Source organism: Podarcis liolepis (genome assembly GCF_965112155.1).
Source record: "Podarcis liolepis genome assembly, chromosome: 5".
Taxonomy (NCBI): Eukaryota; Metazoa; Chordata; class Lepidosauria; order Squamata; family Lacertidae; genus Podarcis; species Podarcis liolepis.
In genome coordinates, this window is record NC_139556.1 from 81411944 (window position 1) to 81466909 (window position 54966).

The window sequence follows — 54966 nt, forward strand, 5'->3', positions numbered from 1 at the left end:
GCAGGCCAGCCAGCAGGGTCCTGCGCCTACTCTCAGAATACATAACAAAGGTGAAAACAGAGCTATTGTGAGGTGGAAGAATTCTGATGCGGTGGCAGAGCTGAGTGTGCCATTTCATTTTGCAGGCGGGGATGGCCCTTTAAAATGTTTCCTTAAAAAAAAACACCACACACTTGCAAAAGTCTAGCACATCAGAGGAGATCTAGCTCAGAGTGTTCCCAGCTGTACTCATTTGGGACTTGAAGGGGAGGAATTATTATTCTTTGACGCAAGGCAGCAATCCTGAAAGGCACCCACCACCACCTGCAGTCTGAAGTGGTACTGTCCATTATGCCACCTCAGATCTCTTGTTACTTCTGCCTCTGCAGACCCAAAGCCTAATCTGCTGCTCTTGGGGAACAACGTGGGAGTGGGGCAGTTTACCCCTGTCTTGGTGCCAGCAAAAATGTTTTCCTTTTTCTTTTTCAAGTGGATAGCATCCAAGGTACTGTATTTCATTCCACTCCCTGGAGCAGAGGTTTCAGAGCAGAGGTACAACACACATAGACCCCCCCCCCATGGTAAAAGGTAAAGGGACCCCTGACTGTTAGGTCCAGTTGCGGACGACTCTGGGGTTGCAGCGCTCATCTCACCTTATTGGCCGAGGGAACCGGCATACAGCTTCCAGGTCATATGGCCAGCATTATTAAGCCGCTTCTGGCAAACCAGAGCAGCGCACGGAAACACCGTTTACCTTCCCACCGGAGCGGTACCTATTTATCTACTTGCACTTTGTGCTTTCGAACTGCTAGGTTGGCATCGCTTCTCGGCCTTTTGGCTAAGATCAAGTGACGAACTGCTAGGTTGGCAGGAGCAGGGACCGAGCAATGGGAGCTCACCTCGTTGCGGGGATTCGAACCGCCAACCTTCCAATCAGCAAGCCCTAGGCTCAGTGGTTTAGACCACAGCGCCAAATTTAGGGGATAGTATGGCAGTTTTCATTTCATAGTGGTCAGAGTGTCCGATTATTAGCTGGGAGACCAGGATTCAAATCCGCACTCGGCCGTGAAGCTCACCTTGGCCAGTCACTGACTCTCAGCCTAACCTACCTCACACGTTTGTTGTGGGGATTAAATCAGGGGTACAGCATGTATGCCACCTTGAGAAAAAGGTGGCATATATGATGGAGAACTACTTGAAAATGATTTACAGAAGGTATTTAACTCCGAGTAGACTTGCTAAGATGTACAGTATAAGACTGAATCAGATAAGTGCTGGAGATGCAATGGGGTTGAGGGTACATTCTTTCATATGTGGTGGACCTGTAAAAGGGTAAAAGAGTATTGGGAAATAATTTATAATGAATTGAAAAAAATGTTTCAAAGCACTTCCCAAAAAAACAATCAAACAACCAGAGTCTTTTTTTTTTTGGGGGGGGATAATTCAGACGGAAATTCCCAGGTGTCAAAAAAGGTTATTTATGTATGCCACTACTGCAGCCTGTGTTTTGTTAGCCCAAAAATGGGAAATGATCGAGGTCCCAACTAAAGAAGAATGGCAACTTAAACTGATGGAAAATGTGCAGCTTACAGACCTAACATATAGAATAAGGGAACAAGAAGAACATATGTTTAAAGAAGATTGGAAAATGTTTATTGAATATATGGGAGGAAATTGTGTACACTTGAAATCGTTGGCAGCATTAAGATAAATTCAACAGTGTAAATAAGTTTTGATGGATGTAATAATGGAATACTGAATAGTTTAGTAATTTATGTAAAATATGCAGGGATTTGTTATGCAAAATGAACCATGGAAAGAGAAGGGAAGTAAGTTACTGATACATTAAGGTTGTTTAAATGTATACTCTAAATTGTAAAACAGGAAATTTAATAAAAATTATATATAAAAAAGAGGAAAAGGTGGCATATAAATGCAATAACTAAATTAGGAAGTTTTGATCAAGAACCCTGCTTCCCTTTTGCTTCAGATTTCTTGAGGACTACGTACTTGCCTCAGACACATCCTGGGATGAAGCCTGTGACAATGTACGTTCAAGTTCATAAACAGGTTCCTAGTGAGGTAATCACAACACAGGGGGACAAATGTTAGGTTTTTAAGCTAAAGTAGATCTAAAAATTTATTTTTTGATATTTATACCCTGACTCCTGCCCCATTTGCGGCACCTTCAAAACAAAATTTAGTTGATTTATGTAGGCTTTCCCAAACTTAGGTCTCTAGCTGTTTTTGGACTACAAGTCCCATTGTCCCTAGCCAGCAGGTCCAGTGGTCAGGGATAATGGGAGCTGTAGTCCAAAAAACAGCTGGAGACCCAAGTTTTGGAAAACCCTGATAGGATGGTGGAAGGAGGCAGGAAATCTGACCATTTGGTTAGTTGCCTTAAGCAGCACATCAAAGGCTGAAGACCCTCTGGGACTACAATTTCCATCATCTGTGACCACCGGGTCTGATGGGAGTCCAGCAACAACTCGGATGATCTCAGCTTCCTCACCCCTGCTATGCAGGGGGCATCTTATTTATTTACTGCATAAAATTTATACACCGCTTGACTGCTAAAAAGTGCCTGGTGCAACCCAGCCAGATGGGCGGGTTACAAATACTGTCATCATCATCAAAACCCAACCCATCAAAGCGGGTTACAAAAAGATCGAGACACCCCAAAGAGAATTTTTTGGTGGCATGGCTTTCACGGACTCTCAAATGCCGTGATATATTTTTTTAACCCTTTACGTCCCTCGAGACTTTTGGTAGGAATCCCCCCCTTCCCGTTTTTCCTCCGGCCGGGCGCAACTGCAACTGGCCGCATTTACCCTCGGGTAAAAAAAGCGTGCCGAGGATCGCAGCCCTCTACGCGGGGCAAACAACAACAACAAAACATCTCCAAAACCTGCATTTCCCTCCTTTCATGCCAGCCTTTATTTCTCGAGCCGCGCGGACACCCCACGGGCGAGTCTCCCTCTTTCTATAAATGGATAGCATTGCGTTCCCTTCCCCCGGCGGCCTCCCCGCGCCTTCTCCGTCCGCCAGTGGGCGGGCTCGGCGCGCCGCTCTCGCTCCTGCCCTTCTTCTCCCGCCCGGCGCCGAAGAAGGCGGTCCGCGGGGCGCCGGGCTCCTCCTCGCGGGCGGCGCGTCCTGGCGGGGCGGGCGGGCAGGATTAGCTCATCTCGGCCGCGGAGAGGCAGCACAGCGGCGGCGGCAGCAGCAGCAGCCAGAGCGGCGGCCCCTCGGTAGCCTCGTCCTCCTTCCCGCCCGCCTCGTTGCGCGCTGCTTCCCGGCGCCCTCTCCTCGGGCGGCGGCTGTGCGCACACGGACCCGGGCGCGCAGCAGCTCGTCCCCCTCCAAGCCTCCGGCGTTTCCAACCCCGGCCGGCTCTATGGCTGTGTGCAATGGAGACGCCAAGGTCAGTGCCGCGGCGCCGGCGGCGGGAGGGACGGGGAGGCGAAGGGGGAAGAGCGAGCGAGGCAGGCGGGGAAGGGAGAGCGGCGCCGCCGCGGCCCCGCCGCCTTCCGCCGGCCCTGCCGGGCGAGCTTCCTCCGGGGGGCTTTGTGTGTGGTGGTGGCGGCGGCGGCGCGTCGTGCCGGAGGCGGGAGCCATCTGGGGCGAAGGGCGAGCCCGGCTCCCCGCGCGGCTTCCACCTCCTTCTAGGGTGGCCCCCCACCCAAGCAAAACACCCCCACGGAGCTTCGCCTCTTCAGGAAACGACACCCTTCTCCCTCTCCATTTGCGCGGCGTCCCCCTTTTGCTTCACGCCGGGCACATGGGGAGAAAAGGCGCGGGGGGGAGGGGAGGAAGAGGAAGGGAGGGTGGCTGGCACCCGCCTCCCCCAGCGCGGGCACCCGGGAAGGAAGGAGCTCGCCGAGCGCCCGGCCCCCGAAGTCCGTGGTAGTCCCTCCCCTTCCCCTCCAGGCACGTTCCCGCTGCCACTTGCCCCACATGGGCTGTTTTTGCTGCTGCGGCTGCTGCCTCCTTGCCTGGCAGAACGAGCCCCCCCCACTTTCTCTTTCTTTTCTTGCCCCCCACCCACACACCCCTATTACTGGTCAAAGGAAGGCAATCAGCTCCTATGCCACTGGCAGAGCGGGCTCGATTATTATTTTTTTTGGGGGGGGGAGGAGAGATAAAGAACTTTTGCCCAAGTCTGATTCTTTTCGAAAGACCTCTTCCCCCATAAGCTTAAGCAATGTCAGCTGCTTGTTATGGGGCAGTTACCCCTAGATGGGGATTTGTGTGTGGGGATTTGTTACCTGACCGAAACAGTGTTTAAGAAGTGTGGTGGGCTCAGCCAGGGTAAAATAATAATACTTTTTTTACTGCATCCGCGTACTTTTACAGTTGCCTGTAAGTTCTCGTAACGCCCTTAAAACTCTGCTTATGGGGATGGTCAAAGGCTTTGCACAACACACATACTCTCTCTCACACACTTACTTTTGAGTGCATGCTTGTCTGTAAAGTGTGTCTAACCCATCTGAGAAACTTTGAGAACAGGGACGTTTTGAAAGCATACTCATTTTGAAGTTTTAATACGGGTACAGTAAAAGTCTTGGAGGAATTGCTTGTTCCCTTCCCCGTTGAGCATGGGTTAGGGGTGGGGTGGAGACAACTTTCTGGGTTCACCTTTGGAAAACTTCCCTCGTATGACCAAATTGCTTCTGTGTTGTCTGATGGTTGTTCCCCAGGGCACCCCAGACTTAACTTGAAAGCAACACTTCCCCCCTTTTTGATACAGCAAATATGTTACAAGTCTGTGTCTCTCACACAACTCTGATTCCCAAATAAGAGTTTCCAGAACTTTGAAGCTCTGTATAGATGGGCAAAGCTAGATTTGATTCAAAAGCAATAAAGTTTATATTCTACCAAGCAGACCGAGGAATGATGCGCTGCAATATTAGGCTATTTCAGAGGATGCTAATGTGTACATTTAATAAATAATAAGCAGGAATTGTAGTTTATAAACATAAGTGGATTGGAATGGCTTATGTCTGTTGAGTCAGACCTCGTGGCCTTTTTTCCTGTTAGAGAAAACTTCATACATTTGATTTAGTAGCAGAGACGTTACTAGATTGGTAATATGCTACTGGATGGTGGGGGGAAATAGCCAAAATCCTGTTTGTCTAGACTGAATCAAATGGGCACAATCTCTTTCCTTTGGAATTCCCTTTTCTGGCTCTTCAAATAATCTGGAAAGGGGAGTGTAGCAAGTTTCCTTACACTGAATTAAACCATTGGTCCTGCTAGTTCAGTATTGCACACACCAGGTCTGCAGGATTTCAGACATGGGTCTCTCCCAGGCCTACCTGGGACTTTCTGCTTTCAAAGCAGATGCTCTACCACTGATCAAATGTTTCAGATTAAAGGCATTAATGGTATGGAAGAGACATCGTTTATTTCATAATTTATAAAGTGCCCAGAGAACGCCCAAGCAGTGTGCAGAAATAGAAATATAAAACCCATTGCTAAATGACCTGGTTCCAGCTCTACGGTCCTATGATTTTATGAAGACCAAGAAACATTAAAAGTAACAGAAATAAAATAAACTGGTTTGAGAAAGCACAGGAGAAAAGAAAACAGATTAAAAAACCAGCACAGTGTTGGAAGTTGCTTCACTTTTGAGGCAGTGTTGGAAGCTCAAGATGAATAAGACGTAGCTCAGTTGGTTAGTGCGTGGTGCTGACAACCTCCAAGGTTGCCGGTTTAATCCCATAAGGGAGAGCAGCATATTCCTGTATTGCAGGGGGTTGGAATAGATGATCCTTAGGTTCCCTTCCAACTCCATGATTCTATGATATACCTTGTTCTATGAGATAAGCTAGGTGCCAAATGGCTCCTTAAAGCGGGGTTACAGTTGGCAAAACGTCTAGTTGCTATTTGGGGGCAAGACAGTTCTAAAGTCTTAGATGGACAGACCGTGATTGATTCTCAGTTAAACATCTGGCTAGTTCAGATGGTAACCTTGAGCTAGGTTAAGAGCTTTGAGAACTTAAAGAGAAAAAGCAACTTGATCCAGGGACAGGCCACATAAATACTGGCCTATTCCGACCTCTCTTTCTTTTCCTGCTGCTCAGGCTGCACAGAAAAAGCATTTTGGTTCCAGAAATTCATTTTCTGACTGTGCAGATAAAATATAACAGATAGAATTCTACAGGATGGGGTGTTAATGTGTGAAAACAGCCCAGATCCAAGGATCCCCAGGCATGCATCTTCAGATGGTGGAGATATCAGGCACCATCCTGGTGCCCAGGCATTTTCACTTGGTCGCAAGTGGTCGAAAGCCAGGTGCAAAATGCAGCTGGCTAATTTCGAACACTGTTTTGAGACAAGAGAATACCAGAGAACTGGTGCAAAAACTTAAAGGACTTACCTGACTCCCAGCAAGCTTCACCACACTCTTAACAAAGGTGTTGCATGTTCTTGATAGATTACCCCAGTGAGCATTTGTTCCAGAGGCTGGCATTTCCTTCTTGTAAATGCCTTGCTTGCCTTTATAGACTTGCAGTATTCTGATCTGGTGGGTCATTTTGTATGGTAGAGAACAGTGGCTGCCTAGCTGATGTAACCCACCTAATTTTGCAAGGTGGGGGTGAATGAGTGAAATAAGCATGTATGAATAAGAGTGAGAGTGATGAGAATACGCAGCGCACAACCAGCTAACACCAACTGTGTCAACCGTAGCATTTTTATTGGACATGTTCTTAGTAATTCTGCTGTTTTCTCATTTCTCCGCAGAAGATTTGGCTACTTTTTCTTTGCACTTCCAGTTCTTAAGTGTATACAGGTCGCAACACAAAAAACTTTTGCGGCCTGAGCTGTGAAAGTGTTCAGTTTTCAGAAAGTTTTCCCAGACTATGAACCTGTTATATTAGTAGATTTCTCTCCAGTCTCTTCATAAGGAAGCTTTGAACTCCTTGTTGCACAAATCTTCTGACGATTTTTGCCTTTGTTTCAGCCTGATTCTGTGCAGGGTTTTGTGAGCCCATTGAAGTCAATGGGGTTTGTGTAACTCACTTTGTACAGGAATGCAGCCTGCCCTCCCTTTTAAAAACATGCATGTGTATAACATTTTAGAAAGCTTGTTTGCTGTTAGCTGCATATGCCTGGTAATACTGGAGTTTTCTAAATGCTTTCTGGCAGGAGGAACGATGAGCAAGGTGTTCTCTATGGCATCTTTTATAAGGCTGCTGTGTTCACTGACACTGACTAGGGTTATCCAGTTAGAATGCTAGGGGACTGTCCCCCTTCTTTCAAAACTTTTCTAGGGGGTATGTCTTTCTAGATGGTTTCAGGTAGCAGTTTAGCTTTCTCCATGATGCCTCCACAGTTTCTTCTTTGTGGCTATGGAAAGTGGGTACCCATGTGGTATATAATATAGCCGTTCCCTAGCCTGGTACCTAACAGATGCTGTCAGACTACAACTTCCAACATCTGGGACCATTAGTGATGCTGGCTGTGACTGGAGCTGGAATCACAACAGTACCTGTGAGGGTCACAGTTCCTCATCCCTGTCATAACACCCAAATCACAAACTCAGTGGCAGTTCTGGTGCCAGTTTGACATGGCTACAAGCCCTAGCATCCTTGAGCACTGACCATGCTGCCTAAGGCTGACAGGAGCTGCAGTCCAAGAGATCTGGAGGGTACCAGATTGGGGAAGCCTTGTATAATGTGTGCAGATGAAGACAGACTGTCTTCTCCCCCTCCCTTGTGTTAGGGAAACTGAATTATCCTTGATCAGCTGTAGTTTCCTGGGAGTCTGTGCTCATAGGTGGGTGAGTGGGTACTGCTGCTCTTTTTGGGGAACTTGAACGTTATGATTTTGTCAGACTGAGCCCCCACCCCCTTTCCACATTCATCTTTGAATCAATTTCCCAATTACTTCCTCTTGCCAGTTCCACGCTGGGGACGTTTGTTATGACCAAGCCTTGTCAGGTACGAGGTTTGACAACTAACAGTCATCGTGATAAGTTAAACACATAGCTGTCACTAGGGAAAGTATAAGAAATATTCTCCACACGATGTAACCAGTGGATTTGCCTTGTAAAAAGTGAATGTGGCAGATGGGCTGTGGGAAGATGCATTAGATACAGAGAACTGCTCCTGTATGGATGACCTTCCATGTCCACTGCTAAGTTTCTCAACTTAGAAACAAAAGGGCAGGGGGAGAATTTTGTATGAACATTGGCATCTGTGAACTCAGAAGAGCTCTCTGAATTGAGATGAGTGAGCATATGTGTCAAGCATGTCGAACGGACTTCATTTAATGCTGGGAATCTGTTTGCCTTAAATTGTTAATTATCCCTAAGTATGCTGATTCTGAGAATGTTGTGGTCGGAAGGTCCAAATCAATCTTTAGCTGATCTTCAGAGCCCTGTGGTTGATATTATGTAGAAATTGCACTTTTTACTTGGGATTTCGTGTCTGCCTCTGCCGCAGCAAAAGCTTTTTTAACATCACCTGGTCAAATGGCATTTAAATTTACTTGTGATACTCATTTTTCAGTGCAAAATAATCTTGGATGGTGGTGAATATGATAATTCCCATCCATCCTTCTCTGTAAGTACCTAGGGTGGATTACAGAGATGTAAAAATGCAACATTGAAACCAGTTAAAACAATATAGAATCAGAAGACGAAGCTGGGTCCTAATATATATATATCTTAGGTGTCAAAAAGCCAGAGTAAAGGAAGCCTATGATGAAAACTGTACAATGAAGGCACCAGATGTGCCTTTCTGGGGAGGAAATTCCACAGTATAGGGGCAAGGTAAGGCGTATAGATTTGATTTATATTTATTTGATGCCTTTATTTCCCTTCTTTCCCAGCTACTTACATAGCTAGTTAGCATGCACATGCCACACATTCCACCCACCCACCAGTAATGTCAATGACTTTTGCTACACCAGTCCTGGTGTTTTGAGTGTTTTGACATTAGAGCAAAGAAGGGGTTCCTTTTGCAGGGTAGGCTAGTATAGGATTGGGCTCTCATCTTTGTTTCAATTTCATGATCTCTAGAACTTGCACAGGAAACAGCCAGTAAAGCAAATCATGAGATGACTTAAAAAAAATATTTCATCATGTAATTGGTTTGTTTGGTTGATCAGTCACAGATAACTGCAGACTTCTCATGAATGAGATGATTTATTTCAGCGCGGACGCTTGTGATTTGAATTAATCTACACAATCTGATATCTTGAAAAGGGAAGAAAAGGGCCTATTGTAATTTTATTCTGACCTCCCTTGTCTCCCGTCACAGCCTTCTTTCCTGAATGAAGTTTTTCAATTCAAATGTTCTTAGCTTGTTAATGATTTCCCTTTTATCTAATTTCAGTTGTATTCGAAACTATGTGCCATGTAGAATCCTACTATTGCAGCTACTGACCACAGTACTCTGCATTCACTTAGAGGGAATCCACATGATGGTATTATGACAGGGGTCAGCAAACTTTTTCCGCAGGGGGCCGGTCCACTGTCCCTCAGACCTTGTGGAGGGCCGGACTATCTTATCTATCTACCTACCTATCTATTGCTATGCACACTGCAAGGGGGACAAGTAGTCCTCCTCCTCACCCACCCCAGCCCCAGCCACCTTCTTGGTTTGCTGCCTGCCTCATTCGCCAAAGGGCTGGCGGTGTTGGCGTGAAATGGGCATCTTCCCCGCCTAGAGAAAGAAGGCGCTGTGCTTACTTTCCCAGGGGCTGCCGCCACCATCCCCACCACTGCTGCTGCTTCTCTGGGTAGGCAGAGTGAGCTTGTCCACTTCAATCTCTGGCCCACAGGAGCATCAGGGTGGCGGTGGAAGAGGCTGAGCGGCGGTGGCTCTGCCAATCAAACCAGGTATGGCATTTGATTGGCAGAGATGCCCCTGCACTGCGGTAAACTAGGCGCGGCGTTTGATTGGAAGAGCCGCCGCTGCTTGGCCTCTTCCTCCCATTGCCATCGCTGAGAATCTCGGCTTTGTGGCCTGGGCCAAATTTAGGACCCAGGTGGGTCTGATCCTGCCCAGGGTCGTAGTTTGCCGACCCCTGTATTATGACATGACTTAACCATTCGCCGTTCAACCAGCCTGAGCAATAGGCAACTTTCCTTACTCCAGTGCATGGCAATTACAACCCATGGTATTGACATCCTGAAAGCAGTTTGCCTTTATGAGACTTAAAAGTTTTGTTCCTTTGTTCTCCCTCCATGGACAATGGGCCTTTTCTGTGGTGGCTCCCTGTTTGTGGAATGCTCTCCCCATGAAAGCTCGCCTGGTGCCTTCATTACATATCCTTGGGCAAACACATTCCTCTTCAGCCAGACCTTCTATGGCCTTTTCAACTGTGTGTGGCCGGGGGGTGCGTATTATTTTGATTGTTGTTACATTATTAATTTTTGTGTTTTTATACTGTAAACCACCTTGCGATTCCTAGATGAAATTTAATAAATAAATAAATAATAACCCTTAATTGCAGGGGAGAACCTCTGGCTCACATACCTAATTAGGCCTGCCAGGCCTCAGAGATTGGCCCACCAGGCAGTTTTTGGTAAACTGTAGCCACCATCCTGGGCCTGACATCATACAGTACAGTCTATGACATCAAGCACAGGAATGTTCAAGCTGAGACTTTAACCTTCAAGCCAGGGGTACAGAGGAAGGTGGAGAATTGGGAGAGCACTCAAGTGTGCTTCCACATTTAAAAAAAATATATAATAATTCCATAATTCTCATCTCCTTAATGGCTAGGTGAAAAGTGGCACTTAATGGCAGGACAGCAGGGATTTCCTTTCTCTAATAATTCAGTGGCAAAAAAATCTAGTTAAAGTTTGGTCATGTGCCCCCAGTTGATATAACACTGGTGTTCTGTCGTGGCTCACTTTACATTTTGTCAGTCTCATAATTGTGGCAAAGAGATAAGGTATACTCCTTGGTCTCTCCTCCTCCTCCTCCTCCTCCTCTTGTGTGTGTGTTTACAGCAATTCTGTACAACCCATTAAAAAGTTCTCTGGGCAGTTCACAAATAAAAGTTGAAACAACAAAGTATAAAAATAGAGCCCTTGCTAAAATTGAACCCTAGCCATAGTTTGTTTTATCCCGAATCTGAATTCAGTGGCTTCAGACTTCAAAGTTTAGAACTACCTATGTTAGAGTTCAGTTTGGTTAAGTTGTGGTGTTAACCATAGTTAGCATGCAAGAGGACGGTAAAAGGTAAAGGACCCCTGGATGGTTAAGTGCAGTCAAAGGTGACTATGGGGTGTGGCGCTCATCTCACTTTCAGGCCGAGGAAGCTGGCGTTTGTCCACAGACAGCTTTCCAGGTCATGTGGCCAGCATGACTAAACTGCTTCTGGCACAACGGAACATCATGACGGAAGCCAGAGCTCACGGAAATGCCATTTACCTTCCTGCCACAGTGGTACCTATTTATCTACTTGCACTGGCATGTTTTTGAACTGCTAGGTGGGCAGGAGCTGGGACAGAGCAATGAGAGTGTGGATTTGAACCGCCGACCTTCTGATCGGCAAGCGGTTTAGACCATAGTGCCACCCATGTCCCGTGCAAGAGAGAGACCACAAGTGGGGAAGGAGGAAAATAGAAGGGAGAACGGAGAGGAAATAAAAGTTTCTGGAATATTGTCAGCCACCTAGTGCTACTTTACTAGGGGAAAGGAATGTAAACGGAAGTAGAAAAACAAGCTTTGCCCAATGCATCCCCCTGAAATGTTCCATTTGTGCTTGTATGGCAGAAGAACCTTTTGTATTTTGTTTTGAAAACAGATGTAGTACATAAACACTGCAAACCTCTAAACCCCGAGGATATTGCTATATTTAATCCTCTGTTACTTTTGCATTTGGCAGTTATAGTCACACACACACACGTTACAAGATTGCCTTAACACCCAGTCGAAATCTGTAATCTTGTATCCAGTTGCACTCTTATAAAATCAAATTGATTAGAGTGAGATGCATGCGGCACATGACTGGCTGCAGTATTTTAACGTGGTACCCATTCCGTACCTCTTCCTTAAGAGCATGCATGGAATGATGCATAGCAGCCTTGATTTCTTAAATCAAGAATGATTGCTTATTCACAAATGACATACAAGGCTCCCTGATTCCATGGACATTAGGACTTGAACCAGGGTTGCTGGAACCAGGCTGGGACCTAAGTCTGGTGAGTTTAGGTCTTTAGGTAACATGAAACCTCTGGGTTGTAGAGGCCTAGTATAAAAATACTTGTGTCTGTGCCTGGCCAACAGAACAGTACCTTCTCCAGCTCCAGCTCCTAATTTGGGGGGTTTTTTCTTGCCCAAGTTCATGCACACCTGAGCCATAAACAGTGTTCAAAATTAGCCAGGTGCCAGACTCGTTTTGCGACTGTTGCAGGTCCAGTTGCGACCACGCGGAGATTTCCGCATGATTGGCTGGCGACTGGGGAAAGCAAAATGTCATTTAGAGAAGGATCTGAAATATTTTCCTTGAAATAGTTTTATTCTGGATTGTTTTATCTGATGTTTTGATGTGCTGTAAAATGCTTTGAGATTTGGTCTTTAAAATATAAAGCTATATAGAAATGGAATGAATCTTCTTCTTCATCAACATCATCCCCCCATTGGGGGTGGGAACGGTGCCTAGGCATTCCATTGTGGCAGCCTATGCGCCAAGGAGAAAATGCTTAATTTTGCACAGTATAAAGGAAATGTTCTGTCTTTGAGTTTTCTTCTGATTGTGGTCAGACTCTTAACTTAAAAAAATTACTAAAGTGTGTGTCAGGGCTGCGCGAAATCTGGTTTTCAACATTGTAATATATCACCAGCTAAATATTGTGTTACACTGATATATCACAATGTCTGAAATATGGATGGAGCTATGTAGAGGCATTGGCTGGCTTCACAGTTTTCCCCGCATCCTGATTTTTGCCAGTGACTGCTTTTGCGATTTGCTGCCCACTGCATGGAGCAGAGGACAGCTCAGCCAGAAGAGTTAACAGGGGCTTCAGGAATTGAGAGAAGCATTGACTGGCTTCACGGTTTCCCCCTCATTGTGGTTTTTGCATAGCACACACACATGTCATGATTCGTGATATATTGCCAGGTCAGAAATGATGAAACTGATATCACAGTATGGACTTCAAACCAGTTTTGAAGCCCTAATGCATAGGTCATTCCAGTTCATACTGTGAAGGAGAGTAATATGGTATGGGCAGACCTATTTGTATGCAAGTAGCCCCATTTATTCCCTTCGTGAGTGCAATTCATTTATTTATATCCATCTATCAGTCGCTTCCCTTGAAATACCTCAAAGCAGTTTCACAATAAAAACAATCGCACAATTTCACATACACACATGCCGTATTTTTTGCTCTATAAGACTCACTTTTTCCCTCCTAAAAAGTAAGGGGGAATGTGTGTGCGTCTTATGGAGCGAATGCAGGCTGCGCAGCTATCCCAGAAGCCAGAACAGCAAGAGGGATTGCTGCTTTCACTGCACAGCGATCCCTCTTCCTGTTCTGGCTTCTGAGATTCAGAATATTTTTTTCTTGTTTTCCTCCTCCAAAAACTATAGGTGTGTCTTGTGGTCTGGTGCGTCTTATAGAGCGAAAAATACGGTATATATACAATTATAAACAATTTCACATCCTATACCACCTGAATCTCTAAGCTACGCTTCCAGATACATCCGCAAAGTTTGCTAGAATCCGCATTTTATTAGCCCATCTGTCTCTGCAGCTAGTAATTTATTGTGACACATCCTTAGCCTGATTAGGGATGCAGTCTCATCTCATTTCTAAAATCTTCCCATCCTGTTCACCTGAAAGTAGTACATTTTTGCTCAAGCTGAGTGGCTGTTACAAGCCTCCTCTTGGGTGACCCTCTCGCATAAAAGTGTTGCCAATTACTAGATGCTGCTTCTAGCAGAAGCAATGGCAAAAAGGAAGGATGGGTTAGAGCCCTAGGAAGGGGTGCAAAATGACCAACATTGCATCTATATTCATTAATAAATAGTATCTGTTAAACTTGACTAACGCAACGTGTTTCCCCTAAATTTTCTATTTATTGCATATAATACTACAGTCTGGGGTTGTTGTTGTTTTTTTAAAAAAACAAAACACCATGCATTCTTAATTATTCCAAGAGACTTCCCAAAGCAAGAGCTTGCAAGTATCTTAAATAATTAACTTAGCTACTTACTTCTCATTTAAAAAGTAGTTTAGTTTTCTGTTCTTGCTCTGTGCTGATAATCCGAGTGATAAAAGTGTTTATGTAAATAATGTTCACAGTTGGAGAATGCTGGAGAAGATCTCAAGGATGGTCTCTGCCGCTACGATGGAGCTGTAGTGATACTTGATGCTGGGGCGCAGTATGGGAAAGTCATAGATCGCCGAGTCAGAGAACTATTTGTCCAGTCAGAGATATTCCCTTTGGAAACACCTGCCTTTGCCATCAAAGAACAGGGATTCCGGTAAGATTCGTTCTGTTTTGTGTTTTACCTTTTAAGTTCTAAACTTCATCTGGAAAGCCAGAAGGAGGACTTGCATGGTGCTTTTATTTAAAACGAGTAACTTGACTGTCAAATCAATTTTCTGATATCAGCTTTGGAACATCACTTTGGAACACCTAGTGAGGGATGTACCGAGGAAAATGTACATGGTTTCTTCTCCTGGGATTATTGTACCATTAGAGCAGTGATGGCCAAACTTGGCCCTCCAGCTGTTTTGGGACTACAGTTCCCGTCATCCCTGACCACTGTTCCTGTGGGATGATGGGAACTAGCTAGGGATGATGGGAGTTGTAGTCCCAAAACAGCTGAAGGGCCAAATTTGGCCATCACTGCATTAAAGGGTGGAGATGGAGGATTGAATGTTTGAATGCTCCCCTTGCCAGGCAGAAGACCAGTACAGGATAGAAGTCTACTCTAGAACCTTCACTATAACCTATGTTTCTCCTATGTTTAGGAAGTGTTCCATAGAGGGGGCATTTAGTCATTTAGTTGCCAGGAATATTGTGGGATGATACAGACCCTACAACATACTGCCCTGCTTTTTTTAATTTTTATTTTTAAAAAGCAAATGCAGATTGGATCTGACACTCGACATATCAGATGTTAAAACACATGCAAAATCCTTCTGAAAGTGTTCTAGACTTGAGAGGGAGGGGATTTGGATAGCCAACCCATCAAGGACCATCCTGGAATGTCAGCATCCTGAAGTGCCAGCATGGTGTAGTGGTTAGGAGCGATGGACTCGTAATCTGGTGAACCAGGTTCGCTTTCCCGCTCCTCCACATGCAGCTGCTTTGTGACCTTGGGCTAGTCACACTTCTCTGAAGTCTCTCAGCCCCACTCACCTCACAGAGTGTTTGTTGTGGGGCAGGAAGGGAAAGGAGATTGTTAGCCGCTTTGAGACTCCTTAAGGGGAGTGAAAGGCGGGATATCAAGTCCAAACACCACTTCTTCTTCTTCTTCTTCTTCTTCTTCTTCTTCTTCTTCTTCTTCTTCTTCTTCTTCTTCTTCACATATGGCAAACACTAGGTCAGATTCAAGTTCAGTGGTGGGATTCCTGGCTTGACCCATTTCAGATCAGAAAACCTGTGAGCTTTCCCTCTACTGAGACACTGTGATTGTGGGAAGTAAGGGCTGAATGGAACAGAAAGATCAAGTTGGGTATTATCAGCGTGCTGGGGACAAGCTCACTCGAAACCTTTCTGCTGTTTCTTCCCCAGTAGTATTAAGGTGGAATCCATCAGGATTCCTTAATAGAGAGATGAGGGGAAAAGACAACAAGCAATTTCCTTATTGCACCCTCTGGACCTTTCAGTTGAGGAGCAAGTAATTGCTTTTCAAGCATCTATTTGAACAGTCACACACTTAGACCAGGGGCAGCTCACCTGTGGCCCTACAGACGCTCCCATCAGCCCCAGCCAGTGGCCAAGGATGGTGGAAGCAACCTTGACGTAGAACTTCCAGTGCCACAATTGTGGCCTAACAAGATTCATAGGAGAAATGGCACCCAATCAATGTCAAAGCAAGCATTACTGGTAAAAAAACAGATGAGTGGTACAGCAGCCGTAGGAAAATATTATTTTCGTGCCTAAGTTAAAACTATTGGTGGCTAACATTTGGTCCCCCGGGTGTTGCTGGTCTACAACTCCCATAATCTCTGACTATTGAATATGCTGGCTAGAGCTGATGAGATTTGGGAGTCCAACAACAAATAAAGGCCTGCAATTTAGCCAACTCTAGGATTTGCCAATGAGAATGAATTCAAACATGCTTGTAGGACTGAAAGCAGAAGGTAACAGCTTAAACCTCCTAGATTTCAAGTCCATTTACCTCCCCATAAAAAGCTTTTCTTATCAGAATGTTAAAATCGCAGTAGCAGCAGAGACAACAGGTATACACTTATTTTCCTAAACCTACCAGTTTTGTGGCACAGTCTTTAAATGCTATTATTGCAGCTGGTTGCTTGTTTTTTTGTTTAAAACCAGAGCTCTGTCTTCTGTTAAATGGAAGGAGGGAGCCTCTGTCAACAGAGTGAGTGGCAGGAGTTGAACGGGTAGATGATGTGCGGCCATTTCATAGTTCAACAAGGCTGTCAATGGGAAAGTAATCCTCATACATGTTTCTCAGAGAGGTCTGGAAATCCAGCCAGTTCCACGAGTTCCTGAAGTGATCATGAAGTGGGTTAGGATGTTATAAACCAGGGGTAGTGGGATGAGGCAGGATAACAACCACATACTCCTTCCTCCCACTTCCTTTCCATGCTTGTTTGAAACACCCAGCCCCTCTCTAGATAGTCTGTCTTCACAACAGGAGTAAAGGTTCGCAAGGAATCTTTCCCTGCGTAAGATAACAGGCTTCCCATGACAACACTGTCTTCTCTAAATTTCCTGTTCAGATTATTCTTTGCCTGATGCATAGATTGCTTGTGTCTTGCTCCAAAACATGCCTGTTTTCCTTTGGAAAGATTGTGACAACAGAAACATTCACAACTTAATCTCAATACACAGAAGAAAATGCCCCCTCTGTATGCCGATTCTCCTCAGGGAATATTACTTTTCCATTTTTGTTACAAAGTCAAATAAACAGCTTGTGATTTCCTTGAGCTGAAGCTGTAAAAAACACACACTCCGTTTCCGCATTCCAGCGAAAAAATTTGAAGATTATTCTCCCCCCCCCCCGCTTCAACTTCTGCTTATTTTTGTAGATGACAGTAGACATAATAATGGTCTGTCTGAACATTCATAGTTTGTATGAACGGCACAGGGAATTTGGTTCAGAAATCCAGCAAATGGCGCTCGCAGATTTATTACAAATTCCCACATTAAAAACAAACTGATTAGTTGCCTGTCTGCTCAGCTTATTTGTAGCCCATGCTTATCCCAAGAAACCTATTTTAAGTGTAAAACTTTGAGCTGAGCAGGAAACGTAGTGATGAGTCTCACGTGAATTACCCCTCTCCCCATCTTCTGTCCCAGAGGAAATGTACCACAATTCTCCCGCCCCTTAAAACCTATATGTTTCTTTAATAGAGACTCTCAGGAGGTAGGAATAGGCTTAGAGCCTTCAGGAAGTGCCTTAAGTAATTAGGGCACCTCCTTAAGGCCCTAAGGGCCAATTTGTGCAATCAAAGGATCAAGTGGCTTAAGTACATCAGGTTGCATGCTTTGAAGTTGGCCTGTGAGGATGCTAAGTTAACTCTTTCCCCTGACAGGATTTTTTAAAATAAAAAATCTGCATCTCAGAGGGAGATTTCCTTCCTCTGCTGCAACACAAGGGGGAGAATATTTGAATATGTAACACCCCCCACCCTTCTGTGTTCACACATCCTGTAGTGGTGCTGTCCACAAAAAACTCTGCTGCTTGTTTATATTGTCAACTCCTAAGAAAAAGAAAAGAGCATTAAAAAAGAGCCTCAAGCCAAAAAGCTGAAAGGTTTGCCCAAGCCTACAAATAAAGTGCCTATTGCAACACTGAAGTTCGATATCAGAATGATAGTTCCTCTCCTCACTTGTTTCCAGATGTTTAAAGTCTGGTTAACAAAGTGTTAAGTAATTTCCAGAAATCTAAAAAAAATCAAATCATTAATACAGTGGAAAGCGTTCCATAAATTGGCTTCATATGTACAGTGGTGCCTCGCAAGACGAAAAGAATCCGTCCTGTGATTCTCTTCGTTTAGCGGTTTTTTCGTCTTGCGAAGCAAGCCCATTGACAGATTAGCGCTATTAGCGCTTTTAGCGGCTTATCAGCTTATCGGATCAGCTGATAAGCGGCTTAGCGGCTTAGAAAAAAAGGGGGGGGGAAACCCCGCAGGAACTCGCAAGACATTGTCGTCTTGCGAAGCAAGCCCATAGGAGATTCGTTTTGCGAAGCACCTCCAAAACGGAAAACTCTTTCGTCTAGCGAGTTTTCCGTCTTGCGAGGCATTCGTCTTGCGGGGCACCACTGTAAATCTTTTACAAAGAGCTGTTTTCCAAGTTTTTACTACATTAGTGAACTCTTTTTGGTAGCTTTTAGATATATAGTATCCTTCCCTGTCTTTTAAGTATTTCTAGATAATATTTAGGATTCAGTTCTGGAGATTTTCTAGAGACAGGACGATTTGTTGTTCTAAAATAGCTACTGAGAATGCCCCTTTGTGCCATCAGGGTCCAAAATTAATGCTGAGCTAGAGTCATGTAACAGTGTTACACATGGGAGACCAGAGTTCGAATCCCCAGTCAGCCATGTATCTGAATAGGTGACATTGGGCCTAACCTACCTCACAGGGACACACACACACACACACACACACACGTTTATGGCATGTTCTCCCCAGGGTCAACCCTGTCACCATTTTGTTGTTTGGCAAATACATTTTTGTTTCCCTGGGCTTTTAGGCAACACCTGTGTTCTTGTACAGCTACCGTATTTTTCCGGGTATAAGACTAGGTTTCTCCCCTAAAAAATAATGTCCAAAATTTGGGGGTGTCTTCTACATGGATAGATTCCCCCCCATTTTCTTAAATTGGAGTCCCCCAAAATAGGGGGCGTCTTATAGATGGAAAAATACAGTAAATCTGTTTCTAACTATGTTTGTGATTTTTATTGTATATTTTTTAAACTTTGGTTTTAAATTACTTTGAGATATATATATTTAAAACCAAAGTTTAAAAAATATACAATAAAAATCACAAACATAGTTAGAAACAGATTTACTGTATTTTTCCATCTATAAGACACCCCATATATATATATACCGTATATACCGTATTTTTCAATGTATAACACACCCCGGGTATAAGACGCCCCCTCTTTTTTGGGACTAAAAATTGAGAAAATGGGGGGGGGGGGAGATTGCCCAGAGTTGTTGAGCTTTTTTACAGAGGGGATTGCCAAGACTTGGGTTTTTTTTTGGGGGGGGGGTGCCATAAATCGCTCACCCGCAGGGCCGCAACAGCCAAACGTACACATATTGACGAAGCCACCAATCATCTGCACGAATAAAGGACTATACTGCTGTATAATACTGTGAAAAAATGATAATAAACTATAGGGTGTTTCTTAAAAAAAGTTTTCACAACACCTATAAGAATTATTCTTTGTAAGAATTAACAAAGAAACCTCAGATTCTTGGATCAAAAATACCCCTCAATCTTTAAACTAGGAGATGTGAGTCATTGGCATATAGCATAATTTTTGTTTTTGCTGGATTCTGAAATGTAGAAAGGCAGAATCATATCTAACTACATGGTGGTTCTTATTTGCTTCTAATTTTTTAAAAGCTGCACTAATGAACATCTTTTTTAAAAAAAGTCTTTTTAATGTCAGTCTTGAGAATTCACTGTTCCAGCAAAGCACGGCTTGCTCATTTTATAGATCAGGATGCCACAACTTTATTTATAAAGGTTTTTTTGTTTTTGTTTTTGAAAGTAGGTATTAAAATGGAAATTTTATTAAAGTGGTTTAGTTCCAAAAATCAATCTTTACTTTTTTATTTTTTTTAAAAAAATACCTGTTTCTTTTGCAGGGCTATTATCATATCCGGAGGACCAAATTCAGTTTATGCAGAAGATGCTCCCTGGTTCGACCCAGCAATATTTACGATAGGCAAACCAGTTCTTGGAATCTGCTATGGCATGCAGGTGCAAATATCATTTTATGGCTGTATGTTTTTGTAGCTCCGTTAAGAGCAAATTGCTGGCTTTTGTGTGTGTTGTATAAGCTGCACAATGCATGAAAATTATGTTTGAAGTTGATTTAAGCAGATGCAGAAAAGGACCCTTTTGAGAAATTGGTTGAGAAATTGAGAAATGGTTGTGTATTAATTCCTTGCATATCACGCTCAGTGTAGTCCCAGGTGCAATCTATGCATGGATACAAGGATTTTGCAAGCACATCTGTTGTTCAAAGTGTACAGAAGCCTGCTGTGTGGTGATTCATGAGCCTTTTGAGGCCATCACTATTGAGGGGAAAACATGCATAATTTTAAAAACAAGGATGGCTGTGGCCTGTCAGTTATATTAAATGGGCTTGCATTGGTATTTAAGTTTGCTTTGATATTTAGCATTTACGCAAATTAATCTGGGGGGATCTCATTAAGGCACTGTGAGAACTTTACATGCACAGACCTTACGTTTACTTATAAAAAATAAGTGCTTTAGATATATGAATATTAGGAGCCTTCTCTGTAGGCTCACAATCCAGATAATAATATGAGAGGTGGTTTGGAGGGAAATGTTGCAAAAACAAAACAACAGCAAAAAGTTAAGAGGGCAGAAAATAAGCCCCGATGATAGGAAGACAAATGCATCAAAGCGGGACGTTATCAAGAATGAAATGCCAAAGAGAGAGAGAAAAAGTGTGTTTTAATAATTTATTAAATGAGAACAAAGAGCAAGGCTGCCAAATATTTCACGAGAGAGATTTCCGTGCCCGAAGGGGTCGTGAGAGAGAATACACAAGACAAGGAGTAGCACAAGGGAGAGTGGAAGCTTAGTAAGAAGCTTAGTATCTGATGAATGGTGAGACCAAGGAAGGAGAATAGAGAGAAAACAACTAAGATGATAACAGGCCAAGACCGTGAAGAGGCTTGGAAGTCAGCAGCAGTCTCGGTTCAATAGAGGAAACCAGTGGAGAGAACCCTTAAGAGAGGTGCAACGCGATTAAAGCATGAAGAGAAGAAAATGAAGCACTTGGGGAAGTGTTGAGAATAGAGATAATAGGTTTAAGCGGAGGGGTAGGAAGAAACAGTAAACAAATGATTGCAATAATCAACGTAAAATAGAACAGGGAGTTTGTTAGAATCGGTAGCTAGAAAAGGATGGCGTTTGGAAAGGCTAGACCTGACATACCTTAGCTGGAGCGAAAATTGGAGTGGCGTGAAGGAGTGACAAGGCCTAAGTTGTGACCAGCAGAATGAGTTGCCACGGAGGAAGAAGGTTTGAATACAAGAATCAAGAAGAGAGAGAGAGATCTTCTGGAATATAGGTCCTGAAATGGCCAGGAACGAGAGCACAGAAGAAGAGCAGCTGAGGAAAGAGGTAAATCCAAACTTAGAAAGGCCAGAGGGATGACCAAGAGCCAGAATTGCATACATTAAAATGAGCATGAACTTCTAAAGCAAATGTATCAGGTGATGTTGTGGTTGCTCGAGAGCAAACAGGCAAGACTCCAACCTGTCTTTTCCAGGCTTTATTACAGTGGTGCCCTGCAAGACGAATGCCTCGAAAGACGGAAAACTCGCTAGACGAAAGAGTTTTCCATTTTGGAGGTGCTTCGCAAAACAAATTTCCTATGGGCTTGCTTTGCAAGACGACAATGTCTTGCGAGTTCCTGCTGGTTTTTTTCCCCTCCCCCCCTTTTTCTAAGCCGCTAAGCCGCTTATCAGCTGATCCGATCAGCAGATAAGCCGCTAATAGTGCTAATCCGTCAATGGGCTTGCTTTGCAAGACGAAAAAACCGCTAGACGAAGAGAATCACAGAACAGATTCTTTTCGTCTTGCGAGGCACCACTGTATTAATACAAACTATTTACAGTGCAGAGCGTCGCAAGTCCATGTCTGCTCAATCGCTAGCAGAATCTGGGCGTGGCCAGTCCTTGTACCTCTCCCAGCATAAGTCATGTGACCCCCATCCTTCTCCTCCCCTCTCTGCGCTCAAACCTCCTGCGCAGAGTGGGCGCTGGCAAAGGGGGACTTGCCTCCCCTTCGCTTTGCTCAGGCTCGGTGTTGAGGCTCTTCCTAGCATCTCCTGGTCCCTGAGCCCCCTCCCCACTGGAGGCGGGGCTTTCCTCCTCGCCAGAGGAGGAACTGCTTCACAAGATCTTCAGAGGCTCCCTGTAACACAACTGCCCTTCCACCTCTCGCCTCTGAGCTGATGGCAGTTCCCTGACAAAATGGGAGGAGGGGAAAGAGCAATTGGAACTGGCAAGACCATGAGAACCGTGGTGGTTTACCCAACCACGTGCCCTGCAGGATGGGTCTAGTGGGAAAAGTTTAATGAATCGTGAAATAGAGAGCAGGGACTGAGCCTAGGGGTGTCAGCGAGGGAAGTCCAGCTTTCTGTGAGAGCAGCACAAATGAGGCTGAGAGGTCCAATGTGGCTGTGTTTCTCTTTTTGAAAAGAAAGTATTTTATACAGTTCATTTTTCTACATCGGAAGTAAGTAATATGGAACCTGTTTGGGTTAGGGCTATACAGTGGTACCTCGGTTTACGAACCTAATCCGTTCCTGAAGTCCGTTCCTAAACCAAATCCGTTCTTAAACTGAGACGCACTTTCCCTAAAGAGGCCTTCTGCCGCCGGTTCCCTTCTACCGTTCAGCTTCCGTTCGTAAACCGAGGTGAAGTTCGCAAACCGAGGCACTACTTCCGGTTTTGCGGAGTTCGTAAATCGAGTGGTTCGTAAACAGGACTGTTTGTAAACCGAGGTACCACTGTATTGCACTCCATAGCCATCTGCTTTGCCACTGTGAGAACAGAGTATTGCTGGATTTGAAAAGCCTTTGGTGTGAACGAGATGGGCAGGTCCTGCGTTCTATTTAAGGGTGAAGTCTAAAGCCCAGAAATCATTGGAAAGCCCTGACTCAATTTGGGGAAGCAAAAACTGGTTTCTGTCTACAAATTCCAAAGTGTGTGTTGTGCCGGGAAGTGGGACTATCTCGGTGTTGTACTGCAGCGCATTAGTGTGCAAACCCAGGAACAACAACACCAGCCCCATGACTGAGCCTGAGTGAGCTTGCAAAAGACTGTGTACGGGGTCTGCTCGTCTCTGTGAAATCAAATACCGCTGCTTAAAAGTTTGCTGCAACAATGTGGAAACAGTCAAGCGTGATGAATGCCGTGTCAAAACAGAACTCCCTCAAATAGCAAGGCTTTGTGCGAGATCAAATACAGTATAGTGAGAAATAATAATAAAGCAAGTTTTCAGATTGCTCGCTGCAATAGTCATGCTTATACGCACAAGGAGTAGTCTGTCGTTGGCGAAGGCTGTAATCCAAGATAGAAACATTGGCCCCACTGGTTGAGTGGAACGGATAATCTTCTGCTATGATGCGATGCTGAAGGAATAATGAATGGCTTTCCCCCATCTGTATGAACACTGTAATAAAAAAGCAGATACTCTAGTGCTTTATTAATACATATCACTAAAGGAGCTGGAAACCAGGAATAGCAGTGCCTTGCATGTTTCCATATGTCCAATGCAGACATAGAATCATAGAATTGTAGAGTTGGAAGCGATCCTGAGGAACATATAGCTCAAACCCCTACAGTGCAGGAATATGCAGCTGTCCCATCAGGGGATCAAACTGGCAAGCTTGACATCCTCAGCACCATGATCTAACCAACTGAGCTATCCTGAAGGGCAATGCACCTAGATCACTTTTATGATGGTTTGGACACACACCCCTGCCTGAACGCACCCTTTAATGGCGCCTAGTTATCTCAAACAGTAGATTAGGTGGTGAAGGTCCTGTGTGAGTGTCTGGAGGCGGTTGGAGGATGGATGGTGGCTAACAGATTGAGGTTGAATCCTGACAAGACTGAAGTACTGTTTTGGGGGGACAGGAGGCGGGCAGGTGTGGAGGACTCCCTGGTCCTGAATGGGGTAACTGTGCCCCTGAAGGACCAGGTGCGCAGCCTGGGAGTCATTCTGGACTCACAGCTGTCCATGGAGGCGCAGGTCAATTCTGTGTCCAGGGCAGCTGTTTATCAGCTCCATCTGGTACACAGGCTGAGACCCTACCTGCCCGCGGACTGTCTCGCCAGAGTGGTACATGCCCTACCTATCTCTCGCTTGGACTACTGCAATGCGCTCTATGTGGGGCTACCTTTGAAGGTGACTCAGAAACTACAACTAATCCAGAATGTGGCAGCTAGATTGGTGACTGGGAGCGGCCGCCGAGACCATATAACACCAGCGAGACCATATAACTCCCAGTACGTTTCCGAGCACAATTCAAAGTGTTGATGCTGACCTTTAAAGCCCTAAACGGCCTCGGTCCAATATACCTGAAGGAGCGTCCCCACCTCCATCGTTCTGCCCGGACACTGAGGTCCAGTGCCGAGGGCCTTCTGGTGGTTCCCTCGCTGCGAGAAGCCAAGTTACAGGGAACCAGGCAGAGGGCCTTCTCGGTAGTGGCACCCGCCCTGTGGAACACCCTCCCACCAGATGTCAAAGAGAAAAATAACTACCAAACTTTTAGAAGACATCTGAAGGCAGCCCTGTTTAGGGAAGCTTTTAATGTTTAATAGGTTATTGTATTTTAGTGTTTTGTTGGAAGCTGCCCAGAGTGGCTGGGGAAACCCAACCAGATGGGCGGGGTATAAATAATAAATTATTATTATAATATTATTATTATTAGGTGACAAATCTGTTTTAAGGTTATAGCGCTCTGACTCCAGATAGGGACTTACATGATTGCCTTTCCATCCAGGAAAATCCAGACCAGGCTTCCTCAACCTCAGCCCTCCAGAAGTTTTGAGACTACAGTTCCCATCATCCCTGACCACTGGTCCTGCTAGCTAGGTATCATGGGAGTTGTAGGCCAAAAACATCTGGAGGGCCGAGGCTGAGGAAGCCTGATCCAGACCCTTAGCACAGAACAGTAGATATTCTTCCATGTATAGGGAATCGGAAGAATAGAGGAGCAATGCGTTCTGAGCTTTAGCCTTGAGCAGTATAATCCAAGGACAGGTGAGCCAATTCAGCTGTCAGTGAGATTAAGTCCTAAGAATTTACAAGCAATTGAAACTGGGTTCAGTGGCTATCCAGTGACACAAGATGAGGCTATCCAGTAGATGTTTTCTTGTGATTGTAGCATGAAGCAATTTTCACACCTCCAACCTTCAAACTGCTTATTAGACTCTGCAGAAGATTCTTTTAGGTGTGTGAATAATCATATTTTTTTATTAGAAATGGTTTTGCAAACAATAAAACAACTAGCAAATATTGAATATGTTCTCACTCCTGCCAACCTAGCAGTTCAAAAGCACACCAAAAAGTGCAAGTAGATAGATAGGTACCGCTCCAGCGGGAAGGTAAACGGCGTTTCTGCTGCTCTGGTTCGCCAGAAGCGGCTTAGTCATGCTGGCCACATGACCTGGAAGCTGTACGCTGGCTCCCTCGGCCAATAAGGCGAGATGAGTGCCGCAACCCCAGATTCGTCCGCGACTGGACCTAACGGTCAGGGGTACCTTTACCTTTACAATCAATTACCACAAACCCTTTTCAGAATGTTTCAGAGCCAGTACCTCTGTTAATACATTGTATTATTGGATTCCGCCCCCCGCCCCCAATGTATGCTGAGAAACAGGCAAATGCACCTCTCCTTTGTGGAGGGTAACATAAATAAAGAAAAAAGGGGGGAGGGGTAGACACACTTCCCAAAATTTACCTTGCTGATTTTTACCTGAAGCGAAGCTACACTTTGGTGTTATTTCTTCAAAAGCAGTTTAGGTGGTTGTTAGGCGTTCCTCGAGGGGAAATGCCTAGGAAACCTCTGAAACATTCTTCGGCGGTAGAATAGGGCCCTGTGTTCAAATCTGGCCTCTGCTGGGAACACATTTATTTCAACCTTTGTCCTGAAATTAGGAATGGAACAGATTAGGAAACAACCCGAATCTGCGCAGCAGGGTTGTGTTTTCAAGGAGCGTATAAGCTTTGTGCTTCAGACCGGTTCAGAATGTGCATTGCTGTGTGGAATTGACCCAACCGTGATATTAGTGTTATGCAATATTCAAATGCATCCCCTCAGTGTTTTGGCTGCTGTGGGCTTTAGGGGTGGGGCCAAGGACAAAAGAACTAAATAGGGCATAGGAGAAAATTAGGCAGGCATTTATTTGTATTGCCAAGTGAGCAAAGATGATTCTAAACAGTTCTCCATAGCCTGCTGAAGAATAATGTAAATTATCTCCCTTTGCCTTGGGAGGCTAATTAAAGAGGAGACATATAACTCTATCTTATCCTTTAGCGGAAATACTCTCAAGATTATAAAGATGCTGTGAAGAGGCCTTCTGGGATGTTTTGCAGCCCTATTGATTGAGTGCCTGACAGAAAATTGCACTGGGCTGTGTGAGGTTTTCTCCCAAATAAGTGTTCTTATTTTCTTCTTTAGTCACTGCAGTTGGAGGTGAAATATGATAGGCTACATAACTGGTTCAATTAGCTAATCTCTCCTAGTCAAGGAAATTTGTCTGAACTTTATTTGCGTTTGCTGGTCTCCTGGTAACCCATTCTTCTAGGAATGTACAATTTTGCCATGATACAAAACATAATACAGTAAAATAATAAATGTGATAAAATGCAACAATGGTACAGGGGAGAAATGCAAATATATAGAAAGGGGTATGGTGATCCCAATGGAAGAGGGAAATAATATGATTGAATGCTCTCAGGGCAGACTAAAGCCGAATAATTTTTAAAATAAAATTTAATGTTAAAAGTGGTAAACAATGTTAAAGTGCATGGATGGGGGGGGGGAGTCTCCACGTGGTGCTGAAAATATGTCACTAGTAGTTGCGGGGCAACTACTAAAAAAGCCCTGTCTCACTCACACTCTCTTGTTGCCTCTCTGTATTTAGGGTACAGAGAGCACTTTGAGAAGGGCTGAGGTTCTTCGGGGCTCTTTAAGACAGGGTTTCCCACACTTCTGAGTTCCTTGACCCCTTGTTGAGCCTATAAAGCTTTCATTGACCCCAACCCCAAAGTCTTTGGAATGTAAATAAAGGCAAGTGATAACAGTGTATAAGCAACTTTTACTAATCATCAATCACCATGCCAGGGAGAGGCACTCTATACATGCCTATACCTTTCATTTCTGTGGCTCGTACTTCTTACTTCCAGTTTCAAAATTAGTGCCCTATGCCTTGCAAAAACCCCTTTTCCGCCCAGGCCCCTTTCCACCTCTAGGTCTTCATTCATCCCCTACACACAGCCCATTGACCCCAGGGGATCACTATTGACCATTTTGGGAAACCCTGCAAAGCAACGATATCTTATTAAACCTGGCTTATTTTTCTCCCAGAATTGAGCATGTATGTTGTTGGTAACTCTTTAAATTTGTGCTTTCCATGCAAGCTAGATACCCGAAGAAAGGCAGAAGCAGCTAATAAACCTTCTCTTTCCCCTCCGTAGCATTCCCCATCATTCAGTAGGTAGTAGGAATCCTTTGGAATTAAAAAGAAAACAAAATGAGAACCAGTCTATTGCTGTATAGTGGTGTAGAGGGGAGCAGCGCAGACAAACATAAGAGAGGCTGGATTACGAATCCTATGGAAATTACATGCAGTGTTGAATTTTAATATCCAAATTAGCTGCGGCTTTGTCGCTGGCTATGGGTTTCCATCATGCTGAATGAGTTGCCTGATCCCTGGCTAATTTTGTGTGTGGTGGTACTGGTGCAAAGGTGGAGGGGAGCCCGTGTTGTTGATGGTTCAGTGTTGCTGATGGTAGGACTGGATTGTGGGAGCTCATTGACTTTTTCTGATTTTGTCAGATGATGAACAAGGTGTTTGGAGGCACAGTACACAAAAAAGATGTCAGAGAAGATGGAGTCTTCAGCATTACACTGGATAACACATGTTCACTGTTCAGGTATGCAGGTACTGGAAGGGGAAGCTAATTTGTGGGACAGCCTTATATGGCAGTTTTTAATGGAAACGTGTAGGTTGAATTCAGCGTTTCACCAACGGGACAAAGATTTACCCCTCCTCTCCTCCTCCTCCAGCCCCCTGTGCTCCTCCCCAATTATCGTACTTTTCCGTGTATAAGACTAGGTTTTTTCTTTAAAAATTACGCTAAAAAGTGGGGATCGTCTTATACAGGGATAGTGCATAGGGTGGACATTTGATTGGTTGCTGCTGCAGCTGTCAGCGGCTGTTGGGCGTGTTATTGGTTGCTGCGTCAAGGGCTGGGGTTGATTGGCTGACGCTGCGGCAATTGGGCAAACAATTGGCAGCTTCTGCCGGCGAGGGGACAGACAAGGGGTGGAATTTTCGCCGTGTGTGGGTGAGCCATCTTCCCCCATATTCTTCAGTTTGAGTCCCCCAAAACAGGGGGCGTCTTATACTTGGGGGGCGTCTTATACACAGAAAAGTATGGTACTCTGCTCTGGACATAATCTGTTCCTTCTGAACCATTTTGAAGAAATAAGGAAAAATGTTAATTGGTGGAATAAATAAATAGAACTATTGTATACTTAAGTTTGCATTAAGGGCTTTAAATAATAATAATAATAGTAATAAGCATTGTTTTGGTGATCGTGGTTTTTCCTGTTTTTATTTAGGGGACTTCAGAAGGACGAGATTGTGCTCCTCACTCATGGAGATAGTGTAGATAAAGTAGCAGATGGATTCAAGGTTGTTGCACAGTCTGGAAATGTTATAGCAGGTTTGTATTTTCCTCACTGTTAACCATTGATTGGCTCATAAAGAACCTGTCAAGCAAAACGTGGAACAAAAAACAATGCAAAGCTAATGGGTGATATCCAACATTAGCCATACTGAGAATGAACCCATTGAAATCAACAGACTTAAGTCCATTGAGTTTAGTGAGTCTAGTGCAACTTAGGAATCTCCCATATCTGTACATTTAAATGGCAAGCATTTGCATCTTGGATTCCTAACAAAAAAGTGTGGCCGTTATCTTAGTTTTCAGTGATAAATTGCAAAGAGTTACTTTTTAAAATAGTATTTTAAATTAGAGAAGTTTGGATACTACAGTGTTGTGATCATCTTGCAAAGGAATTCATGTGAGAAACAGCTTTGACCCAGATCACATCATGGGCAATCACAGTTGATGGTTTGGCACATTTAGGATAATTTGGGTGGTTCTGAGCCTCCCTGCTACCATGCGTGGGGAGCAAGCCACAATTCCTGGCTCAGTGTTACATCCAGACCAGGGTTTATTTTGCTTGAATTGTGATCAGTAAGCCAAGAGCAATCCTTAGTACAAAAAGAAAGTCTTATTCTGGTATTTTGTTCAGCATACACTGTTTGTTTCCTTGCCTCAGATTAACCTCATTTAAGCCTTGCATAGCTGAATTTTCTATGTGTTTTAGATTTTTCTCTTGTTTTTATACTGGTTTTAATGTATGCATTCTTTATTGCTGTAAGTTGCTTTGTGTTAACTTTGTCAAAAAAGTGACCAATAGGTTAATAATAATAATAATAATAATAATAATAATAATAATAATAGTAATAATGTTCATCTACACACAGCGTAACAATAGTATATGCTTAGATTTCCCCAGGAAGGATGGTGGTAGATACAAAATTTAACCATACTTTAACAAATACTTCCCTATGGTTAGTTTTATTGTTTATTTGCAATTCACCACCCAAATATAAATGGTCTCTTGTCCATATTGATGTGATTCTTAAGTCTTCTGACTTTTCTTTTCACACCCCAAGCTATAGCAAATGAATCTAAAAAACTGTACGGAGCCCAGTTCCATCCTGAAGTTAGCCTAACAGTGAACGGAAAAGCAATGCTGAAAAACTTCCTTTATGATATTGCTGGCTGCAGCGGCACCTTCACCGTTCAAAACAGAGAACTGGAGTGCATTCGAGACATAAAAGAAAAAGTAGGCTCGTCAAAAGTCCTGGTAAGACTTTGAAAGTTTGATTTCAAGGCTCATTCCTCTTCATAAGAATAGCAGTTGCTTATGATGCAACTTACTGCTTCCTGTTTACACGGTTCAGCCCAGCCATCTCCAACCTGGTGCCTTTTAGATGTTTTGGACTACAACTCCCATCAGCCCCCTGTGCTGGCTGGAGCTGATGGGAGTTGTAGTCAAAAACACCTGGAGGGCATCAGGTCAGCAAAGGCTGCTTTAGTCTATGTCATTTTTTACAAAAAGAGTGGGATGCTATCCTACCATGTTTGGTATACCGTGGCTTTGATACTTCAGTAAACTATGGAAAGGTAGTAAAGCAAATGAAATTCAGTGTGTAGATGAAGGCATTTTTCTGTTTATTGAAATTCATTTTAATGACTCTCGCCCTGCCCCCATCAACCCTTGCAGGTTTTACTCAGTGGAGGCGTGGACTCAACAGTGTGTACAGCTTTACTGAACCGGGCTTTAAACCAAGACCAGGTGATAGCAGTGCACATAGATAATGGATTCATGCGCAAGAGGGAAAGCCAGTCTGTGGAAGAAGCACTCAAAAAGTTGGGAATTCAAGTCAAAGGTACAACAGCACTCCCTTCTTCACAAATACAAAAAATGGGAAAAAAAATCCCAAAGTTCCGGTTTCTTTCCATAATGCTAGTTTCTGCATTTGTCACTTAGTTAGTTAGTTAGTTTTAACATTAATTTGTTTCAGACCATTAACTTCTTTTCAGTGTCTGTAGCCCACAAAATGCAGATTCTTCTACAGCTATAGCTAGCCACCATGGTGCCTTCCAATGTTGTTGGATTCCATCCCATTCTGCATGGCCAATGACTCTGGAAGTGCACACCAATTTAGGATTTTATTTTTCTTGGAAAACATCTGCTGGAACTTCAAACAAACAGGACAGTCTGCCGATTAGAAATAAAAGTTCTCTTGGCACAATGTTAGAAGCTACCCCCTCTGTCGAATACCCATCTCCTGTTTTCAGGCTCACCAACGCTCCCTTTCTGCCCCATAAACTTCCCCCAGTATGCCTGTCTGGCTCCAACTTTCCCTTACTCCCTTACTCCCCTCCCACCCCTTTTCACAGCCGCTGAGACCATGAAACACCAGTCCTGCAAGGCCTACATTGGCTCCCAGTACGTTTCCGAGCACAAGTCAAAGTGTTGGTGCTGACCTTTAAGGCCCTAAATGGCCTCAGCCCAGGATACCTGAAGGAGAGTCTCCACCCCCATCGTTCTGCCCAGACATTGAGGTCCAGCTCTGAGGGCCTTCTGGCAGTTCCATCACTGTGCAAAGTGAGGTTGCAGGGAACCAGGCAGAGGGCCTTCTCGGCAGTGGTGCCCGCCGTGTGGAACGCACTCCCATCAGATGTCAAGGAAATAAACAACTATCTGACATTTAGAAGACATCTGAAGTTTTTAATGTTTTATGTTTTATTGTGTTTTTAATATTCTGTTGAGAACGGCCCATAGTGGCTGGGGAAACCCAACCAGATAGGTGGGGTATAAATAATAAGTTATTATTATTATTTGCCATATTTTCCCGTGAAATGTTTGGTTTAATGCATTCTCCAGTGGCTCCGAGTTAGGATAGTCATTTGTTCTGGGAAAATGCGTCCTCTTGGTTAATGGCCGAGCCCGGAAGCAAGAATGACACAGACTTTGTGAGGTAGTCCCTCTGCTCCCAGACCAGATGTTGTCAGTATTCCTTGCCTGTAATCTTCGCTTCTCCTATGTCTCTATTGTAAGGTTTGCAGAGCAGGGATCTGTCTCCTGGTTCTGTTGCTTTTTAAAGTGTCGTGCCAATAGTAGCGATAATATAACAAGCCTCCTCTTGTTGTCATCTTTTGGGATTACTTACACACTGTCATGGAAGAAAGGTTACTCTCATTTCTCTGTCTTGTGGGTAATGACTGGCTGCAGTTTACAAATTTGCCTTTTATTATGCCAATAAACAAGAGTCTGTAAAAGCCAGCATTCAGTATGTTTTTAGATTCTACAGTTTAGTTGCCAAATTGTTTTTTTCTTTAGTACCCTGTGTTTAAACTGGTCTGTTTCCCCACCCCCCACCACCAATTGATAAAGCTATAGTACAGGTATAGGCAAACTCAGCCCTCCAGATGCAACTCCCATCATCCCTATCTAACAGGACCAGTGGCAAGGGATGATGAGAATTGTAGTCGCAAAACATCTGGAGGGCCAAGTTTTCCTAGGCCTGTTATAGTATAACTTGGGGGGGGGGAGGAAGCAAAGAAAATGTTTTGTTAGGGGGGAAAAAAGATGTTTTAGTTGGACATGGGTAAGGGAATATCTGAGAATTCGAGTTCTCATATAATTTCAGAGTTTTTCTTAACAGCAAACCTTGTCTGTTTCTTCAGTGGTAAATGCAGCTCATTCGTTCTACAATGGCACAACAACTCTGCCCATCTCTGAGGAAGACAGAACTCCACGAAAAAGGATTAGCAAAACACTGAATATGACAACAAGTCCCGAGGAAAAACGCAAAATTATTGGTGACACCTTTGTGAAGGTATCTGTTCTAGAATTTAGGGAGAAACTTCAAATGTACCCTTCCCCCCTGCCCTGGTTTTCAAGAGAAGGACGTTGAATTTTCACAGTTTTAAAGTTTTACATTTGCTAGCTGTGTGTGTGTGTGTGTGTGTGTGGTGTGTGTGTGTGTGTGTGTGTGTGTGTGTGTGCGTGCTCATTAGCTGATTTGGGCATTTTGCTTCCAAATTACAATCTCTAGACATGGAGCTGAAAAAGCCTCTTTTCTGTTAATTCAGCAGTTCCCAACATTTTTGGGAACGCATTCTTGTTCAGAGATGTGCTAGTAGCATGACCGAGGTATCGTCACAATGATATTACACCCCAAAGGGTCAACCCCCATCTCATTATGAAGACCTTAGGTTACCTCCTTTAGGATAGATTTCAAGTGTAATGGCTAGTTAGAATATACTGTTCTTATTTTAATACGTCCTTATTTCACTTTTTCCTTGGACTTAGAGGCCTCTGGTTAAATGAATTGGTGGTATCTCCAGATGTTTCGCCCAGATGTTTCTAGTCAGTTTGGGTCTGTGGTATAGATTTGTAAGGAGATCCGAATAGGAATAAAAAGATTGAGCCATACTGGCTTGAGAAGTGTTGTTTTCCTTTTTTTCAAGGAAGCTCCACAGCTATGGAATAGCCAGGAAGATCACTGAAATGGTGGAAGTAGTTGAATATTCGAGGGCTGCAGCTCCCTCCTCAACAGAGTACCTATAACTGGAGTCCAGCTTTTAATATAGATGAAATGTAATAGGTTTTAAAGTAGAACCCATCCTTTTGTCCAGTAGAGGTTACCCACTGTCCTTTGCATTTTGTGTATGCTCAGAATGCCCATGTTGTAATTCTGCACTGGCAGAGCAGGCCCTTAAAGCACTTGTTCTCTACCTCTGACACTTAATTCACAAATAGCTATAAAGGAAATGCTTGCATCATTAGAAAGAGGTTGCTGCAGCAGCTGGAACAGACTCTTAAGAGTTTATTTATTGCTAGCTTGGCTAAAAAATAACGAATGCATTTTTGCTAACAGCTTGCATGGTAAAAAAAAACAACTGTGGTAGAAACACAGTGTGTAAAATGCCAAACATTAATCTCATACACAAACACACACACACTTATTGTTGTGCCAACAGAAACGATACATTTAGTACGTTGTAATAGTGCAATATCTACAGTTGAAAAAATGTGAAGAAGGCTACATTGTCATACAGTTCATTGTTTCTTCCCAGTGTTACAGAGTTCATAGCTTTGGTAAAATCGGTTGTTACATTAACAATAAAAGGGGATGGATAAACGTCGGTAAATTAAATTTATGCTTCCTACTAAGTGGAAGGCACGGAGCATGAATACAGTGGTGCCTCACAAGACGAAAATAATTCGTTCCGCGAGTCTTTTCGTCTTGCGATGTTTTTCGTCTTGCGAAGCACGGTCCGTCGCAACTGCGCCTCTTCAAGCGGCTTTAAGAAAAAAGCGCAAGACGTTTTCGTCTTGCAAAGCAAGCCCATAGGGAAATTCGTCTAGCGAAGCAACGCAAAACCGAAAAACCCTTTTGTCTAGCGAGTTTTTCGTCTTGCGAGGCATTCGTCTTGCGGGGCACCACTGTATCTCCTTATCACGCAGAGAGGGCTGCAGTTCTCGAGGAAAAATGAAGCTTACAGTTTGTAATAAAATTTGAGGACTTGATTACAGGATTCTCCTCTTCTCCAACCCCCAAACCCCGTAGATTGCTAATGAAGTTATTGGAGAAATGAACCTGAAACCGGAAGAAGTCTTCCTCGCTCAGGGAACTTTGAGGCCCGACCTTATTGAAAGTGCTTCTGTGGTTGCCAGTGGCAAAGCAGAAGTCATCAAGACTCATCACAACGACACAGAGCTCATCAGAAAGCTGAGGGAAGAGGTAAATAGAAAGTTACGTCTAATTGTTCAGATGGGCGGGTTGACTGTGGTAAGAAACACAAGACTTTTTGCATTTCCTTCATGGCTTTGTATGTAGCGTTGAGCATTTTAGGCAGTATTTTCAAGTAACGCTTTTAGAAATTGGTGGTGGTCCTTTCATGTATAAAGGCCTTCTCCCACCCCCAATACTAACCCAACATCTCATGGGTATTTGTATACAGGACAACTTACAAAGAGATTTTTATACTGGATAAGCAGAACAACCATTTCAGATCCCGTCTATGATATACATCAGAATTTGTTCTGGTTTAGTCACCCCAAAAACAGCTAGACTGCATTAATTTTATGGAATATGTTTGTGCCTTGTCGCAGCAGTTTCTAAGCCCTCCCTACTAAGTGCTTTGAATCACTTCCCTGTTGCTTTGGCTCCTGCGACATTTTCATTGGGGTGGGAGAAGCGAGGTTTAAATTACAGTCCCAGTTGTATAGCTGCATCGTTGTATTAGATTTGTTTTCTCATTAGTTCTGTATTACTCCAAAGAGAGGGCCCGAATGCGAAATGCGCTGTTTTCCATTGCAGGGGAAGGTAATAGAACCACTGAAAGATTTCCATAAGGACGAAGTGAGAGTGCTTGGGAGAGAACTGGGTCTGCCGGAAGAGCTGGTCTCAAGACACCCATTCCCAGGTACAGTCATACTTCTTGTTACATTCTTTTCAGGTTGCGTCCCGCGGCGACCCAGAAGTACCAGAAAGGGTTACTTCCGGGTTTCACTGCATGCACAGATGCACAAAATGACGTCATGCGCAGAAGCGGGGAATTGTGACCCACGCGTGCGCAGATGCGGGTTGCGTTCCTTTCAGGTTGCGAACGGGGCTCCAGAACGTACCCCATTCGCAACCAGAGGTACCACTGTATAGGTGGTTTCTGTTCCAGGTTTTGAGGGAACTTTGAGCAACACATCCTTCACAGGGGCCTCCTCCCTCAGTGAGTCTATCTCCCAGGGGGCTCTTAATGGTGGACTCCCTGCTCAACCATGGTGATCCTTGATGCTGCCGAGGGCATCATCGCATTAGCAGAATTCATCAAGAAGTGGATCCACCGCTGCCCTTCTGCAAAAGGAAAGATTTTCGGTTCCTGGAAGTGTGTATACATATGACTGTGGTTGGAGCCTAACTGACAGACTGTAGACAGTGTTAAAACTTTGCAGTAGAAACTCTATTGTAGTGAAAAACCTGCACAGTTTTAAGTGGAATATTTTTAAAAACTATAATTTTTACTGAATTTGTATGCAATTCCAACACGGCGTATTTGTATGCTGCCTTTCCATAATACAACAGTGCTCAGCGGGTCTCACAACATCAAAAGGTTAACCCGGCTCACTTACAGTTGCAAGGCATCACAAAGTTTAAATGGTCATGAGCAATAAGCTTATGGAAACGCCTCCTGTTATTAAATGAGCAATGAAATTTAACAAGCCACTGATAGTTTATAATTAAACCATAAAAAGAAAACCTAGTTAACAGCAAAAATAATACACCTCCAAAGCTAAATCTTGACCCTTAGACCAGGCATAGGCAAACTCTGCCCTCCAGATGTTTTGGGACTACAACTCCCATCATTCCTAGCTAACAGGACCAGTGGTCAGGGATGATGGGAGTTGTAGTCCCAAAACACCTGGAGGGCCGAGTTTGCCTATGCCTGCCTTAGACAATGCCCTCCCCACACAATATGTTGCCATCCTGAACTGCAGAAACAGTCAAGGCCCTGGTCTCCTAAGCCAGGTGAAAATAAGCCAGGCAAGCAGGGAGCAGGTCTTGCAGGATTCACTACATGATCGTCTTTCCAAACAATGCAGAGTAAACTATTCCAAGCTTGCCTTGCAGCTGAAGCATGCGAAGGGGTTTGGGTTATTTGGTGGGCAGGAGAAACGGAAGCCAAATATAGGGCAAGGGAGATCAAGGAAGTAGCACATGGAGCTGGGAGCAGGAGTGAGCATACAGCCCTTTTCTTTTTTTCAAGTGAAGCCTCACAATAAGAGTAAATAGTGCTTCAGACCTCACTGCTGCTTTTGCATATGCAAGCCAAGCGTGTTGCAGATAAATGGCAGCATGGCCAAAACACTCCTAAGTGCAGTCATGTACGTAGCATTACTGAAATACAAATTGCCACTTATATGTTGGTAACTGATTCCACGGTGCTGTTCCAATACTGTTTTTTTCCCCAGGTCCTGGCCTTGCAATTAGGGTAATATGTGCCGAAGAACCGTATGTTTGCAAAGACTTCCCTGAAACGAACAACATTTTGAAAATCATAGCAGACTTTTCTGCGAGTGTTAAAAAGGTAATTATTGTGACTAGAATTGAAGGGTATAAATTCCTATGTGGATTATGATAAGCCACTGCCATAGATAAGCTTGGCTTAATTGTCCCTTTATTTCAATTTCTTTAAGCTAGTTGCTGAAGAACCCTCAAGACATTATTCTTTCTAGTGCACTTTCTTCCTGTCCTTCCTGCTCCATATCCTCAACTTCCCTTCCTGTGTTTCCCGTCAGATTATGCTGGCTTTCCCTGTCAGTTCTGCTTAAGCCATTGTTTGCAGAGTAGGCCCTGCAGTGTCTTTTCTTCCTTCATTAAAGCTCTCAAGATGAATCCCCTCCCCATTTTATGTGTTCTGTCTTTGTTTCTACCCTTCCCAGTGCCCTCCCAGTGTTGCTGGGACTACAACTCCCAGTATTCCTTGCCATTGGCTATGCTGGCTGGATTGGTTGGAGTCGAATCCAACAGCATTTGAAGAGCACCATGTTACAGTGGTGCCCCGCAAGACGAATGCCTCGCAAGACGAAAAACCCGCTAGACGAAAGGGTTTTCCGTTTTTCGATGCGCTTCGCAATACGAATTTCCCTATGGGCTTGCTTCGCAAGACGAAAACATCTTGCGAGTCTTGCGATTTTTTTCGCTCCCCCCTTTTCTAAGCCGCTAATAGACTTTTAGCCGCTAAACCGCTAAGCCTTTAATAGCCACTAAACCGCTAATAGCGCTAAGCCGCTAATAGGGTTGCTTCGCAAGACGAAAAAACCGCTAGATGAAGAGACTCGCTAAACGGATTAATTTCGTCTTGCGAGGAACCACTGTATCTTGCATTTAGCACAGGAGTAGCCAAGTGCTTTCAACTGGGAATGCCTCTGATTCAGTGGTCAGCAAACTTTTTAAGCAGGGGGCCGGTCCACTGTCCCTCAGAACTTGTGGAGGGCCGGAATATATTTTGAAAATAAAAATGAACGAATTCCTATGCCCCACAAATAACCCAAAATTGCATTTCAAATAAAAGCACACATTCTACTCATGTAAAAACACCAGGCAGGCCCCACAAATAACCCAGAAATGTATTTTAAATAAAAGGACACATTTTACTCATGTAAAAAGACGCTGATTCCAGGACCATCCGCGGGCCGGATTTAGAAGGCGATTGGGCCGGATCCGGCCCCCGGGCCTTAGTCTGCCAACCCATGGATTATATATTTGCACCGTGTGTAGTAGATGATGGGTGGTTTAGAAATAACAAATTGGACCTTAAACTAACATGATATGGCAGCACTGGTCTAGCCACACACCTTGCCTCTTTGTTGAAGAACCCCTTATTTTCCAACCTCTGCCTCTGTGCAAAACACTAGCTTCCAGTAAGACGTAGCCGAGTAATAATCTCAGATGTTTTGATTGGACTTTTTCCCTTTGCTGTCCAGCCTCACACTCTGTTGCAGAGGGTCAAAGCATGTACAACTGAGGAAGACCAGGAGAAACTGATGCAAATCACAAGTCTACATTCGTTGAATGCCTTTCTGCTGCCAATCAAAACTGTAGGAGTACAGGTAAGTGCGTTGCTGCTGTGGCAATCATACCTAAAACTTGCGTGGCTAGATTGCAGGTAACAAATTTAGCGTTTTTGGAGCCAAAATAGAATACCTCCGAAATGGATTGGGATTAAAGCCATGGAAGAGCTATTTTTAAAAATATATGTGACAGCCTCTAAATGTTTGAATGGTCACTTTGCTAAGGCTTGGAAATACTGAAGCATTCTTAAGATTAAATAGCATCACTCACACTGTATTCCATCAGGTTCAGGCTTCCATTGGAGAAGCAGCAGCTGGAGGCTCATACGTATATTCCTACCAATTTGCTCGCTGCAGACAAAATTCTGCTTTTACCTGTTCTGCTTTTATAAGACTCGTTTTACTGTCCTCCTTATACTGTCCTATTATTATTATTATTATTGTGCTGTTTTTCTATGCCGCTTAGAGATACTTGAAATACGTTGGGGTTGAGAAATGCTTTTCAATAAATAAATAAGTAAACAAACAAACAAACAAACAAACCAGTTCTGCTTTCCTGGTGCAGTTCAAGTTCAGGCACCTGTCAGACACAAAGCCAATTAAAGGCTCAGAACTGCATGCATTGTAGCTTTATTGGCTCTGGGAGATAGGCCAGTTGTCTGTTCTGGACAGAGTCACAATCCCTCTGAAAGAAGGGACTCGCTGTTCAGGGCTGCGCTTGGATTCATCTTAGTTCCTTAGAGGCTCAGGTGGCTAGGAGTGCCTTTCGCCAGCTACTTCCTTGTAAGGGTCTTGCCTCACCCTGGTGATTCCCAGATTGACAATTTGATCATTGCAATGCACCTTGGGCTTGGCCTGGATGCTCTGGCTGACTTAAGATGCCACAAGCTAGAGTTGATGAGGATGGGCTTTCACAAGCCCATAACTCTGGTGCTTAAAAGCTTGTACAGTCATACCTCGGAAGTAAAATGCCTTGTGAGTGTTCCGGTTTGCGAACGTTCTTTGGAACCCGAACGTCCGTCGGGTTCCTGCAGCCAGTCGCAAGCCGCGCCTTGGTTCCCAATTGTTTTGGAAGTTGAACAGACATCTGGAATGGATTCCGTTTGACTTCTGAGGTACGACTGTACTGGCTACCCATATGCTACCAGTAGGCAGGGTGATATATCAATACATTGTCCCAAATTGTTTTGACGTCCGTATCATGATAACAGTTTCATAATGTATGACTTGGCAATTTATCGAGAATCACAGTGTATGTGTGTGCGCGCATGCATGTGCACTGTGTAAAAAATTCCAATATGGGGGAAACTGCGAATCCGGCTATCACTTCTCTCGTGGCTCCTGCTTCCTGTTGCTTATTACTATAAAATAACAGCTGTTAAAGGTAAGTAAAAATGCATCAGTTTTAGACCCCTAAGTAGTAGCAGCTGCCAGTACTCCGTTTGCCTCTACATAGTTGACTCCTTCTTTCAGACATCGTGATACAGGGGTACCTCGGTTTACGAACTTAATCCGTTCTGGAAGTCCATTCTTAAACCGAAACCGTTCTTAAACTGAGGCGCACTTTCCCTAATGAGGCCTCATGCCGCCAGTGCCCTTCCACCGTTCGGATTCTGTTCTTAGACCGAGGCAAAGCTTGCAAACCAGGACACTACTTCCAGTTTTGCAGCGTTCCTAACCGAATCGTTCGTAAACAGGACTGTTCTTAAACAGAGGTACCACTGTATAGGTATATCACAATGTTTAAAACAGGATATCGCTCAGCCCTACTTTACCAGTCCTTGTTGCAAGGCCCTTAACTTGGGTCCAGGGTACAGATTGCTTGATGCTTTATATTCCTGTCTGATCTCAGAGGTTTTCAGGGGAGTCATGATTAGTGGTCCCCCATGACCGAGATGCAAGGCTCATATCTGCCAGAATCTGTGCATATTCAGCATTCTGTGCCTGGTTCTGTGAAGCTGCCCCTTGGCTGACATCAGGTAGGAACCCCCCCCATTGAATTTAAGGCATTTTGGGAAGGCATAATTTCAACAGGCATTTCAAGTAAGCTTTTTCTGGTTTAATTTTTTGCTAATTTAATCACCATACATGGCAGTGTGCAAACTGGAGTGTTGAACGGTATATAACTTGTTGCAAGGAAAGAACTAGATGAGGTTTCAGCAAATGTTTCAGCTGTCGATTTTGTTTTGCTGCTTTGCAGGGTGATTGCCGCTCCTACAGCTATGTATGTGGGATCTCCAGCAAAGATGCGCCACACTGGGAGTCCCTTATGTTCCTATCCAGACTCATCCCCCGCATGTGTCACAACATAAACCGGTATATATCTGCAGTATTTAAAAAAATACAGCTGCTGCTGATTTTGTTGTTTGCTTACATTATTGCTTTGGTAAATTTTTGACGTACACACGAGAAGTAAAAACGAAACTACCGTATAGAAGAATATGCTCCTGCCTTTCTTGAGTGCTTATTATAAATTGGAGGTGTAAAACTTTTGGAAATTTTGAAGCCAGCGGGGCGGGGATCTTGTTTTTGGTTGCTGGGAATCGAAGTACATATGCAGTACCTTCTTATCAAACCTAAACTTATTTTATCGCTTTAACCACATTAAATGCACCAGTTGCAACACATTTGTCAAATAAAATTGTACTTCGGCATAGTCATAACATTTATGACAGAATTGCCTTGACTCAGAAGTAAGCCCCACTCTGTTTAGCGGCGCTTACTTCTGTGTAAGCACACGTAGGCTTGCATGAATGTCGTCAGCTGCTACCCTGAGTGTGTCCCTTTGAATACATGCGTAGGATTGCACTGTTAGTGTCACAGTGAATTGATGGGGGAGATGAAAAGGTTGACCTTAAGAGAGAGAAGCCACGTCAAAAGCTTTTGGTATCGTGAAACTTGTAGGCCAGAGACCATCAAAGGGAGGCCAGCAGCAATTCACAAGCAATAAAGGCTCTGTAAGCTTATCTCGGTAGTGGCGCCCTCCCTGTGGAACACCCTCCCACCAGATGTCAAAGAGAACAACTACCAGACTTTTAGAAGACATCTGAAGGCAGCCCTGTTTAGGGAAGCTTTTAATGTTTGATGTATCACAGTATTTTAATATTCTTTTGGAAGCCGCCCAGAGTGGCTGGGGAAACCCAGCCAGATGGGCGGGGTATAAATAAATAATAATAATAATTATTATTATTATTATTATTATTATTATTATTATTATTATTATTATTATTATTATTATTTCACGAAGATGGCAGGCACCCTTCTAGGTGGATCTGAGTATTGTATGTGTCAGTTACAGGGCACAGGAGCTAAAATGCTCTTCATACTACAAACTCAGATTAAAGCCTTGTTTTTTAAAGAAGCATTCCACTCCATTCAAAAAGAGAAAATAATTCGTTCGAAAACCAAGGTACCACTGTATACTGGAAAGCTAAGTGTCAGGTGCTGCAGGCATGAGTGCTCTTAACAGTGGGGGCTTTTAAAGCAAGGGAAGGAAGGAAACTTTTGCTTTAGTATTGGAATAAAAAGACTGCACATATTCTGAATGTTAACGTTTTCCAAACGGGATACCTGGCTTTTTAAATAAATGATTTAACGACCGCCTGTGGGAATTAAAGGCACTGTGCACCCAAGTTTTACATGGTTGGACAAAGCCAGAATTTATAATACTGTCTGCTATTCTGGTAGTTTATAGATGTATTGCTTATCTTTCCCTAACCTGGCACAAGAAGTTGGGGACTGAAACTCCTTTTAGCCCTAGCCAGCAAAGTGCTTGCATTATTCAGTTTGCAATATACCACACACTCCAACGCTTCATTTTCTTCCCTCCGTAGAGTGGTCTATGTGTTTGGCCCACCTGTCAAAGAACCTCCCACAGACGTTACTCCCACTTTCCTGACAACAGGAGTCCTCAGCACGTTGCGGCAAGCTGATTTTGAGGCTCATAATATTCTCAGGGAGTCTGGTTAGTATGTGCATTTGTTCAGTGGAAGGTCATTGCTCAGTTAATTGCTAAGAGGTCTGCTGCCCTTGAGTCGCCATTGGCAAAGACCACTTAACAGCAGTTCAGAATTCATCAAGCAACCCAGATTTTGGTGCAAGACAATAAAGTAAAAGTTTGCATAACAGATGTTTATTTTGTAGAACCCTGGCTTCAGAAAGTTGAATTTTCTTCTGGGACTGCAATTTCTTGATTTTGTAGCAGAAAAACTACATCAAAAGTGAATCACATGAAAGTTTTAAAAGAAACTAATTTGATGCATTCAGCTCTTAACCAACAGCAGTTTCTGAATTGTACCATAGAGTACAGTCTGTCTTTATGCTGCTCTTTGTTTTCGTTTGTATCCTGCCCTTCCTTAGAGGAGCTCAGGATGGCAAAATGAGCTCCCTCCCCCTAGTTTATCCTGAGAACAACCATGTGACATAGATTAGGCCAAGATAGCGATTGGCCCAAGACCAGCCGTGAGCTTCACGACTGAATCAGGAGTAGGAATTCTGGTCTCCCAAGTCCTAGTCCAGCACTGTAATTGAGGGATGGGGGACCTGCCAACCTCTGGGTGTCGTTCCACCACAACTTCCATCATTCCTGACGATCTACTCTAATCATTATGCTACGCCGGCTCTCTCGGTCCGTATAACAGTTTGTGAATTGCAATATTCTTGCTTTCTTATGCCAAGGTTATGCCGGAAAAATCAGCCAGATGCCAGTCATCTTGACACCGTTGCATTTTGACCGAGATCCCCTTCAGAAGCAGCCTTCCTGTCAAAGATCTGTGGTCATTCGGACCTTCATCACTAGTGATTTCATGACGGGTATTGCAGCGACTCCCGGCAATGAGATACCAGAAGAGGTAAAACTTTCAGAATAATCATTCGGAACGGCCTTTTCTTTCTTTGCTAATATGGAAACTGTGTTTGTTCCCTTATTCAAAATAGTTTCAAAGTAAGTTTTTGTAGCACAGAAATAAATGTGTGCTCTGGCCCTCAATCCGCTCCCGGGCGATGTATCAGTACATCGCCCAGGCCTACACTGTACAGGTACCTTGGAACCCGAATGCCTTGCAAGCCTAATGTTTTGGCTCCCATGTACCGCAAACCCGGAAGTGAGTGTTCTGGTTTGCAAACATTCTTTGGAACCCAAACGTCCGACAGGGCTTCCATGGCTTCCGATTGGCTGCAGAAGCTTTCTGCAACCAACCAGAAGCCGCGCTTTGGTTTCCAAACGTTTTGGAAGTTGAACGGACTTCCGGAACGGATTCCGTTCTACGTCCAAGGTATGACTGTAGTAAGTGTATGAGCTGCCTCTCAAAAATGTTTGCCTGATTTTTTGTTTTTGTTTTTTTTTGCAAACAAAATAATACCAGGCTCTATTCTAAAACTTTGATGCATCATTCCTACTCCTTTCTAGACAGTTGGGTAAAGTAGTCTAATGAATACCCTGTGCCTTACATTACATCCCCGATTTATCCCTCATTCAGACCAGGGAGCCTGTCACTTAACTGCTCTTCTCGCTTTGTTTTGTTCCTAAATAAACGCAGGTTGTGTTGAAGATGGTGGCAGAGATTAAGAAGATTCCTGGCATCTCCCGGGTGATGTATGACTTGACTTCAAAACCACCAGGAACAACTGAGTGGGAATAATTATTCCCTCCCCCTCCTTGTATGAAAGTACTGTATGCAGTTTTAAATTATATCAGAAACCATTCCCAGTGTTGACATGCAGTACTGTGAAACAGAGTCGCTGGAGCTGCTGCTACATCATATGTGATTCTCTCCCCCCCTCCCTTTCCTGGAGCATAATCTGCAAATTAAGAATGATGTTGGGGGCGGGGGGGGGGGCGGGGAGCAAGGTAAGTGGGCTGAGGATACGTACGGGTAAATAATTAGGGCAGTATTGCCTACGTGCAGATAGATTCATATTGCTTTGCCTTTTTTGGGGTCTTATTGACTGTTTCTACTGTTACGTCATTTCAATGTCTCTTTTTATTTTTCATTTTCATTTTCTTTTGTATACTGTGTAAAAAGAGACCGTTTATTTACATTTACCAAAACCAATGTCGGAGCCTATTAAAATAATGGGTTTGGGGGGGGGCGGGGGGGGGGAAAGCGACCAACAACTGCTTTTGAAACAGATTTATTATAAATAAATATTTTGCCAAATGGAGTAGTAGGTATTGTTGAGTTGTGGAATCAATGTATAATTTGTTTTGCTGCGTACTGTATGAATTCCTGTTCCATATCGTTTGGAGTATTAAGCCCATGGCAATAAGTGTTGACTTTTAAGACAACAATAACACCTGGCACTCAAATAATGACTGTGTCTCCCCCCTTGCTCTCCTGTCCCTCCTCCATAATGCTTTTTAAAGCAAGTTTTGTTTAAAAATGTAAAAGCATACATTTCCCCCACCGTGCAGTGATATCTATATTTAATGTACATTAAATCAGTTACAAGGGAGCCAAACATGAATTATGTATACAATTGGAAATGCATCTTGCGGTTCAGGCAAAATCAAAGGGAGGAACAATCCACCTTGCAGCCATCAAAATCTTATCTGCCCTTTCTCAGTTTTTGTCTTTGTCTTTATGCTGAACTATGATTCATACCGTTGGCCTTATATTTTATATGAGGCTGCTTTGGGAAAGCAAGGGGGAATAATTGCTCTCTGTGTACTCCTTTCCAAGCCAGTGTGGTGTAGTGGTTAAGAGCGGTAGACTCCTAATCTGGTGAGCCGGGTTCGCGTCTCCGCTCCTCCACGTGCAGCTGCTGGGTGACCTTGGGCTAGTCGCCCTTCTCTGAAGTCTCTCAGCCCCACTCACCTCACAGAGTGTTTGTTGTTGTGGAGGAAGGGAAAGGAGAATGTGAGCTGCTTTGAGATTCCTTCGGGTAGTGATAAAGCGGGATATCAAATCCAAACTCCTCCTCTTCTTCTTCTAAAATGTGCTGATTAGTATGTGATTGGGTTTTGGAGGCAGCCGGGCCAATCTAGATATAAATTAGTTCGTGCATTTCTTGAAAAATAAACCACCAGTAAGTCAGAAGGGTTACCGTTTTTTTCGCTCTATAAGACACACTTTTTCCCTCCTAAAAAGTAAGGGGAAATGTGTGTGAGTCTTGTGGAGTGAATGCAGGCTGCGCAGCTATCCCAGAAGCCGAAACAGCAAGAGGGATCGCTGCACAGCGATCCCTCTTGCTGTTCTGACTTCGCTTCGCTGGAGAGGCGCTGCGCAGAGAGGGAAAGCTATGCAGTGCCCCTTCAGCAAAGCGGCAGGAGAAATGGCAGGAGCCCCTTCTGTTTCTCCTCCTGCTTTGCTGGAGAGGTGCTGCGCAGCGAGGAGAGAATATTTTTTTTCCTTGTTCTCCTCCTCTGAAACTAGGTGCATCTTATGGTCGGGTGCATCTTATAGAGCAAAAAATACGGTGAATAGAGTTAACCTCTCGGCTCTGGTTTGGGTAAGGATCAGAAGCTGGGTGGTTTTCAATATGTGTGGGTATTGAGCCACATAGCTTCGTCTGACATGGAGCTGCTTCTACAGCATCTTGTCAGGGTAGATGGACAGGAGAACAGCCTTAAGGTCACACTCACACCCTATATTTAAAGCACTCTTTAATCCACTGTCAATCATGGCTTCCCCCAAAGAATCCTGAAAACTCTACTTTGTTTAGGGTGCTGGGAATTGTCGTTCGACGCCTCACAGAGCTACAATTCCCAACAAACTATAGTTCCTGGGTTCCTTAGGAGGAAGCCATAGCTGTTAAGATGGTAGAGGAGGGCTTAAAATGCTAGAATACAGTGGGACCTCAGGTTAAGTACTTAATTCCTTCCGGAGGTCCGTACTTAACCTGAAACTGCTCTTAACCTGAAGCACCACTTTAGCTAATGGGGCCTCCTGCTGCTGCTGCGCTGCCAGAGCACGATTTCTGTTCTCATCCTGAAGCAAAGTTCTTAACCTGAAGCACTATTTCTGGGTTTGTGGTGTCTGTTATCTGAAGCGTATGTAACCTGAGGTACCACTGTAAAGAGAATAGGGCTGCAATGACTTCACTCACCCGTTCTGAATACGGCCTTAGCGCACCACAAATCACTGTAACCCTGCACAAACTTTGATTTGTACCCAATAGTTCTCAAGTGCCCAAGTATTACTGCGTTGATTAGCAGGATACAGACGACCATTCCGCCATGAATTGATGGATCGGAAGGTCACCGCAGGACAAGTGAAAACCTGTTGGAGGGGCAGTGAACTAGTCGCTTCTGTTGACAAAAAAAGGGTCCTTCTGCTCAATATGATTTTCGCTGTCCTTATGTGAATTAACCAAAACATGGCTGGTTAAGATGCAGAAGTCAGGGCTCGCTGGATGGTCTTGCCAGATGTGTGGTAGAGCATCTGGCTGGATAAAGCAGAGGGATGGATAAAAGGGAAATAAGGGCAAAAGGTACTCGCTATAAAACCATTATTATGATGGGGCAGGTGTACCTGGCGTTTGGAGAGCTGGGATGAGCTGGTGGTTCTCTTGCTACGCTAACTTGCCTCACCATGCCACATGTTGTCTCCTGAAGACCTTTCCTGCAGAGGTCTTGGAACATGTACATGCGCGAGTAAACTAGGCGGCATGGTCCAGTGTGTAGGAATGCAGTAGGCGAATCATTGAATTGTACAGTTGGAAGGGACCCCGAGGGCCATCCAGTCTGACCCCTTTCAATGCAGGAATCTCAACTGTGAAGCATCCATGGCAGATGATTTGCAAATCTGTTTGCCCTGTGTCATCCAAACCCAGGATGTGCAACAGAAGTGCTTTCCTGTATAGTCCGTGTTTGGGAATGGGTGTGGTCAAGTGAGCAGAAGAGCAATCCAGACCCAAGTGCTTTCTTAGCAAACTCTACTAGGAAGTCCTCTTTATGCCTGCTGGTGAGATTATGGCACCTGAGAGTATAATGTAATGATCACTTGCAAGCTCTTGCGTGGTGGGAACTCTTATTCAGATGCCTCCTAGACAGTCAGGTTCATAGCAGGGGGATGTACCGTATTTTTCGCTCTATAACACGCAGATTTTTTCTCCTAAAAAGGAAGGGGAAATGTCTGTGCGTGTTATGCAGCGAATGTGTGGTCCCTGTAGCCGAAAAATAAGGCAAAAATCAAACCGCGCTTCAGGGAGAAGGGAAGCCTGAAGAGAGGAAGTGGCAGCTTCCCTGCATTCTGCCTCAGGGTCTTACTGCCCACCCTGCTCTGTTTCGTTGCTGTGTTTGCTCAAACGGAACAAAGAGCAGGGAAAGCCCCTCCCCTCCAGGCAAGTAGAGAGGAAAGCAGAGCGTCCTTTGTTCTATCCTCTCCCTGCTCCGGAGGGAACAATGTTTGTGAAGGGAAGAGAGATTACAGGTTCGGCTTAAAATTCTGATTTGACTTCCTGCTTTTTGTTTTTGGAGACACACAGCATTCAAATATGCTTTCTTCCATTTAAAAGGATGAAATCCTTAAACAGTGGCTGGCTTGTGTGGGTGGGTGGGGGAAAACTTTTGCCTTCCTTTCCTCACGTTATAGCCCTCTCCTGCATTCTTAGCCTTCTGTGTTTTTCCTTCCCTCCCCACTTAAAATGTGGTTACAAAGCATGGATCCACATGGATCCTCAGGATCTTTGCATTGGGTCACCCCAAATTCACCATCAGAGCACACAGCATGTCCATGGCTACAGCCTGCCCCCCCAAAATCACGCACCCACTGTTGCCTGGGGCTGCAATGGTGCAAAAACGTGGTTACAAAGCATGGATCCACAGGGATCCTCAGGATCTTTGCATTGAGTCAGCCAAAATTCACCATCAGAGCACATAGCATGTCCATGGCTACAGCCTGTCCCCCCCCAAAAAAATCACGCACCCACTGTTGCCTGGGGCTGCAATGGTGCAAAAACGTGGTTACAAAGCATGGATCCACAGGGATTCTCAGGATTTTTGCATTGGGTCACCCCAAATTCACCATCAGAGCACATAGCATGTCCATGGCTACAGCCTGCCCCCCCCCCCAAATCACGCACCCACTGTTGCCTGGGGCTGCAATGGTGCAAAAACGTGGTTACAAAGCATGGATCCACAGGGATTCTCAAGATTTTTGCATTGGGTCACCCCAAATTCACCATCAGATCACATGTCTGTGGCCACAGCATGAATCACAAAAATGATACGTCCACTGTTTCATTCAGAATATTTTTTCCCTTGTTTTCCTCCTCTAAAAACGATGTGCGTGTTATGGTCAGGTGCATGTTATAGAGCGAAAAATACGGTATGTTCCTTGAGCTATTGCTGTGCTTTGACATTGTTTACTTGGCCATTTTAAATGTCCTTTTTTTAAAAGCTGATGTTCAACATATAATATGTAACCCTATTATAGTTATGGTCCAAGCTAGAGAAATGAGGTTCCATTCATAAGAGCCAGAGGGTTTAACTGAGTGGTGTGTCTACTGACGGTAACCTTTGCAGCTGGAGCTAAGAGTATTTTGTGTCCATGTTCACTATGTTAGATGCACAGATAGTCAAATTATAGGATTTCCATCTTAACAAATGTATACGTTTAAGTCAGCTCTGGGCTATAACTTTATAAGCTTGTTTTGTTTTTTTTAAAAAAAGATTTGTGAAGAAAATGGGAGTTTGGCAAACTTTATTAAGAAGATTAACATTGCAGCCAGAAGCAAACACATGTGTAAGAGGCATTGCATCATGAGTGATTTGTTAAATCTGAATCCAGATTCCAGTATTGTATGGAGCAGGGTATTTCTTTTTTTTATTTTTTATTTTAAAAAACCACACAGTTAGTTTGTGAGAGAAGTGGAATGTAGCTTCATTGCCATCCTTCCAGTCCTTGAATGTATTTCATCGTGTTCATTCATGTAATCTCAGCCGGATGGAGAAACACAGATTGTCGTCTTCTTGTGGTCCAGAAGGGAATGTAGCTTATGAATGCGGTTGCTCTTGTTCAGTTTGTTTACCCCTCTCTAGTCCTTCAGTGAGACATGTCAACGTATTCAAAGGAATTTGTATAGGGAAATAATTCCTAGCATTCGTTTTTTTAAAGAAAGAAAACATTTTCTGCTTGTAAATGATAAGTACTGTGAGCCTTAATTTTTATCCACAAATAAAAGTTACCCATTTGGATACTTGTGTGATTATTATTATTATTTTAAAGACGCTCCTTCCAATCCTTAACTCCCCACTTTGGAATTTGTTCCCTAAATGATTAAGGCCTGCTGTGGACAACGGTTGGCTCTTCTGGGTGAGCAGAGGAATACCACGGAAACAAACTATGACAGGACAAGCAGTGGAGAGAAGCTATCTGGTGTCTGGAGCTTCAAAATGTGACCTGAGTATTTTGCGGCCTAGTCCAGAATCCCAGGCTCAAGCACCCTTCCTATGAGACATATCACTTAATAAAGACCTGGTCTGCTGGCAAGGTCAGACTGGAAATGCAAGGGCGAATAGATTTTTTAAAAAAAATGTTTTAGAGCAAGTGTTTCCCAAACTTGGGTCTCCAGCTGTTTTCGGACTACATTTCCCATCATCCCTGAACACTGGTCTTGCTAGGGATGATGGGAGTTGTAGTCTACTTCTGGGTTAATTCTGTGCATCCTGGAATGGATTTAAATACCCTTTTTCATATGAATGATGTAAGCATAACCTTGTTTGCCACCCATCCAAAACCCATATTTTAGATGCGTCTTTTGCTGTGCAGGAGCTGATGTTCAGTTAACTGTATGGTTAACTATACAGATCAATGGTATTCATGTCTACTTCAACAACAGGTTTGTTGTTAATGAGGCTTACTCCCAGGTAAGTTGGTAATGATGGCAACCTAGGCCTTGCCATTGGGGGAAAATGGGGTTCTTGGGCCTTTTTATCTCCACAAGCAGAACCAGCAGGACATAGCGGACTCCCCATGGTAAATAGGAGGCCTAGGGGATGGGAAGGGGAAGCAACGATGTGCACATTTTCTAATGTTGTGTAACGCCTCACAAAATGGCAGCCATTTTGTGACTGGTGACCTCAGCACTCTTGCAAAATTCAAAATGTTCCCATTGGTCCAAGACGGTTAGCGACTTCAGAGTGCAAAACGAGGTTATCTGGAATATAGGACTGAATAACATGCGGCAAGTGATAGCCAATATTATTGTTATTCTCTTATCACTATATGTGTTAGCAATGCACTTCCAGATGTAAGTTAGGATCCCAGGGAGTAGGTTGTTGTTTAGTCGTGTCCGACTCTTCGTGACCCCATGGACCAGAGCACGCCAGTAGGGAGTAGGTTAGTGGAAGGTTATACAGTGGTACCTCGGGTTAAGTACTTAGTTCGTTCCGGAGGTCTGTACTTAACCTGAAACTGTTCTTAACCTAAAGCACCACTTTAGCTAATGGGGCCTCCTGCTGCCGCCATGGCACCAGAGCATGATTTCTGTTCTCATCCTGAAGCAAAGTTCTTAACCTGAAGCACTATTTCTGGGTTAGCGGAGTCTGTAACCTGAAGCGTATGTAACCTGAAGCGTTTGTAACCTGAGGTACCACTGTATTCCTCCTCTTGGTACTGTTTTAGATGCTGTCCTAAAAATTAGAGGAATGTCGCAGGTTCCGCTTTTTATTTATGACTAAAGAATTCCTGCTTGAGGCTTAAAGGCTCAAGGCTGCATTTCTAAACTTACTTAGTAGTAAAGACCATTAAAATCAATGGGACGTGCTTTCAAGTAGCCATGCTTGATCAGAATGTTAAAATAGTTGTGTTGCTAGATGATTGGGAGCTACAAGACTTAAACATCTGCTACTATATAAAGGTTGCTTCAAGGATCCTTGTAGTATGCTGAACTCTTATTTAACTTTGCTTCCTCTTGAATCACATTGAGGAGAAAGTCCAATAAACGCTCCTGTTGTCGCACAGATACCCATGCCCTTATAAGGGCTTATATTTTGCACAAAGCTTTGAAGTAAATTAATTCTAAGCCACAGCAAGAGATTTTCAGTGTTTCTTGCGATTCTTGTCATTTTCTCAGGAAGTAAGCTGGAAAACAATTAGTATTAGAAAATGGAATTGTTGCTTTAAATATAAATATTTGCATATGATATTTTGCAGTGGCTTGGTTCTTTCGAGTAAACATTTTCTTGCCTTTGGACGTGTTCAGAAAATGAATCGCACCTTCAAAAAGTGCCATTCTGGGACTCCTATGAACTTGCACATTCTTAGTGGACCGTTACCTTTCTATATATTCCCAACACACTGTCACTGCCTAACATGGTAACAAAACAGGCCTGGGGAAGTGGTTCAGGTGAGCGTTGGCTGAGTGCTTGGTGCTCCTTCACTTTGTGTTGCGGGAAAAATGGTTTCACCTGAAGCAGAGGAGAGGGAATTGGGAAATGACAAGCTTTTATTGCATGTCAGCTGTAATGGGGGCCGCTGTTTTTGTAACATAAAGGTAAAGGGACCCCTGACCATTGGGTCCAGTCGTGACCGACTCGGGTTGCGGCGCTCATCTCGCTTTATTGGCCAAGGGAGCCGGCGTACAGCTTCCAGGTCATGTGGCCAGCATGACTAAGCCGCTTCTGGCGAACCAGAGCAGTGCACAGAAACACCGTTTACCTTCCCACTGGAATTTATCTACTTACACTTTGATGTGCTTTCGAACTGCTAGGTTGGCAGGAGCAGGGACCGAGCAACGGGAGCTCACCCTGTCGCGGGGATTTGAACCGCCGACCTTCTGATCGGCAAGTCCTAGGCTCTGGTTTAACCCACAGTGCCACCCGTGTCCCTTTTCTAACAGGGGCTGCTTTATTTTCATCCTGGACAAGCCTGTCGTGGAAGGAATGATTGTGTGATTAAATGCAAAGCGCTAGAGTCACAAATCTTAAGTTTTGCCTGCCCTTCATGAAAAATTAAACCAAAAGCCCTTTCCATACCAATACCTGGCAATAAAGGTGACTTGTGTAATTTCAAAGGGACGAACAAAATTAAGAATACTTTTGCAGAGCTAGACAACTGTGTGTGAGAAAACATACATCTCCCTCTATTGTCAGTGTTTTACTGCCACCTGGTGTTTTAAAGGAAGAGTAGCATACTTGTTGTCTTGAGTAGCTTTGGGTTAGTTAATATTATAACAACAGAAGATCAGTAAGTGCAGGAAGGCAGCATTTCTGATGATATATTCGAGTACAGTGGTACCTCAGGTTACAAACTCAACTCGTTCCAGAGGTCCATTCTTAACCCAAAACCGTTATTAACCTGAAAGGCACTTTCGCTAATGGGGCCTCCCACTGCCGCCGCACCACCAGTGCGCGATTTCTGTTCTCATCCTGGGGCAAAGTTTGTAACCCGGAACAACTACTCCCGGGTTAGCGGAGTTTGTAACCCGAAGCGTTTGTAACCCGAGGCACCACTGTATTTGGGTATTCTGCTGGTTGTGTGAAACAACTTCAGAATGCAAGGCTGGAAAAAAATGCAGCAAAGAACATTTCTAGACACACAAATTATGTCCAGTCTCAATGGTTAGCTCCAAATAAAACAAAGGTGGATGAAGAACTTTAAAACCATAATGGTTCAGGTCACCATCATCAGCGAATGTTTAATGCAGAGTGTGAATGGTAAGTAAAGGCATGTCATTCTTTGCAGGCATGGTGTTTCACTGCCCACCCCCTGCCTTCTCAGGGGCCCCCACCAGGGACTTTAAACACTCGGTTGGCGCTGTACATGTTTAGTCCTCATTGGGCTTTTGGGGAAGGTTGCCCCGCCCTTAAGTATTTTTTAAAGTGGCTTTTTTGTACTTTTGCAAACGACAAGAGTTCCTCTGAGCTCGCTACATTAATACAACACTTTTGCTTTCTGTGGTGGTGTCTCAGCTGCAATCCTGTTGGTGCTCACTGCCAGTATTTGCAGGAGATGTAATTGTATGAAATCAGGCTGGAGGTTCAGGGAAGATGAAAATATGTAAAAAAAAAAAAAAATCCATCAAAGTTCAGTTGAGGTCTACTTAACAAAGTTTGAATCTCCCATTTGCTTGCTTTTTTTAAAAAAATAATTTTTATTAACAGGCCAATCAAATCACATTATTTCCAAATCACATTAGTTCCAAATTATACAGCCAGATTTTTAAATTTTGTTGGGGGTACCCATACATCAAGCTCCGAACGGGGGTCCAAGCATCACTTATATTGCTGCTTTAATTAAACAGTTCTATCCAGTTCTTTCCAGATAGTCTCTTTATTACTTTCTTCATCTTCTTGTTGTTATCATATATTCCTTTCTTTGCGATCTCTGATAATCTTCACAAGCGGGTTGGAAACAAGACATCCTCTGTGTGGGTTTTACACTCTCCAAAGATCATATCACTTAGGGACAGCTATTCCACACTTCCATAAAATTTTTATCTTCGGTCTGTCCTTTGATTTTCTCAGGCTTGCCAAGTATATCAGGAGGGCTCTGTCAGGTTAAGATCACATTCCAATCATCATTCACATTCCGATAGTCCTGATCCTCCTCCCCCCGTCTTTCTTAGACAAGCCTGTCTTAGCGAGACGCCATTTAAAGCTGCGTCATAAAATTTTCCTCCGTTCTCCGTTGTTTACCAGTCATCTCTTCAATCTATAATCCACTCCACACGGTTCTTGAATTCCTGCTTGTGATTAATAAAATGCAACGATCTTCTTTCTGGGGTGGAGGGTTATTAATATTCACATAAGGCAAAGAAAAGAAAAGTTTTTTCCTCCACTCCCCTTCTGTTTCACTCCAAACATACCAGTCTCTTAATGGTGGTTCATCACTTGATTTATTTGTCCCATCCGTCGCTCTGGTCACAGAGATCCATTAATCAGCAGTCTTATCTCCCGAACTTTGCTTGATGTATGTGCTTTAGCTTCTTTCCAATTATATGTTTCCAATTATATCTTCGAGCTAAAGCGAACCAGCACGCACTGATTGGAGACAGTGTCAGGAAGTGCCGACCACATCGAGGGCTTGTGCCAAGTGACCGACACCCCCTTCTTTCGAATCCGGGGGTGTGTTATGGACACCGCTGGCAAGGCAGTCCCCCCATCTCCTTGGGAGGGGGGCGGGAATGCTGCATACTTCCCATAGCAGCCTCTTAATTACCTCGTATGGGTCGGAGAGATGTTATTGTCGGCCATCTTCCAATGCGCCACCTGGTGGCCCCCTGAATCTCCCATTTGCACTCAGTCATCAGCCAATTCACCTTGTCTCAGGAACCAGCTCAGATAAAAAGGTCACAGAGCACTTAGGAGATTCTGCAGTGCTGTGCTGTGCTGTCATAGCTCTAGTAAGACATGGAAGAAGTTGATGTTCCAGCTTTTTATCTGCTGCCTTTAAAACATGTATTTCTAAACATTGCATCCTTTAATTTTTTAATAACCAGCATATTATCAGCGTGAGATACAGTACTCTTGTTGACATTGTTGTTGACATTGGGCCTAATCTGCCTTGCAAGGTGTTTGTGCTGATTAAATGTCACAGGAAAGAGCACTAAATATGTTGCCTTGAGCTCCTAGAAGGAAAGGCTGTACAATACATGATTATGAAAATATAATATAGCTGACCTGCAATACCCACTTTGCAACCCTGGTTTTTTAAAAATGTATTTTTATTAAAGATTTCTTGGTTGTTCAGG

At 43.9% G+C, this 54966-nt stretch overlaps 1 protein-coding gene across 2 annotated transcripts; it reads left to right on the top strand.

Moving 5' to 3' along the window:
* The first annotated feature begins 339 nt into the window (after window positions 1-339).
* On the top strand, window positions 340-44493 carry GMPS (guanine monophosphate synthase). Of its 2 annotated transcripts, none has more exons than XM_083504055.1 (16): window positions 340-484; window positions 14249-14430; window positions 19976-20090; window positions 27943-28040; window positions 28732-28835; window positions 29858-30051; window positions 30472-30637; window positions 32442-32593; window positions 34331-34504; window positions 35084-35189; window positions 36730-36845; window positions 38245-38370; window positions 40532-40647; window positions 42165-42295; window positions 43009-43181; window positions 43869-44493. In XM_083504055.1, exons 1-16 carry the CDS (start codon window positions 446-448, stop codon window positions 43968-43970), a joined length of 2094 nt encoding a protein of 697 aa, XP_083360181.1. In that variant the 5' UTR covers window positions 340-445; the 3' UTR covers window positions 43971-44493. The 2 variants fall into 2 exon arrangements, with proteins under 2 accessions (XP_083360181.1, XP_083360180.1); XM_083504054.1 differs by lacking the exon at window positions 340-484 and adding an exon at window positions 2954-3400.
* Window positions 44494-54966: the final 10473 nt, after the last annotated feature.

What these genes read in the sequence shown, in the direction of transcription:
- GMPS (XM_083504054.1), top strand. Translation starts at nt 2,969, where the DNA reads ATGGATAGCATTGCGTTCCCTTCCCCCGGCGGCCTCCCCGCGCCTTCT. An exon ending in GAATCTGCTATGGCATGCAG is followed by an intron (nt 20,091 to 27,942) that starts GTGCAAATATCA and finishes TGATTTTGTCAG; the next exon opens with ATGATGAACAAGGTGTTTGG. An exon ending in TCAGAAAGCTGAGGGAAGAG is followed by an intron (nt 34,505 to 35,083) that starts GTAAATAGAAAG and finishes TTTCCATTGCAG; the next exon opens with GGGAAGGTAATAGAACCACT.